The following is a 70,464-nucleotide window of genomic DNA, read 5'->3' as shown; positions in this document are numbered from 1 at the left end:
TATTTTTAGTGATCTTAGATAAATTCTAGTATAACAGCTCTTGGAATAGTTGTATTTTCAGCTGCATTTTCTGATGATACTGCAGCTGGCCAAACTATATATATGGACAATTTAATAATTCTCTTGCAGGAACAGATTTAGGCTATTTTATGTTTCTCATGTAGATTGTTTGATTGACAGTACATTGGAGGCTCTGGAAGGGATTTAATGGGAGATATTTTGGATGACTTTCTGCGTCAAAGATTTGGTATAGATTCTTATGAACGTGTTGATGGTGGTGTCACCCCTTCAAAGAAGCAATCTGCTTTGAACAGATTCAATAATGAGAAGCAGAGATTTGTCTTTCTATTAGAAACCCGTGCTTGTCTTTCCAGCATCAAGTTATCTACAGTTGGTACTGTCATAATATTTGGAAGTGACTGGAGTCCAATGAATGATCTAAGAGCCCTGCAGAGAATAACACTTGATTCTCAGCTCGAACAAATAAAGGTATTTCGCTTATATTCATCATTTACCGTGGAGGAAAAACTTTTGATGCTTTCAAAACAAGATAAGACAATTGATAGCAACATAGAGTACATATCCCCCAGTAGTAGTCATATGCTGCTTAAATGGGGGGCTTCATACCTATTTAGTCAGTTGGATAAGTTTCATGGTATTACAATACCGGATGCAAGTATCTTGTCAGAGCAATCACATTTAAAATATGTGATTCAAGAATTTTTTACCATACTGCACCAAGCTGGGATTGATGATGATGCAAGCAAGTTGTCCCTAATTTTACAAGCCAAACAAAATCAAGGAATGTATAGGACAGAAATGCCATTGTTTGGTGTGCAGAAAATTCAAGTGATGAATGAAGATCCACCTCACACATTTTGGACAAAGCTTTTAGAGGGAAAGAGTCCAAGGTGGAAGTATTGTACTTCTTCATCTCAGAGGAATCGGAAAAGGGTTCATTATTTTGAAGATTTGCAAAAAGAACCTGAGGCTGAAAGTGCTGAAGTTGCAAAGAGGCGCAAGAAGGTTGTAAGTGATGGCAAGGATCATCCCTCTCCAAAAGCTGTGTTGCAAGAGGGGAAATTGGCTGCTGGGTACAGGAAAGGTAATGGGCAATGCAAATGCAATGAAGTGCAGTATTGCTAGTAGAGAATTCTCCTTCACAAATACTCTTTCCAATTCTCTCTTTTACTTTTGCAGGAAGCTCAGGAACCCTACCATATGATTTTACTCCTTTGAGTAGATCAATAGCTTCTGGGAGTGATACAATTCACGCAACCTCTAACTCACTTCATCCAGACAATAATGTCTCAAAAATACCAGCTCTAAAAATAGTTGAATGGGAGAGAAGAAAACAGCGTGACTCACAGAAGAATCTCCATGTTCTTTTGAAGCCACAAATAGCCAAACTCTGTGAAGTCCTTCATCTCACAGTATGTACCTTATTTACCACTGGAAGGATTAAATTTAAATAGTTTCGAAACTTGCTGTTAGTTTTTTACCTTGTCAGCCTATTTTGTTTACTGGAATGAAAATAAACCAAAGGAAAGGGTTTTGGCAGGAGGTTAGAGTTTTCAGAATATGTTTTTGCTGAGATCGAGTTCCCTCTCAGTACCGAAAGTAGAACAAGAATAGGCAGCAAAAATCTGGTTATAGATATAGTCCTCATAAATACTCTCTATCTTGAACTGCAGTTATTATTGTCTATTATTTTCTTACCAAAAATTCCTGGCTGAGTAATTCATTCATTTGTCTTAATGTGACTAAAAATGGAAAAAGTTCTTCAATGGGGTTTTGCAATACAGAAAAGTTTAGCCTCATGTTTTGTGCATAAGTTGCCCTGTTTGTCAATTTCCCATGGAGATATGGTGAAAAAAAGGATCTTTGTCTATTTTCTAATACAAGGAGCTAGTAATTATAGATATTTTATATGTATTTTCTTTAACAGTGGCCTGCACTTCTCTTTATCTGCCATGGTTTTACATCAATGCCTTACTATTATGTGAATGCAGTATTTGTAGCAGCCTGCTTTATGGTACATTTTATTTGTGTTGCAGGAGGATGTCAAGGCTATGGTTGAAAGGTTTCTTGAATATGTTATGAATAATCATCTGGTCAATAAGGAACCAACAACCATTTTACAGGCATTTCAAATTTCTCTGGTTAGAGACTTATTCTCTTGTATTCTTAAATTCATACTGCAATTGTTGATAATGGTGTCTTTTATATGCTTGATTGAATGTTTTAGGCAGTCCTGTATGCACTAGAGGATCATGTTTTGCTTTTATTTATGCTTGTCTGTTTCTTCAAGTTTCATGTACTTTGACTTCTATGTTCACTCATAGTTTTCATAGAAAGCTTCCACAGAATTTGCAATTGTACCTTTTTCTACAAGTTTCATGCAATTTGACCTCAAATTTGTCCACTCATCTTTCTCATTGACAGCTTTTGTAGAATTTGCAATTGTGTCTTTGTACTGCAAGTGCTGTACATACAGAACCCCTTGCTTAGGACTCAGAATTTGCATCTTTCAGGCCTAGATTTTTATTTGAGCTATTTTTCCTTGTTTTGGTAATATGTTTGAATCTGTTTTCGATTTTGTGGCGATTGTCCTGGTGGAATCCCTAATTGATGAGTTTGTAATTGTTGTAGTCAATCTGTGAAAATGTTTTTATTTTGTAATATTCTGTGAAAAAAATTGCTGTTTAATCTTGGTGTGAAATGGTGCTAACACAATAAAGTAGATGAAACTTCTATCATACCTTTGAGAAAGTCGTTTTCTTAATTAGAGCTAGCACTCAAAATGTTCTACCAAGTTTTTGCTATTGAATTCTAGTGATCAACTCAAAAAAAGTAAGACAGAATATAATTTTGTTGGAATGAGTTGATACATTGAGCTTCAATCTTGAGAACTATTTTAGATTTATATCAAGTGTTTCATTTGTAGGCAAGTGAAAGTTAAGTTGAGGAGAATTACTGATATATAGAGAGAGAGAAAGAGAGGGAGAGAGGGAGGTAAGAACTACATAGGTTGTGTATTTCTTTGGTCTAAAAAATAATCAAATGAGCTGGTATGTCTGTAACTCTTTTCCCTTCCCATCATCCTTTGATATAAACCACCTTGTCTGGATTTATTTATTAATATATTATTTATATGTGCTTATGTATGTCCCTCTATGAGTTCACTTTGATGCATAAAAATATTCATTGAACATTGAGCGCCTACTGGGATTATGTACCGCTGCTGCATTTTTGTGTAATATGCTATTATATATTCTAGATTTCTAAAACCTTTTCTGTTGCATGGTGTTTATATGTAAGCATACATTAATGGTATTCTGGTTTTTTTAACATCTCATACTTCTGGTCTCTGTGTATTCAGTGTTGGAGTGCTGCTTCTTTGTTGAAGCAGAAACTTGATCACAAAGAATCACTTGCACTTGCAAAGCAGCATCTAGGTTTTACTTGCAAGAAAGAAGAGGCTGACTATGTTTATTCAATGTTGCGGTGTTTGAAGAGAATGTTTCTATACCGTACAGGGTATTTGAAGGTCCTAAGCTCTCCTAAAGCTTCTGGATTACCAGGTAAATCTGTTGGAAAAGATTATTCCAGTGCAGCTTCTTACCAGCATAACATAAAAGCAGAGACTGAAGATTTGTCGGATTTTCGAGAAGGTTCTGATATACAGGCCATTTCAGAGTCTAGACTTGCCCCAGAAATTCGATTGGCACAGAGAGATCTTCTGAAAAGCATAAAAGAAATTGAGAAAAAATGTGATAAGCAGATGAGAAAACTAATTGAGAAACATAAGCAGGAAGTGGAACAATTTAACCAGAAGTATGAATATGAAAAGGCACAACTGGAAAATAAGAAAAGGACAGAAGCTGCGGTTATCCGTTTGCATAGTAATGTCTCAATGAGGACTGATAAGCTCAATAATTTGGACACTGAATATGCAAGGAAGTTTGATGAACTCGAACAGCAGATGGATCTACATCTCAAGAATCTTGAGGCACTGCAGGTGGCAGCAAGAAGCAATTTTCTAGAAAGAAAGACTCGTTGGGTAGAATCAGTTAAGTCCTGGGCTAGGGTTGAGTTAGTGAAGCCACCTGTAAGTCTGGCGAATCTTTCTGAAGAAAGGAGTTCTGCAGGCATTATTCATTCTGCTTCTGGAAGTGAGGTAAGACAATCGAAAATTGTTCACATTGTGAATGACGAAGTTATGGCATACGGTGATCCCATCAACAAGGCTAGACCCTTCAAGGACAATTCTGAGGTAGCATCAGTTGAGAATCTTGGTTTCTGGGAAGGTCAGGAGAACCTTGCCTCGTTGCTGGCACCATCATCTCAAAAATATTTCGATATAAATTCATTAAGAAAGGTTGATGGGGAGACCCCCTTGAGAGAATCAGGAACTATCATTTCTAGTAAAGGTCAACAGAACTTTGTCTCATTAGAAGCTTCTCCATCTGCTGAAATTCCCGAGGAATCCAATTTAAGGGAAACTGATGTGCAAGTTCCGTTAAGAGAAATTGTTGCTGTCAATTCCGGTGAAGGTCAGGAGAACCTTGCCTCAACAGAAGCACTTTCATATGAAGAAACTACTGATGGAGCTGTATTAAGCAATTTTGATGGCGAGGTTCATTTGAGAGTACCTGAGATTGTCTGTTCTGGTGAAGGTTACGAGAATTTACCATCGGTGGTTGTCTCTTCATCTGAAGAAGTTCCTGGTGGAACCACGTTAAACATGGCTGAGGGGGAGCTTCCCTTTAGTAGACCTGAAGCTATCGGTTCTACTGAAGGTCAGGAGAATATCATGTCTGCTAACTGTTCATTTGAGAAACAGATTCCTGGTGGAGCCACGTTGAATCTGCCTGATGGAGAAATTCCAAGGAGCACAGCTGTGATTGCAACTTCTTGTGATGGTATGGATATTATTGTCTGCACGAATTCCTCTACATCTAAAGAACAAATACCTGATACAGCTGCATGTTCTATGCCCACTAAAGAGGTCTCTTTGGTGGAACCTGAAACTGTTCCGAGTGAAGTCCTCGAGGAAATCAGTGTTCAAAGAGAGAATGATGGAACAAGTCCCATCGAAAATGACCAGCTGGATGGCATACAATGCACAATGAACTGCGAAGCTGAATTCCAAGAACCATCTCTGGCGGATCTATCTTCAATGCAGCCCGTGCCTACCTCGGACCAAGGTGGTCCGCAGCCACCAGATCTGGTATGTAAAATCTTTATTTGTACCTTTTATTATATTAAGGTTCAGAGTACAGATTCTTTTGGACTATTCTATTGGGCTTTTTCTATTGAAAGCTTTTCACCGAAAAAAGTAAAGCAAAATAGTAACAATAAGGCAATGGATATCTGCATTGTTATTATGGCTGCCCTACATTGTAGTTTTATTTAATCTATACTTGTGGTAAGGAGACTGTTTTGAGATTTGGAGAGATTATAATTTCAATACCTAGCTATGGCGAGCTGCCAATATAGTGACAATTTCTTATTTGGGCAGGTATCCCCAAATGTGGGTCCTCTTCCATATGCTTCCTCTGAAGCACAAGCAAGATGCATGTCAAACAATGAAATGCGAAATGCTTCTCAGTTAGCTGAAACTTCACCATTTAATGGCGCCATTGATGCAACCTGCAATATGTCCAATCCTGACACCACAGGTGTGGAGCTTAGAGAGCAAATGCAGCAGCTGAGATCCTCTGAATCAACTTCCAACCTCTCTCATCCCGATCTACCTTCTGTTACTGCAGTTGAACATCAATCAAACAATGAAGGCCAAACTGCCAACCAGAGTTCTCAGGCTCCAACGCAACCAGTGGCAAACCATATTGAGCTCTCCAATCAAGATTTCTTGCAGCCTCTGCATTCACCCATTGATGGTGCTGTTGACAGGCTTGTGAGACAGGCTTCAGAAACGAGGACAGCTTCAGTCCCTTTTGTTTCTAATGGCCTTCCCTTGCAGACTGAACCTGCTCTATCATCTCGGATGCATCCGACTTTTTATCATGACCCACTTCAAAATGAAATGGAAAGAATACTGAAAGAAAAAGAGCAAACCGCTAAGGTTCATGAAGACATGGTTAGTTCCTGTTTGCTTATCTACTAACAGTGATATATAGCTTACTCTCCGCTGAGAACTTCCTCTCTTTTGAGCAGAAGCTGCAGCTGAAATTGGAGTGTGAGAAGGAGATTAAGGAGGTTATTGTTCAGATTCGTCAAAAGTATGAAGCTAAACTTAAAGAGAAAGAAGCAGAATTTCTTCTGCATAGAACGGAGCTCAGTGAAACTTACAACAAAGTTCTCTTGCATAAGATCTTGGCTGAGGCTTTCAGGTCTAAATGTATGGATAATAGGGCATCTGGTTCAGCAGGAACAAAGAAAGGTGAATCTTACAGTTACTTGGTTGCTTTGGTTACCACTACTTGTTATATTGCAAGTTTAAAGAGAGTGCCTGTTAACTCTCTCTGCGTGAGTTCTGGCATATAGGCTAATGTCCACATGTGCAAGAAATGATTGCTAAAAAGTTAACCAAAGATACAAATACGTATGCCTTATATGCATGCATGTATAAAATTTGCCTTTCTGTAATGTTTACCGTACAAATTAGGACTAAATAGTTCCTTTTTTTTCCCCTTGGCAGAGGCAAATTCTAATTTCATGCCGCAGCAGGTTCAACTTTCATCGCAACAGATGGTACAACAGCCTCCTGCTGCTTCTGGTCTCCCTTCAACTGGCTCAGCTTCTAGTATGCAAACTGTTTCACCCGCTGTAGTTAATGCACAAATATTGCAGCGTTCTACTGCTTCAGGGATCCCTTCAACTGGCTCAGCTTCTACTATGCAAATTGTTTCACCTGCTGTAGTCAATGCGCAAACATTGCAGCTTTCTACTGCTTCAGGGATTCCTTCAACTGGCTCAGCTTCTACTATGCAAACTGTTTCACCTGCTGTAGTCAATGCACAAACCTTGCAGCGTTCTACTGCTTCAGGGATCCCTTCAACTGGCTCAACTTCTACTATGCAAACTGTTTCACCTGCTGTAGTCAATGCACAAACTTTGCAGCGTTCTACTGCTTCAGGGATCCCTTCAAGTAGCTCAACTTCTACTATGCAAACTGTTTCACTTGCTGCAGTCAATGCACAAACCTTGCAGCCTTCCACTGCTTCAGGGATCCCTCCAACTGGCTCAGCTTCTAGTATGCAAACTGTTTCACCTGCTGTAGGCAATGCACAAACCTTGCCGCCTTCCACTGCTTCAGGGATCCCTTCAACTGGCTCAGCTACTAGCATGCAAACTGTTTCTCCTGCTCTAGTCAATGCACAAACCATGGGTCCACATTTGCAGGTTGTTAAGTCTTCGGCATTATTCTCAGGCACTCCAACTAGATCTCCCCATATCGGCAACATCTCTTCTACTGGAAACCTTAAAATAGGCACTGAGATTCGTGCTCCTGCCCCACATTTACAGCCATTTAGGCCTTCATCATCCATTTCCCCGAGCAGTCTCCCATTGCATTCTCATGTTAACCACCTTGCACGTAGGCAGGCATCAATTACCGGCCAATCTGGTAGGATCCAACATGAAGTTGTTGGAGGGTTGGCAGCTCCACCAAGATCTTTCTCACCTGGTGCCAATGCAAATCCACCAGGTTTTTTGCTGCCAAATGTTAGTTCAAGGTTGATGCCAAGTAGTCGGTCTAACTCAGCACAGCAAGGCGGAGGAGCGACTGATGTTGTTTGTTTATCAGATGATGACTAACCATAACCAGAAAAGGTAATTTTGTATAACATAGATGCAGTTATATGCAATGCCCGATCCATTTTGAGTCAAGAGGTAGTAGTTGAAGGTCAGAAATTGAAGTGGGAATTTGCGGTGAATAGTTATTCAATTTGTAATATATATATTCTTTTAGTTACTGTTATTTGTCAATAAGTAAATAGTTTGAAATTTGCGTGAGTGAGAGAGCGGTGTCTGCTAATTACTCTCGGGGGCTCAGACGAATTTCTTAAATCAGTTGTATTCCTTCGTCTTTGTTGGATTACTGGTTTCAAATGCATTTTCGGCTTACTTGGGCAAGGCTAGGCTAGGCTGTTTATTTTAAATAAAAATATATACTATTTGATCTATTGAAAATATACAGACATATATATTAATGTCAAAGACGAACTTTGTATTTAAAAAAAGATGCAATCTTGGGGGGCTTAAAAACTTGAGAGACCTTCAAATCAGGAATAATCAAAGGCCGGTTTGACAAGCAACTGGAGAAAATAAAAGTTCTAAACATCGTCATAATAGACAAATAGAATTAAAAATAGTTTGGTTTTGTAGCCGTTGTTTGCGGTCCTATGACGCGCTTCATACTTTTAATAGGAATACAAAAAAGTAATATTAATGTGTATAATATTTTTGTTATTCTTGTCCATTCCAAAACACCTAACCCACTAACTTTACAAAAGAATTTATTTTGATTTTTCATTATTAAAAAAAAAAGAGTAAATTCATTAGTTCATTCAATTGAACGATACAATTGCGGGAAAAAATAACAGATACTTGTCATAGATGAAGGATAAGTTCCATCAACACAATAAAGGCTTTACTCTCAGCATGAATAGAATATCATGTTACGTTGACAATTGGCTTTGTCACAACTCAAGCACGACATATCTGGAGTGATTGCAAACACTTAATATGATAAAAAAATCAGCCCAGATGGTCCAAAGCGGCGAGCAAAAATCAACAAAAGAGTCTAGTATTCACCAAATTAGAGAGGACGACAACAAAACGATCTCTAAAATCACTTGTAAAGCTAATGTTACATGCATAAGTAAAACTAAAAAACATGCTACAAGAGCAAACAAAAACTTCTAAAACTGAAAACTTATTAAACAATGAAAAAACAAACATATAAAACTTAAGATAAATGAGCCCAACTTGACTAGTGAAATCATTTATTATTCTCAACTCTCAAAACAAAAATAGATTAAGAAGCTGATGAAGAGCTACCCACTTTCTAAAAAAAACAACTGGTGGTTGCTGAAGATTTAACGAACGACATGCACTGTCATCTGTCAATATCAACTTGTGAAGACAACAAAGATACTCACAAAATAGATCTGCAAATTGAAAATGACGAAGACATGTAGAGTGAATGACAAGAAGAAGAAAAAAAAAAGGTTGGTGAGAGGGAGAAAAAGATGGGCGATAGCCAGCCTGGAGGCTGGCGGCTTGGAGAAAAAAGAGAAAAGTTTTTAGGGTTTTTCTAAGTAGCTCCATGATTTTATTTCTTGTTACAAGGATGGGTGACCTCCTGGAGAGTCCTCGTCTTGCACCCCTCACATTTTTATTTTTATTTGTTTAGGTTTTAAACTTGCTTAATCGTTGTTGACGTGATATCCATATGGCAATACACGTGTATGCCACATCAATAATTAATTAATTTTTTTAAAAAATATATAAAAATTAAAATTAAAAAATAAAATAAAAATTGTAAAAATATAAAATTATTAAAATTATAGAACATTATAAAAGATATTGGAATTATTTAAAATTCAAAAGAATTTCTTTGAAATAGTATTTCCATTTGAAAACAATTCTGGAGTTAAAATGTATCTTTTTTTGGGTTAAATTTTAAAAATAACAATATATGTGTTTTTTTAGTATTTGGCACATTTATGGGAAATTTTTTATTCCACAAGCAATATTAAAAATTATCATATACTTTTTTTAATATTTATTTTAATATTTTACTATACCCTATTAAAATTACTTAATATTTCTCAAAAAATCTTGAAAGTATATATAATTTGAAAACAAAATTACAAAAGAGAATCGCTTTTTATGTTTATTTTCTTTTCATATTTTTGAAACACTTCATAATTTTTATTTTCTCATGTAAAAATTATAAAACTTTATATAACCCTTTCAGATTTTATTTATTTAAAATTGATATGAAAAATAAGTTGTCCACAACAACTTTGATCTTCGACTTGATAGTACCATATATATATATATATTATTTATACTATACTTATTATCTATACTATTATTTAATCCCTAATTAAGTTGGTGTCACGAGTCAACGGGCACCAATTTGATTAGAGAAATTACAAAAAATTATTTTGTAATTAAAATAAACTATACTATTCAAGCATAATTTTGTCTTTTTTATTTAAAAAACTAATAAAAATTTCTAAACACATACACGTGTGATAGAGTTTTGACTAAGTTTGGTGTCACTCACAAAAATGATTAAAGCCTATCAAGAATTCTTATACTACAATATAAAGTTCATTTTAGTCATATTAAAATGACTTTAAATTAATCCTTATAAGTTAAAATTTTATTCAAATCATGATACCATTACAATTCATCATGAAATAATCGATAATTTAAACAAAACATATTTATTCATGATCCATACTTATAATTTGAATGCAAGAAAATATAAAAAAATTGGATATATCTATTTTAAAATTAAATTTGTTCAAACTCCTTGAAATTAGTGGTTGAGGCTTGTTATCACTTTTAATATTTAACATTCAAACTCTAGTATTGTGTTTTTAAAGATTTTATATAAGCTATTAAAAGGAGATCAATACCCTTGTAAGTGTAACTATATTTGTGCTCTTTCACTTTAAACTTTTTCTAATTAAATTAGTTTCGATCGTAATACCAACTTAATTAATCATTTTATATATAACATTGATAAATAGATTATTTATTTTCAAAAATTTCAATTGACAGAAAGGGTCTAAAAGCTCTTATTAAAATATTAAAAATCAATTGAGTCTTTAAAGAAAAAAATGTTTTTAATTGAATTTTTAATGACAAAAAAATTAATTAGCCTTTTTTCTTAACGGGAATTGTTGTTGACCCGTTTGGTCGATTTGACCATTAACAAGTTTTGATGTAGTTGACGAAAGCAATGAGACACATAAATAACACGTGTCATTCTATATCAATATATATTTAAAAATTTTAAAAAAATTGCACTTCAAAAATGAACTTCATCATATAAACATTTAAACAAATTTATTTTGGATGAGATTCAAAATATTATAAAATCATAAAATTATTAAAATTGTAAAAGAACCGAAATTGCACATAACAGGATCAAAAGTCACGCTTTATTGTAGACCAACATACACACCTGTGATTATTTGATCATGTGCACTAAAATATTTTGATATATGTTGTTATTTTAAATAATTAATAATTTTATAAATTTTCACCCTTTTATAATTACTTATATTTTTATATTATTCTAAACAGCAACTTAAACAAATAAATATCTACATTCAAATGAATTGAATATCTATATTTAAGCATGTTTTATATGAGGTTTAATTGATTTTTTTTTAATAAAAGTTGAATTAAAGTAACAACATTTGTATTAAGTTTGTTTTTGTGGGCTATAAAAACCTATTATAGTTCAGAGTGGGTAATTGGTGTTGCTGTCGACAAAAGCAAAGATCTAAACAGCTGTAGATGTGTTGCTTGTATCCTAATTCCATAATATATTGGGATGTATTGTTTAAATCTGATTGTATTTGACTTTGGTTTGAGTTGCAGGAACATCATCTAAAATAATACATAAGACCTTATCAACTTCAATCTCAGAGTCACAGAAATTAAGAATTTTGTGAATGTGGCTGCCATTGACTTCTCCACCTTTTAGGGTTTTGGTTTGGTTGGGAAGCAACAAAGTGGCAGAGACAGGCAGGCTGCCTCCATAGTCGACCAAGAGTTGAGAAATAGCAAAATGGAATGGGGGGTATTCACTACATTCATGCCTGACAAACTGTCATCCCACTCCTATTCATACTTTGCGACTTTTCTTCACTTAATTAAAAAGTTAGGTGCTAGGGCATTCAAAGTTTCCGTCCACATATCCAGGCATCGCCATTTCATTAAACTCTCAACAAAATCTCTCTAAAACCCCACCAATAAATAAATGTATTACTTAAAAATATTACAACATATCTCATGCATATTCTGAATGTATTAATATCACTCTCTTTTATGAATCAACTACATACACAGCCCTACGCCTTCAATTCCATTAAACATTAACATTTTTTATAAACTCAAAAATGTTAAATTTACAACAAGAGTTTTAATGACATAATTAAATATTTCTTTCCGATCAAGACATAAAATTATTTGTTTAGTTCAATAAGAATTAAGTATTGAATATAATTATATTACTTAATAATAATAAATCTTGATTGTTGAAAATTACTTTTTCATAATTTTGATTTTATTAATATAATTTTCATAATGTTTCTTTTTTCTTTTTTAACTGAGATAATTTATTTTGAATATATTTTTTAGAAATAAAATCGATTTATTTTTTTTACAGTAAATGATAAGTAATTATCTATATATTTTCTTTTAAAAGAATTTGAATATAAAATGAAAATTTTTAATAGTTATCAAAAACACCAATAAGTCTTACTTTGCTCATCCCTTTTAAGGTCCCAAGCGAAACAAAAATACGATATTTTTTCATCTTTTCGCTTTGGTTCACTCAAGAACTAACCTTATTGTAAGCTGAAAGTTGATAAATGCGTTTGTTGAATCATTTTTGCTCATCTGAATATTGGATAATAACATTAACCATTCTTTTATTACCTAAATCCCAAAGGTGGCCTCCCCGGAGTCGCTCGAGGATTATCACCCAATAAGTCTCATTGGGGCACCTACAAGATCTTTTCAGAAGTGCTTGCCAAGTGGTTGTCTAAATGCATTAATGAAGTCGTAGGGGAGACCCAATTTGCTTTTATTCCTGGTAGGCAGATTCTAGATTTCCTCTTCACTGCTAATGAAACAGTTGATTACTTGAAGAGGAGAAGATCTTGAAGGGGGGTGGTCTTTAAGGTAGATTTTAGGAAGGTGAATGACAGGGTCGACTGGAATTTCCTCGATTTCATCTTTGAGAGAACAACGTTTGGAGCTAAAGGGGTGTGCTTGAATTCGAAGTTGCATTTCATCAACTTCTATCTTCGTTTTTCATAAAAAAGGGGTCTTCGTCAATGGTGCCCTTTATCACTTTTTCTTTTTAATACTGTTGTTGAAGCCCTTAATATCATTCTTTTGAAGGCGGTGTCAATTGGAGTATTTAGGAGCGCTCCGATTGGTAATGGGGGACTGAGGATTTCCCATCTTCAGTTCGCTGATGATCTAATCCCCTTTTGTGAAGATAGTTGCTTGCAGGGGCTTACTCCCCTAAAGATTATTGTGATATTGTAGCTATGGGGGTCATGAATCTAGTCCCGTTTGGGATCTTATTTGGGCTGGAATAGCTCCTCCGAAGGTTGAGTTTTCCATGTGGAGACTTATGTGGGGGAGGATCCCCACGAAGGTCAAATTAGCCAAAAAGGGGTGATTTCTTCTTTGTCTAGCTACAACATGTTATCTGTGCTATTCGGCCCTTGAAACAGTCCCTAATCATTTTCTCACTAATTGTGAGATTTCTTAGCACTTATTTGCAAAAATGGACGTGTCTATGAGGGATTAATTCGGCTCTCCCATGCAAACCCCGTACTTGTATCGAAGCTTAGCATCAAGTCCAACGGTTGAATGGGTATTAAAAATGTTTAAAGGATTTAAAAATAAATGTGAATAATTTTTTAGTATTAAAAAAAATAAAAATTGTTATTCACCTCACAAATATCAAAGTAAATATTATTCAAAATCAAATCCAATAAATGAAATCATAAATTGAACGCTCTATTAATAACCAACATCCATTCATCATATTACTATTTTCTTATTAGCTTAAATGAACATAAAATTGACATTTTAATGATTACATCGTTTTGAAGTAATCAATTAAGTGAAAACGATAATCAAGGAAATTATTGGAATAATTAAGTAGGAAAAAAGAAAAAGAAATCATGTGAGATTGTCTGAAGGGGTCTAGAAGGAAACAAGCAGAAGATTACTTTATATAATCCTAACCCCAAGTTGTTAATTTATGTAATTGTTTTCATGTATATAGAACTGGGGCCCTTGAAAAAGAGAAATAATAGGCTTATATTGTAGATGTATAAATAAAGCTACTCCGAACATGCACAAGGCACCCAAGACAGTGGGATCCATCCTTTTACTCCTTTTGAGATCCCATTTATGTTTCCAACTTGTTTCCCATGTCCCTTGTACACTATATATGCAGTGAGTGGGTGAGAAAGAAAGAGAATCATTAATAAGTAAAAAAGGAATCCTATTTGTGGGTCTTTAGTAACCCTAAATTTGCTACACTTTCTGAGGCAAAGTCAACAAAAAAAGAAAAATGCAGGCTTTTCCGAGGGAAGACAATCAAATATCCCCTCCTAATTGTGTCCCTAATTTTGCATTTAATTTTAGACCTATGGATTAATTATAAAACTAGATCATAACATAAGCTTAACTTTATACTTTATCACATGAGTTTGCAGGTTTTTTATCACCCTTTTTTCTTTCTAAATAATACTATGAACTGATTTGCATGAGTTGTTAATAAGACCTAACGGTGCTCTCAGTTTTTGTATTTTTTTACACATTTTAAATTTACTTGTAATTTTAATCTCTAATCTTTTTTTAATTAATAATTGAAGTCTAGAGTCAATGTATATCGAGTGATAGTAAAGAGATGAACATCTTTCTTTGGCTGAGCTTACGAGGTGTCGGTAGGGACCGAGGGACTCACCACTTTAATTATTTCTCAATATTGAATGTCACAATTGGATTATATAATATGTTATTAACACATATCACATATATTAGCCTCTACAATCAACTTTTAATGATTACCATTGATTTTGAATTTAAAATAAACATTAAAAATTGTTGGCATTTGGATTCCATCCAATTCAACTTATGTCCAACCTACATTTAGTGAATGCAAAGTGTATTATGATACATTTCCTTGGAGTAATTTTTTCTTCATGTTATAACGATAATGTTTATTGAGTTAATATTCTTATTTTAATATTTAATATTTTAAATTTTACCAAAGTTTTATTTTGTTTTTATAAATTACAAATATGCCATAACTTAATACTATTTACAAAAGGTTGATTGAGTTTAGTGTCGCTTAATTCGTTGACACCAACTCAATAGTAAAATTATCAATAAACATAATACACTTATCAAATAAAGATAAAATATGTAATTTGCTTTTAAAGAATTATACACTCTTTAAAAACCAACCTACTAAATCTTTTATCTATAATAATAAATAACAAACATTTTATTATTCACTTAAAATAATTAATTAATTATCAATTAAGTCCTAAGTTATTGTAACTATTCGTACATATTTAACTGCAAATTATCTTCAGATTTGAAATTTTGGAGAATTTATAATTAATTTAAAAATTATAAAAAAAAAAATGATATTATGAATACTATCACCCAAAAGAATTATCTCTCACCCACAGACAAAGTGGGTGATAGGAATTGTTAAGGATATAAAAAAGAATACACATTGATTTGCAAAGGGAGTAATGAGTGAAAACCCAATTACCATGAGTGGCCATTATTTGGAAACCACCCATTTTTGTCCTCAATCATCACAATCACCCTTCCAATCAAATTAATTAAATATCAAATCTGTTATGTTATTATCGATGGGTTCATTACTGAAAATTTATTCACTGCATTCACTCTCGTTCCAAAATTAAACCTACACTGAAACTGTTAATGCCAATGCGGTGGTGTTGTTTTAGGTCGAACGTGACTTCAATTAAACGCACTAACGCATTCACCAAATTTAAATGAAAAAGCAAGTTATACTCAAAGGGTTAGTACTATAACCAATACACTCCTACACCTAATCACCCCATTTTTTCCCCTTCATGGTTTTATTAGGTAGCAGTAGGTTACCTATATCTGTAAGAATACGTTTAATTTGTGGTTAATTTCACCAAACATCCTCTAACCATCTCTTAAATTTTTGAAATTTCAAAATCATTAGTTTTCAGCCTTAAATGTTAGCTCAATTTGAACTTAAAACATATTTAAAATGGTTAAAATATATCACAAGCTTTTGTACTTCTTACAAATTTGGAATTTAGTCATTGTACTTGTTAGTCATGTAATTAAAATTGCGACTTTGTAATGAAATTGAATTTAACAAAATAATTTTAACAATGTTAACAGTTGGACTTGAATTTTAAATTTTGAAAAGTAGAAGGATGATATTCTTAAAAATAGAAGTATTGAGACTAATTAAATTCTAAATTTACAAACAGTACAAAGAGTTATGACATATTTTGACCATTTAAACCACATGAATCAAATTGTAATCATGCGATAGTGCATCTACCGTATAGACAATTTGAACCTAACATCTTCAAAACATACCATAAATAAAATTTAGGAGGTTATATATTTATTTAACATGTCAAATCCTAGTTATTTAATTAATAAATACATGTATGTTTGCAGCTGGATCACATATTTTAAGTATACTTCATGTTATTTAAGATGGTATTTAACATTCAATCTAATGGTTAGGTTGACAAAAAAAATTAATTGATATAATATTAATATTTTAAAGACTCAATTAAAATATTTCAAAGTTTATATCTAATTAATATATACTTGATTGTTGTCAATATTTGAGGACGTGAGTTTGAGCGTGCTAAAGCGCGTTTATTCTCTTATTCAAGAGTTGCGAGGGATTATGAATAGTTTTAGATTTATATAAAAAAATTAATATATACTAAAATATGTTTTTTTTTTTACAATTGGAGTTTAGTTCCTTACTATTATTTTCTACTCATATTTCATGAAATTTAATATTTTTACTTTTTGAATTTAAAATGAAAATTTTATTGTTAATATCGTTATAATGTTTTTTGTTAAATTCAAGTTTATTACAACATTATTTTTTGTACATAGTTATTAAGTGAGTTTTTTATTATTATTTCAAAATATCACACCAATAAATTTAACAAAAATATTTTAACAATGTTAACAATAGAACCTAAATTTTAGAATGAATAAGCAGCAAAATTAAATTCATAAAAACTTTAATTATGATTAAACTAATATATATTAAAACCAAGTAAGTATGAAGTAATACAAGTAATACAAAACTGTTATTTAAAATATATAGTACTTAATTAACTTTAAAGAATGTACGTTTAAAAGGCAAAAGCTTTTAACAGAATAGACAAGTAATCTAACCTAAAAGCTTAAGAAGCTGGGAAAATGAGTTAACAAGGAAGGACAAAAAACACAGTGAACAACTACATTATGGGATTTTTTTTTTTGGTTCCAGAACAACTACATTATGCGTTCAACAGTTTAGTGCATATGACATAATGACCACCATAAAGTTTTGTTATAATATAAAGTCTTTGTTTCAACTTTCAAGGGTCATATAGTCATAATCCAGCAGTTTTTTTTTTTTTTAATTATTAATGAAATTTAAAGATCCAATCTTATTAAAAGTTGTGAGATAAGACAAATCTCTCTTTATATGCCTTTAGATGATTGGTTTATGCTACTTTTTCTTAAAAAATTGAAATTATCATATTATCATTGCAACCCAAATTTCAAAGATCTTCAAATGAATCCAAAATTTGGTGTTTGTATATATAAAAGAAATGCAAAAATGAAGCATTAGTTTGACCTAAAATAGGAGTATATGAATTGTGAAGTTAGGGAGCCAAATAAACGAAAGTTTGGGTAAAAAGCTTTAAGTTGATGGATTTCCTTTTCCCCAAATCCAACATTTTGGTTTTGAATACCTCCAAGTTGGATGAGCCAATCTACCCTCTTTAATTATATCTATTTATTACGGTGATTTATTAGGTAAGACTTTGAGTTGCTTAGTTGGCTTTTTTAAAAAGGAAAAAATAAGGATCAAAGTCGTAGAGAAATAGAAATATTAAATCTTAAAAAAAAGAAAATAATGGACTAATAATATTCCTTCTTCTTAACATCATATTGAACGGTGTCATTCATTCTTCACTTTTAGTGTAACAATTGATTTTGAAAGTCAACAACTAGGGTATCTTATTGTCATCAACAAATTTTTTTCTTTTCAAAACGGCGATTCGGACAAAGGAGAAGTATCGGATTTTGCTTTCAGTTTTTGACTAATCATAATCTCAGTAAATAAATGAGAAATAAATTCAAAATTTAAAAGTACTTTTATGATCAAAATATACATAAAAGACAAAGCAGCATTCTTTTAGAGTAAAATGATAACAGCAATTCCTTCCACGATAAAGCTTAGAAAATGACTGGTTGGAATTTTCTGGACCATCTTAATTAGCAACTTGGACTAATGGGATTGTAAGTTAACCATGCCTATTGAGTTACATTAACAGTAACTGCACGTATTTTTTTTAAAGTTGAATTTGAGTTTGATTTATTTATAAAATGACATGCAAATGTAAATTCTGTAATACATATGGGGGATGCATAAACTGATAAACATAACAATGAGAGGAATATGATAATGCATGAACTGGCCTGCACTAGTTAGTGGCAATGATGAAAACGAAGCCAAAGCTGAGGCCAATTTTCAAAGCCATAAACATAAGAAATGGTTGCAAGGCTATAAAAATTATTTAATCGATTTTTTAAACTTCAAACAAAAATATTGATGGAAGTTGAAATAGAATAATAGTTTGTGCAAGATTTTACGGAGTAATAACAGTTTAGGTTAATATGCTTATTGGAAAGTATGCCTTTTTCTATTTATAACTACAATTTGGTTCCATCTCCAAACCAGATTAAAAAAATTCAGTAAATGAATGAAAGGATAAATAAGAATAGAAGAAAGGCTGCTAAAGCCAAAAGGTCAAAAGCTTCCCCTAACTCTTCTCTTCTCTTCTTCTATTAAGTAATACAATTAGCCTCACTTGTAATTCACTCCAAACCTTATAGTATTTTTATTTACACCTCAAATCCTCTGCAACAAATGTTTGCCTTCTTACACCTACCATCTCTTCATTTATTCTCAACCAAAATGCTACCCCTGCCTACCATCTTCATCTCTGGTTTTCAAACATCCTAAAAACCAACAACTGGTTTGTACTACAACAAAGGAGAAATCTTGAAACTTGAAAAACTTGTGTGTTTCTGGGGTTATGATGGGGAGTAAATGGAGGAAAGCAAAGTTGGCTCTTGGCTTGAACATGTGTTTGTATGTACCTCACCAAAAACTTGAAGATTCATCACCATCATCGTCCATTAAGCATCACCCTGATACTGCTAATGTTCCTTCAAGGTTTTCTTCAGATGCTGTTCCTCTGTCTCCTTCACCCAACGACTGTCGCCCCACTACTCCTACCCCTTCCTCTTCCGGCCTCCGCCTCTCCAAATCTGTCCCTAAATCTTCCAAGGTTTGCATTTTTTTTCTCATTACCAATCTCATATCTTCATTAAAAAAAAGTTAGGAATAAGGATTTGTTTATCTTCTTTTATGTTCTCTAAAGTGTTTTTTTGGCTAATTTTTGTTGATTCTTTTTAATTTCATATGCAGATGCAGTTATGGTTTTGTGGTTTTATTGTTTTTGTGATCTCTAACTAGATCTTAGAGCAGATTCTGGTTGTCAGTGATTAGCTTATTTGTTTTTTTAATTAACTTAATCTAACACAGCACTATCATTTATTTGAATGGTTTTACCTTTTACATCATTTAAATACAAATTACTGTTGGTGTCAATTTCGGAGGGTTCGTGGTGTGATAAAATATTGTAGTAATTATTAAGAAGCATTTGTCTTATCACTATAATAATTTTGAACAATGAAGGCGTTATTATCATGTGGGGTAGGGATGGATGGTGGTGATTCTGAAATTTCAGTAGGATGTGTATTTGTTGTTGTGTTGTTTTCAACTCTCCAATAACAATAAGGCCATAGATGGAGCCAACTGGGGATAAAGTGGACTAGTCCCTTTAAGGACCATTGTTCTTTGCCTTAGTAGAAAAAGGAAATACAAAATACCCTACTGCGTCTCTACTCTGTACAATGTACTCTCTCTCTCCACCTTGAAGGAAAAGTGCTGTGTCTGCTCGGCATAACTCCACTTTTCCACACAAATATTTCTATCTCTCTACTTTTGATGATCGTTTTCGTAAAAGCTTGTGAACCGTTGATTGGTGAGCTTTTGCTCTAATAAGCTTCAGAAAAAAGAAAGAGTGATGGGAAATAGAAATTAAAAATTTTGGGGCAAACCCCATCATTTCCACTTCTTTTGATGAACTTTACATTATTTTTTTATTTCTTTTTTTGGGTTTATTTTTTTGTTTGAAAGGTTCATCATTAGCCTGAGAGGGTTTTGTCTGATTATTCTTTGCCTTTTGAAGTCACCCCTTTAGTTTTTAGTTTGTTGAGTTCCTGATATATCCTTCACAATGCTTTGACTATTTACCATTGACATACATTTATGGTCTATTACTTTATTAGCTTTAGTTTCTTTGAGATTTCACAGTAGTTAAAGTTAACCCCTATCTAAGGCTTTATCATGTAGATAGGTAAGGTTGCATTATATTTCTTCTTTTGATGTGCCAGTCAGTCTCAATAATAGGGTTGTATGATGACAGAGAGAAAGAGCCAGTGATGGGCACTGTACACTGACCTTTGAAATATTCACGTTCCTCCAAACTATATTATTATTATTATTGTATATAAAAGTAGTATTTAGATGTTAGATGTGGATTTTGATGCCCTTGAATTCCCACTTGCTCCCTTTTCTACTTTTTTAAAAATCTATGGGCTCTTGTGGGGATGGTTAATGATGGCTATGCATCAGTTAAGATCCTGTTTTGCGAAATGTTGTTGTAATTTGATACACCATTTTTACTTAATTTAACATCTTACTGATAACAACTTGAATAGTGCTGGGAATACATGAGATAAATGATTTTCTGGTATATTGCTTGGTGCTGCTATGGTTTATAAAAAGAGGAAGCACGAATTACTCTGCTGTGATTGTATTTAAGGTGAAGCCATTTTTGTAATCTTGGAGTAATTAAATGTTACAAAGAATGATTTGGAATAATGCAAATGTTGTAAAGAAAGATTTTGATATAGTAAGTGCTTTAAATCTTTCGTTTTAGACCTTGCTTGTATCATCTTCTTACCTGCTGATACTTTCAAACTGCAGAAAACCTGTTCGATATGCCTGACATCGATGGAACTAGGTCAAGGCCATGCCATTTTCACAGCAGAATGCTCCCATTCTTTCCACTTTCACTGTATAGCTTCTAATGTAAAACATGGAAATCAGATTTGTCCAGTTTGCAGAGCAAAATGGAAGGAAATCCCCTTTCAGAGGCCTGCTTCTCATCTTCCCAATGGAAAATCTAGAATCAATCCAGCAGATTGGCCCCGGGATGACGCCTGGGCTGTTAGAAGCCTACCTTCCCCTAGATTAGATTCAACTAGGCACGTTTCTTCACTATTCCAAGCCTCTGAGCCAGGAACCTTTGATGATGATGAAGTCCTCGATCAGCAGCAAGAGAATCCTCAACAAAATGTCTTTGAAAAGGATGCTTCTACGAATAATTCCATTGGAGCAATAGAAGTTAAGACATATCCCGAAGTTTCAGCCGTTCCAAGAGCTAACAGTCACAATAATTTTGCCATACTAATCCATCTCAAGGCTCCCCACTCAAGTGGAGGGCTAAATAGCAGAAACCAAACTATATTTTCCCCCTCAACTCAAAATTCTCGTGCCCCAGTTGACCTTGTCACTGTCCTTGATGTTAGTGGTAGCATGGCCGGTACCAAGCTTGCATTGCTAAAACGAGCTATGGGGTTTGTGATACAGCACCTTGGACCCTCCGACCGTCTGTCTGTAATAGCATTCTCTTCCACAGCCCGTCGCCTCTTTCCTCTTCGTCGGATGACTGAGACTGGACGGCAGGAAGCGTTGCAGGCTGTTAACTCTCTTACTTCAAATGGTGGGACAAATATTGCTGAAGGGCTTAGGAAAGGTGCGAAGTTGATAGTGGATCGGAAATGGAAGAACCCGGTTGGAAGCATCATACTGTTATCGGATGGGCAGGATACTTATACTGTCTCAAGTCCTAGCGGATCTCATTCCCGGACTGATTATAAATCACTTATTCCTCCCTCGATTCAGCGCAATGGTGGGACGGGTCTCCGTGTCCCTGTGCACACCTTCGGGTTTGGTGCAGATCATGATGCTGCTTCAATGCATTCGATTTCTGAAATATCTGGGGGCACCTTTTCATTCATAGAAGCTGAGGGTGTCATCCAAGATGCTTTTGCTCAATGCATTGGGGGGCTTTTAAGTGTGGTAGTGCAGGAGGCATGCGTTAAACTGGAGTGTGGTCACCCAAACTTGCTAATCAATTCGATAAAGGCTGGGAGTTATCAAACCAGTGTGACGGCTGATGCTAAAGCAGGTTCTATTGATGTAGGAGACTTGTATGCTGAAGAAGAAAGAGACTTTTTGGTGACGGTCAATGTTCCAGTTGATGAATCCTGTGATGAGATGTCATTGCTGAAGGTTAGATGTATTTACAGAGACCCCATATCAAAAGAAATGGTGTCATTGGAAGAAGACAATGAAGTAAAGATCCAGAGGGCAACAGTAATAGGACAACCAATAGTGTCAATGGAGGTAGACAGGCAGCGAAACAGGCTCCGTGCTGCAGAGGCAATGGCTGAGGCAAGAGCCGCTGCTGAGCATGGTGATCTAACTGGTGCAGTCTCTCTGCTCGAGAGTTGTCGCAGGGCTTTATCAGAAACAATTTCTGCACGGTCTGGTGACAGGCTATGTGTTGCATTGTGTGCTGAGCTAAAGGAGATGCAAGAAAGAATGGCAAACCGTCGTGTGTATGAGTCATCTGGAAGGGCTTATGTTTTGTCAGGTTTGAGCTCACATTCCTGGCAAAGAGCGACTGCACGAGGCGATTCCACCGATAGTACAAGCCTTATTCAAGCTTACCAGACCCCTACCATGACAGACATGGTGACTCGTTCTCAGACCATGTTCTTTGGGAACCCACCGCAGCGAAAGCTTCGACAAGCTCAGTCATTCCCAGCGCGTCCACACCCACGGCAAACGTAAGCTTCTTTGACAAGCTCAGCTCAGTCCATTCCCATCATGTCCACAGCCAAGGTAAATCATTGGCGAAGTCTTGGAAAATTATCCTCAACCTATCATTTCCTATATCCAATAACCTTTTTGTGTTGTGGAAAATTTACATTTTAATTTTTGTGGCTTGGGGAAAGCAGGGTGTAAAATGGAGTAATAGAAAGAAACGAGGCTTGGTGTCTTTTTCAACTGGTGGGTATATTTTCTTGTTCTGATATGTGAAGTAATAAAAACTTGTAGACCATTGAAATGACTGGTTCGGGATTGGGAGATTAATGGAGGTGAGGAAAAGGGAGAATCTGGGAGTTTAGTTGTTTACCTATTTTGCTAATGGAGCATTGTACATAGGGAGCAATGGTTTCCTTTGTCCTCAAAACAAGGTATAGCCATGTAATTGTGGGATACTTTGGGGTGAATTCTTCACTTAAATATATATGATATGGTGGTGGTATATCTGTTTTTTATTCTTTTCCACAACCTTTTTGTATTACTCCTTGAGAATTTGCTTGAAAACAAAGAGCAAGCCATGTTTAATTGACTTTGATTCCAAATTTTGGTCTTGAGACATTTTCAAGTTCTTCCTCTAGGAATGAATTCTTCAAGAAATGATGTAAAATATCAGCAAACTACATGGTCAATTGGCTAATCCAAGCCCTTGGATTAGTTGACCAATCTTTCACAAGCACTCAGATTTGCATCCGCAGGGCCCCACCTTTGCAAGTGATTTATCTACGTGACATGATCAATTAATTTGACCTCTTTTCCATTGTCTCTAGCTACACGCAACGTTCGAAAACAAAATTAAGTTTTCATTAAAATTAGTTCAATTTGAGATTTCAATCAGGATTTATTATCTGTTTAATTCAAGAAATTAAAATAAAAGGGGTTTCTCCCGAAAGTGTTTTATTTTGCTTTTAGGTGAAGTGAAGGACATAAATAAAGCCATTATTTTCTCAAAGTAGAGGTAAGCCGAATTTTCATAATTTCTTTTTGACTTTTTAGCTTTTGAGTCTTTTTAGTAATTACAGCAGTAATTTAATGACATTTGTATAGATTACCCATAAATCCTATCTTTTTAGAAATCGAAACCACGTGATCATAATGATTGACACTCTTTGATCCAATGGTCTATATCAACTTTTATGCCCCCACAAATGACGCAAAATCAGGACGACGACACTCGACAAAAAGTGGGACCTCTAACCATGTTCAAGTTTTAACTCTACAAACGTGCTTTTACTTGCACTCCCCAACGTATGCATTAGCAGAGTATGTCGGTATTCTATCTCTTTGAGCTAAACTAAGCCGTTTTCTAACCGTTGAAAAAATTCCGCAAAGTTGTAAATTTTATTTAATATTTTTAATTTTTACAAAAGAACCCAGTTTTTCTTATCCTGAACCTGAAGGCTGAAAATGGGTGAGAAGTCGTTTTGATGTTGGCAAATGGATAGTTTTCAGAGAGGTGGTTGATGGATTTGTTCTCTTCTTATTCTATTTTCTGGATGGTTTCAAAACATCATCAGTCTTCGTCCATTTTTTATGTGTGCTGTTTTCTGTCTCTTCTTCATTTGCAAAGTTCGTTTTTTCAACTTAATTACTTTACTATATATTAATTCTGATTGGTAAATGCTAGCATTTCCATTCTTTTGAGCTTCTCTCTGGAGGTTACACTGGCTTTTTTCTTTTCTTTTTGCTTCAGCTTTTGCCTTTCTATATATATATTCCCAGGTTTGAACTTAAACATCCAAGCAATTTATTCTAGTTTTTGAGATTCTTTTTTTCTCTTTTAGTTTGAAGTATCATGTTGAGTTCATGGTTTGGTAAGGTCTGGAAACAAGCCATAATTGAGTTTTGTAGCTAGGTATGTGTCTTTTTTACTCCATTAATGCAGTTGCAGCTGGACTGGTGGAGTGGGGAAGTAATGCCTTCAATGTCATTACTTTGATAATCAATAATACCACATGTTTGAAGTAACTACATGGGTTTTCTTAATGACTGCCTTAGGACTTTATAATTTTTACTTAAATGTATTGCAAATGGTATATAGACAATATTATTATTATGAATAGTATATCAGGTAGTCTTAAAGAGTGCCGCAATCGTAAGCAAAACCCATACTAAAATAACAGCTGTAGAGCTTGTATGTTTCCCCTTAGGACACCTGTGCAACGGAGGCCTTTTCGTTACTTTCTTTTGCTTCGGTGTTGCTTTCCCCGGGACCGTAGATAGATACGAATGAATTTTGTGAAGTTTGTTATAGAATTTTTGGTAGAGAATACCGGTATTCAGTGTTATTTGCTTGCTTGACTGATTTACTCAAGGGTTGAAACAACAGAATTATCAACGTAAGCTGTTGGTTGGCCAAACATGAACTTGGCAGTACCTATCATGCTATATTTATTTGCATTCTTTTTGGTATTCTGATCATCAGATTTAAGAGTCTGGGTATGAATGTGGGGGCATCTTTTTTACTTGGTTTGAGATTTCAATGCTATATCATATACGATCTTTTAGTCTGTGTTCCATCTTTGCTACTTGTGTCTGTTTCCATATCTGCAAATTTACGGTATCATTTGATTCATTTGTCACATCAGTTTTCAAGCTTCTTTCTCTCATTCGGTTTCTGCAGATTGGAGGCATTCAAAAATCAGGGAAGTTTAACAGTGTCCTTCCTCTGGCTCCTAATGAAGGTTTATATATAAATTTATGTGGTTATTGTTGATTTTATTATTTCATGTTAGTTACGCATCTGAAATACTTCAGATAAATCCTATTTCGTAGTTGAGATTACTATTTTCATGCAAAAACTGAGGTTTTGCATGAATTTAGGTAGAGTCATAATGGCCATTCCAACAGTCTAAGTGAAACTGGAGTCTACCATTTGGTTCACGCATAGAAACGAATACCTTGACCAATATGCTGCATTTAGCACGGTGTTTTACGAATTTTTAAGGGAAATCTGCCCGTCTCTTCGTTGCAAAGCAAGATTTATGGTTTTAATTTCTTCCGCCAAGAATTCAAATGCGGATATGCCCATTCCATCCTCCTTCCTTAGTCACATTGCTTTCACATTTGCGGTCAATTTGTATCTTGTTGAAGCATCACCCCACATTCATTCTGGACTTATAACCTATAGATAACTAGATTTTTTTTCTCCAGTTTAGTGTTCGGATCGGGATAAATGAAGCTCGAAGTGGAAGTTGTTCTTGTTTGTATCATTAGTTTGATTTGGATTCAGCAAAGCCTTTGTGGTTAGTATGAATAAAACTCTCTTTAAATCTCTTTCTCTCTCGTCTCTTTTTTCTTTTTTCTTTTTTTAAATTTTAATACCATATTACCATTGGAAACACTGGGTTCTGGCTGCACCTTTGCTAGGTTATGTGTTGACAACCTAAGTTTAGCTCTCCTTTTAACCATTTCCAGACCTGAAGAATTGTAAATGCTTCTCATGGTTTGTTTGCTATTTATTTAAATGCTGCTTAGCTGAATTTCCTTTCGGATTACTTAATGGCAGATGAATTTTCTAATACATCGGGTGTAAGCAACTGGACATGCACATGCTCTTCCGGAAACCAGAGCTATATCCTTAAATCTAACTGTTCTAGGTCCTGTGATTGCAATCCAGGTAATATCTTCTTATTGTTTTGGTAGATTAATTCTGAAACCTTCTAACCGCTTTCATATATTTCTGCCGGCGCTAGGAAGGGCGAATTTAGGGGATAGCAGGGCCTGCCCCTATAAATTTTGTAACGATATTTGTCATTTGAACTCAGTTTTTTTCTGAAAATTTATTTTAACCTTCTAATTAATGTCTAAAAATATGATAGTTTATGTCTAGCTATCAAAGTTTTCAAAATATTTTATTAGCTTGATTTCTTTTATAGAATATAAAACTTTTTTTGACAATAGAATATAAAATTTTATATGATAAATTAGATAACATTTTTAGTTTAATTTGATAAACTAATACAAACAAATATAGCCTTTTTTTTATTGTCTAGATATTAATTTGGGTGTCAAGATTAACTTGAATTTAAAATAAGGTTAAATAATCGCCTTATTTGGTTCTCTAGATATTAGTTTGGATGCCAAGATTAACCCGAACTTAAAAATACTAAGCCAAGCCTACTTTGAATAGCTTATTTTATATAAATATATAGGCCCCTTTTATAAACATTTTTTACTTCACCCTTAGCCATGTGCTTATTCCTTTGCTTTGCCAAGTTACAGTCTCATGAAAATGCCGAAGTAGTAGCATTTTGACAGATGAAAGTAGATCATTGGGTTAAATAAGCCTGAGCGAAAAAGGAAAAAAGAAAAGAACATTATTGCATAAGATTCGAAGCATAAATACTTATGTTGAGAATGTTCCATGCTTTATGTAATATCTTACCACCATCTTGTTGTATCTAAAACACCAAATTATGTGGCACCCTGACAGTTGAATCAAGTGGAGATAGGTGGACATGTGTTTGTGCCACTAATGGATTTCCCGAAGTAGCAGTCGACAATCATGATACTACCTGTTTTACAGCCTGCAACTGCACTGCTGGTATTTTCTTCCGACTCCGAAGTCCAAATATAAATGTTTATTTTTGAAGAATCCAATATAGTTCAGCTGCTGTTTTGTGCCGTGAACCTCACGGTTGATCTGATTTAGATAAAAGAAGCTTTTAGAACAAATACTATGGCTTGTTATTCAAAGAAGTTGGCCGGTGTTGAGATCAAGGGTTAGCTTATTTAGTGGAACTTTATTGTATTTTTTGATAGGGTCTCTTCCAGAGGTGCCAGCTTCAAGAAAGCACTACGCTAACAGAGTTGTAGTAATTGTTCTATTGGTCTCTGTAATCCTCACAACTCTCGCATTTATTGCTTCGGTAACATGCTATTTCTATCGGAAAGACAACTGTCCGAAATGCCCCATCCAACCCTCAATATTCTTGTCAGATAAAGAAACTTGTTGCAATAGTGCTACCAACTTACTAAGTCAGAAGAGTTCTTTGCTGTCGGAAACTAAGATTAACATCGGCTTCCCCACAAGGCCTGTTGCAGGTATGTAAGCTGTAACATGTTATAACTTCCCTTTCTTTGATGAGCATGATTTGCTTTCAGCTATGATTCAATTTTATCATTTTTCGCAATATTATCACTCTGACTGGATTTATGTTGTCTTCTAAACCTTGTTCTGAACTTGGTTATTTCCAGGTTGCTTTCAGAAGGCTTCATTCCTTTGTCCAAGCAAACCGGGGACTGTACTCTGGACAGTTTTCCAGTTTGCCTACTCTGAACTGGAAAATGCAACCAATAAGTTCTCCGATTCCAACCTCATAGGAGTTGGAGGAAGTAGTTATGTGTACCGAGGTCAGCTCAAGGATGGAAGAATTGTTGCAGTAAAACGACTTAAAGTTCAAGGAGGTCCTGATGCAGATTCTATCATTTCGACAGAGGTACAATATCAACTTTCTTTTTTTTGTTTTCCTAGAACTTTTTGGTTAATGGAAACTCTCAATTTAAAAAAAAAAAATACTTCCAGCACAACAAGTTATTTTACAGTGTTTTTGTGCTTAGGTTGAGCTGTTGTCAAGGCTACATCATTGTCATGTTGTACCTTTGCTTGGCTACTGTTTGGAATTCAGCGGGAAACATGCTGAGAGACTGCTGGTATTTGAGTACATGCATAATGGTAATTTGAGGGAATGTTTGAATGGGATTTGGGGGGAGAATCTGACCTGGGAAACTCGTGTTTCGATTGCTATCGATGCTGCAAAGGGCTTGGAATATCTCCACGAAGCGGCTGCTCCTAGAATTTTGCATAGAGATATAAAATCCGCAAACATTCTTCTTGACAAGAACTGGAGAGCAAAAGTAAGGATAAACAAATAAACACATACTGAGTACGCTTGATAATGTGAGGCTAACATAAACTGTGAACTCTTCTTTTTTTCTGACATAAAAAAACTGAACATGTTCAGATAACTGATCTTGGTATGGCCAAACGTTTAAGAGCTGATGGAGTTCCCAGCTGTTCCAGTTCTCCAGCAAGAATGCAGGGAACCTTTGGTTATTTTGCACCCGAATATGCAATTGTTGGAAAAGCCTCACTTATGTCGGATGTTTTCAGTTTCGGCGTTGTTCTTCTGGAACTCATCACTGGTCGACAACCCATCCATAAATCAAACAATAAAGAAGAAAGTCTTGTTATATGGGTATAGTAGCTTGTTTTCACGTGCTACAATACCAGCATGTCGGTTGATATGATGCTTAAAACATTTGTTTACACTTTGTCTCCCATTCAGGCTACCCCTAGGTTACAGGATTGTAAGCAGGTGACCCCAGAGTTACCTGACCCACGTTTGAAAGGCAATTTTCCAGAAGAAGAGATGCAGATAATGGCTTACCTAGCAAAGGAGTGCTTGCTGTTGGACCCTGATGCTCGACCGACAATGAGTGAAGTTGTTCAAATCCTCTCAACTATTGCTCCGGATAAATCTAAAAGAAGAAATGTTCATGTCAACTTTCTCCAGGTAATGATTTTAAATCGGTTTTAGAAGCCGATACATAATCTGCTGACCTTCTAAATGGATCCGATAATACCACTATTTTTGTTAACTCTGCAGATGTCATCTGCCCATAACATGAAGAATGAAACTCTTGTAGAAAGACATCAAAGTGTAATTGAGGCTTTATACGACACAGATGAGTATATGCCAACTGAATCTACAAACTCAACCGAAAACTCACTGCCATTACGCACAGACGGTATTGGAACTGTTGGAAAACAGAGGGACACCCTTTCTGCTGAGTGCTTGGAGAGACTGGTTCTTTTGAGTTCCAATACTAGGAGTTGGGGTGTCCCTGATGATGAAGCAGTGGACTTAACTGAACCTCGACTCGAATTGTTCGATGTGGCAACTATCAAGTCCCTCAGAGAAGAACAATCCTACAGATTGGCTTAACATGCTGTATACACAAGTTAGACATTGGGTTTTTGAGAAAATATTTATTTGTTAATATATTTGTTTTGGAGAGTATTTTTAGCAGAATAGGCCAAACATAGGTAGGTTGTGTTAGGACTAGGTCACAGTTGATTCCTTGATTGGATTTCATGCGTTTGTACAGAAAATGAAAAATCGAATGAAGTTTGTAGATGAAAAGTCAAATGATTCCTTGATCCTCTTTCAGCTTTCTTGATGGACCTCACTAGCTTGTTCCTAAGTAAATATATACTGGTAATTTTGTCATATTTCTCCTCATTTGAGCTTTAAACAAGATGAGTTGTCATCAAATATTCAACTCCCAAGTTTTAAATTGCGTCTCACTCCACCCATTGCTCTAAAAAAATAATTTTAACCAGTACAAAGTTCCTGTGTTAGTTGGGTGTCATTTATTATTATTATTGCAGAGACTTGAAATCTCCCTTTGAATGGTAGTTGTCATATGACTTTGAGAAAGGATGGTAATTCATCAACTTATATAACAATCTCACCGGATATAAGCTATCTTTCCAAAGTCTTATCTCCACAACCAACATGGATCCACCTCCTCCACCTCCAACTCCACCACCGACGACACCGCTGCTAGCTCCGTCACCTCCAGAAGGAGGGTTATGGGAATCATGGTAAGATGTTCTCTCCATTGTTATTGCATTTTACTTGTGCGTGAAGAAACAAACAGGGAAACATTTCTGACATTTCAAGGGCTGCTGCCTGGTTCCCTATCTGTTTGCAGTTTGTGGTTTGTGTGTTGCTGTGGAATATTCAGAAGCTGCTGCCCTCCACTGTTTGAACCAGGGCCACCTCCTCCGTAGATCTGCATTCTTTTTTCTCTTTTGGAATGTATGAGTATTTTACAAGGATTTAATCATTTGGAACATGATGATTGGTTCTTGTGGTTTGTCATTCTTCTTCTTATTATCTGCTAATCTATGTAGCAACTGAGATTAGAGTTGCAAAATTTATGAATTTATAGCTTTCTTGTAATTTTATGTCTTCAATAATATATTAAAGATAAAAAAACAATGTCGTTTAAATGTTAATAGTCATGGAATCAATTGATTAAACCTGTCAGCAAATTAAGCTTCTTATTCTATTTATGCTAAATTTTGTTATTAGTTAATGTAGTAAGTGTAAATTACAGATTTAATTCATGTACTTTAATTTCATTCATTTTAACTCTTAATCTTAACCTAAATAATTAAATTCATCATGTTAAATCCAAAATATTATGCAACAAAAATATTCCCATTTGCATACTGCCATACCCGATTCTTATTTCTATATAAATCTTGCAAAATAGTAATATTTTTATTGAATTAAAGTCACCCTTCAATTGGGTCTCAATATAGTAGAGATCATTTATTAAAAGTTCCTTACTTTTACAAAACAATAAATATTATTTTGAGAGCAATTTTGTTTTTCATATAAAATTTTTAAAAGTACTACAAGATAAGATTCAAACCAAAATCATAAATTGTAATAATTTAACTTTATCAATTCAACCAAAACCATATTTGATTATCATGTTAATTTTTCTTAAATTTTGTTATATAAATTTTACATCCACATCCGGTTTGCTATCATATAGTTTTAATTAATGAATTTAATGAATCCAATCTAAATTGAGACTCAATTTTCAATTTTTAAAAATATTAAATCCATTGTAGAAAATTTAATTCACATATCACAATACAAAGATAAATAGATTTTATCTTTGAATTAAATTCATGGTCACTTTAAAATAGAATTTGTTTTCTTTTTATCATTTTAATCACTCTAATTAAGATATTTACTCGAATTAGTTATTGTCATTAAAAATTTCGTTAATCCACAAACGGATTGTTGATGTGGTATATTAGCCCGTTGAGTGACTAACATGTGGTAATGAAGTAATGAGAAAGTGAAAGGAGAAAAGAAAACATTTTGGACTAATTATAAGGAAGTCCCTAAGTTTTGGTAAAAATAAGAGTTAGATATTAGCCACTCAACAAGCTAATGTGTCATACCACTAATTTATTAATAGATTAACGAAAATTTTAACAGCAGTAACTAATTCAAATAATTACATTAATCAGATTGACTAAATTAATAGAAAATAGAATGATTAAAATAACATAACGCTATTTTAGAATTACCCTAAATGTGGATTAAGCTAGATTTTAATCTCCAACAATGGTTGTAAACTTGCACATGGGTCGGGCCACTCGGCCCAGCTTTAAGGCCCACTTGAAAAGTGAGAGGATTTGAATAAAAATATAGACCTAAAAAATGAGTTTGGACAAAAAAATAAGGTCCGTTTAAAAAATGAGTCAGGCCTCAAGTAATGTTTTTTTGGCCCGAACCCAGCTCAAATATGCAAAAAAAAAAATGATGTTTTTTTACTATTTTGCTGCTACTTTTTGTTGTTTTTTTCACTATTTTGCTACCATTTCACTATTATGTTCTTATTATTTGAATATTGTATAATTCTTTTTTTATTATTAATCTTGTTACTATTTTAGAGGTATTTGCTTATTGAGTTGTGTCTATCTTAATGTTATTTAAGTATACATATTATTTTTAATTTATTTTTAATTTTTAGAAAAATTTATTTTAATGTTTTTAGTATTTTTTATGTGTTATATATTTTTTAAAATTATATAAAAAATTTTAATATAAACATGGTAGGGTAAGTTCAGATTTTAACATTTTTATTTTAATTGAATTTATGCAATTAAGTCCATTTTTAAACGGAATTTAGGCCTATCAAATGAACTTAAAATTTTTGGTTGGGCTCCACGTGGCTCACTGACACTCCTAAAGGGAAGGTAAGCATGAGAATATCAGCTGGACGACACCGTTTTGCCTTTCCAAGTGAAAACACATCGCGTCTTGACCTGGCATCAGAAGCAATAAAACCTGGAACAACTTGAAAGTTAAAAGGTAGAGCAGAGCTGCGACTGAAACCAAAATAGTAAATAGAGGAAAAAGAAACAAGAAGAAGAAAAAGCATGGCCGCAAAGCCCGGTTCAGCTCCGGTAACGTATTCGCCGAATCTTGGCCAAAAAACTCGCCCCCCTATTTTCAAAGACAACGATCTCGATTGGGTCCGACCTGATGGCCGTGGCTTCCACCAGTGCCGACCAGCATGTAAAGCTTCCTTCTTTTTTCTATTCATTTTTAAACCTATCTCCTTTTTATTTTTCTCTTGTTTTTAACATTATCATGGTTATTTTTATTTGGGTTTTAATTTTGCATTTTATTTTGCTAATAAAGTTGAAAAGTTTGATGTCTTTTAGATATTAGTAAGCTTTCTATCCATTCTTTGGTAATCATCCATATGGGGAAAAATTTTCATTTTTCTTTTGTGCCTCTGTGTATGTTAGTTTGATTCATTACCTGGGTATAGGAATAGGCTAGCGTTCTCCATTGCTCTCTAGATTAAGGCCATTTCAATGAGTAGCTAAGTGATTATGCTTCTTCATGATATGTTATTACTTGTGCCAGCATGTTCTATCTTTGGTTCTTCTGACTACTTTATATATAATTGAATGCTCATGCTTATGAAAAAAGAGAGCATTAGGTTTCCACAGTGGCATAGTTGTCATGCTGTGTGATCATCTTTCCCATTACTACCACAATAATGGGTTTTCTTATAGTTTTTAGGCACCTAGGAGCTAGGGAAAATGTGTTTTCATAGAAAATTTATGGATCATTCATCATATCCTCTTGTAAATGAAGCTTTCTTAGATTCTGCTGTGCTGAGTTGAAATTAATCGTAAAATGTTGGTGATTTGTAGTTTTCAGGACAGGTGCAGTAAATTCTGCTTCCGGATCTGCTTATGCAGAGCTTGGGAGTACCAAAGTCATTGTATCTGTGTGAGTGCATATCTATGTTAAATTGTCATGTTCTTCTTGATACTATTTTTGGGATTTTATAATCCTTATCTTTCTTTAGTAAAATTTTCTTTCAAATACTGAGACTGCTTTACATGTTCATCTGTTAATTGTGTTTAACTATTTAGATTTGGGCCAAGAGAAAGTAAGAAAGCAATGATGTACAGTGATACTGGGAGATTAAATTGTAATGTCAGCTATACAACATTTGCCACTCCAGTTCGAGGACAGGTATATGAGATGATTGGAAGTGTGAAGCTTTAGTGGTGCTATTAGATTATATGCATAACGTAGTTGATTTAGTGTCTTTATCTCCCTTCTAATTATTTTCTTCAAATTAGTTGATTCTATTTCTTGGTCTCCCTTTCCATAGGGATCGGATCACAAAGAGTTTTCGTCAATGCTTCATAAAGCTTTGGAAGGTGCAATAATGTTGGAAACATTCCCCAAGACCACTGTGGATGTTTTTGCATTGGTGTTGGAATCTGGGGGCAGTAAGTCTTCTCATTGATCCTTAGTAATTAGGCTTGAAATTGGCCTATTATTTTTTCTGATTCAGATGCCTTTATCAGTAATTTTTTTTCCTTTCATTTCTTAACCTATCTATTTTTTTGCACCTTCTTATGGCCTCTTGTAAAATTGGTTCTCATATTCTTACTAATGTTTCACGTAATGTTCTTTTTAGCAAATAAATATTTAACAATGTTGTAGAGCGTCAAAAGTTTTATCTAATCAATCAAAATTCTTATGGGCTATGGATATGCCCTAAACTCTTATATTGCCATTTCTTGATAAGCTTCATAACATTGGTTACAGGTGATCTTCCTGTGGTGATATCATGTGCTAGTCTTGCCCTTGCAGATGCGGGGATCATGATGTATGACCTTGTTGCTGCAGTTTCTGTGGTAAATGTCTTTGGTTTGCATTAAGCATTGTTATCATTATGCAGGCATAGGTTTGAGCCCTCCTTCCTGCTCATTTGTACTCATTTTACTTTGCTTCAGTTCAGGTTGGCTGCTACGTTACTCCAATTCTTCATTTTCATTGAAATACATGTGCCTGACATGTATTGAAACATAAGGGATAGTCCTCTAAATATATGGAAATTATAGAAAAATAAGAAAAAAGAGCATGCCAGTGTCAATGTCAGACATGTATCCATTTCTGGTACTCATTCCCTGGGTCCTAGTAACATAGACCATTACTATCTTATGACTATGCTATTATGATTATGATGCTAATGCAAGTATATCAGTTACATGCCTACAGACTTGGTCTTATACGTAAATGTATTTGGTGTTTGAGATTGTGTGACAATTAAAGTATGATTGATAACAAATTGCTACAAACTGGAAAACAATTAGGCACATTGATATTCAGAAGCTTGTTCTTTGCTGCATGGCATCATACCATTCTTCAAATCCATGATAGAATGGTTTTGTCCTTTCTAAAGTTGAACAGTGAATACTGATCTAGTTCCACTTTGAAGAACTTTATCTTTTCACATGTGTTGAATGTGTAAATTTTGGTTTCAAGTCCTGTCTAGGGAAAAACCTTGTGATTGATCCTGTTCTCGAAGAGGAAAGCTACCAAGATGGAAGCTTAATGCTTACATGTATGCCTTCTCGTTATGAGGTCACTCAACTAACATTTACAGGAGAATGGTCAACCCCAGATATTAATGAGGTATGTGTTTTGATCTACTTCTCATCAGGATTTGCTGAAAATTCAGGCAACTGATTCCTGCAAATCAAAATGCTAGTCATTTAAAAAGTACCATGGACTCTTCAATATTTGTTTCCCGTAAAATGCTCATTGTCTAGATAACATAAGCTGCTATAGTTATGAGGCTAACAGTTGTAATGTTTGGTTCAGGCAATGCAGCTTTGCCTTGATGCTTGCAATAAGCTTGGTAAAGTGATGAGGACATGCTTGAAGGAAGCCGCGTCTGGCTCACAAGAGTAGAAACCAAAGAAGATGTATATTTCTAATTTTGTTTTCATTATACAATCTTTCTTTCTTTTTACGTTTTGACCTTTCCTTTTTAACGAGAATTTTGTAACTGAGTTTATTTTCCCCCATTTCAGATATTATTCATCTTTTATTCCAAGTTGAGAAAAAAAAATCTATCGCATGAGCTGAAGTTTGAAGTGGAAGCTAAATCTTTTACTGAATTTCACCCATAAATTGTATAGATAAATAAATAAAAACTTTGCAGTTGATTTTGTTTCTATTATCGTGAGGGAGATGCTGACAAACCATCAATCTTCGGGCCGGTTAATCTGTTTTTGTTCATCAAAAACTGACGAGGAAAGTCGGAGACAGTTATTACATATAATATTACATTTTGGCACCTTATCAGCCATTCTCTAACCGCAAACAAGAAACAAACATTTGTAAAGGACGCAGCAAATCTCCAGGGAACATTCAAGGAAGAGGATGATAAAATTCCCCTTTGACTGCTATGGCTTCCACTATCTCAACCAATTTCATCCACCCCTGCTTCCCGATTAACATGTGCAATGTCAATCATAACCTCCGAAAGCCTCGCAGCTGCTGGCATCACAGGCGGATTTCTTACCCTACCCTTAAAAATCAACGTCTCGCTTTACTATTAAAGAAACTACTAGTGTGCTCTCAAAAAAGAAACCACAAGTGGAAGCTTAATTATACATATTGATATCACCTCCATAATTTAGCGTCGACTTTTTGTTTCGGCCAAACTTCTCTACAGAACGGGCCCTGGGAGCTGCTCATACTTCACCATCTGCTGATGGAATCCTTGGTCCCAATTTCAGGCTGGCCCTAACACAACACATATTGCAGTGAGTGCAGTCATGTTCTTTGCTGGTGGTTGGGGTGTAATTTAAATTATTTATGGATAATACGTATATTTTTTGACACCCATACAAGAACACAAGAATGTGATATGTTAAATAAGCATTAAAATAGTAAATAGATACTGTACAATATGTTTTATATATGAATTCCGTTTCTGCTTTGCATTTGAAAATATTTATCCTTATTTTACTATTTGGTCAGTTTCTTTCTTTTATATAATTTTATTACCACCCATAATTCCCTTAAATCGAGATGTAGTATGTGTTCAACCCACGTTCTCTTAATTATTGCAACAACAATATTACATAAATTAATAATAAAATTTTACTTGATACTTTTTAATTACTCGCATAACTTGTTTTCAGTGTAACGAAAAAAATGTTTTATTTAATTTGAATAAACCTTTTTAACTAGAGTTTTACTTATCTTTCTAATTTTAAGTTAAAAATGTAAATTTATTTTAATATTTATGTAATAATAATCTTTTCCTTATATTAATACATTAAATAACCAAAAGAAGATATTATGTTCAGGTTTACATGATTAACATTGTAACACCCCTTAGCCGAGCCCGTTACCGGAGTCGAGCATGAGGCGTTACTTGACTTAACTTAAAAGTTCGGGGCATAAAATTTACTTTTAAAAGTTATTTCACTGTTCATAATAAGGCTGTCCACCTGCGCAGCAGTCACTAAATTAATTATAACTCAAGCTAAAAAACTTGAAATTTAGATCCGTAAATTTTTCCTAAAACTAGACTCATATATCTTTTGATCATAAATTTTTCAGAATTTTTGGTTCAGCCAATTAGTACATTTTATTAGTTAAATTATCCCCTGTTTCACTTATCGACTATCCTGACCTCTCATCACTAAAATTCAATTATCTCATTGTACAGACTTCATATGGTGCTTCCACTTATTTCTAATTAAAATAGACTCATTAAGGAATCTATAAATATAAATTATAACTCATAATTCCTTCTGTAAAATTTTTAATGAATTTCTAAATTCAGAACAGGGAACTTCAAAACCATTCTTACCCTGTCTCACTAAAATTCAAATATATAAAATATATAACTCTTTTGCTTACTATATTTATTTCATGTGAAATTAGACTCATTCAGATTTAATTTCATATCTCACTCAGCTTCTAATTAAATTTACACTATTTTTGGTGATTTTTCAAAGTTACGTCAATGCTGCTGTCCAAAAACTATTCCATTGCAATTTTTTTAAATTCAATATAACCCTTTATAATTATCTAACATTCCTGCAAATTTCAATTCACAACCAATTTTAGTATTTCAACTACTTCATTTAAATACTAATAAAGTTCAACCAATCAACCATTTCAAGCTAAAAACATGTATATTTCAATGTCTAACACAACCATCACATTTAGATTTACCTTGCCTACTTAGTCATTCATTCTATTACTTTTTACTTCAATTCCCTATACATGCCATATAAATCAAAAAGTTGTTTAACAAAATCTACCAGAGTAAATCTGGATAGTGTGATCGTTGATGTAGATCCGATCTCCGAACATATATATATCAATCTACAAGAAATAATAAACACACACAAGTAAGCTTGTAGAAAGGTTAGTAAGTTCATAGGCTCATAATAAAATCTTACCAAAATTTCACTAACAACATTAATAAACAAATAAAAATTCAATATTTCCTGCCAACTACAATCTCAAACAATGAATCTATCCAATCGAGCTCAATATCAGATGTCAACTTCAATTCCGACATTTAGCTTCAATTGCACTTACAAATACCTGTCAAATTAAGGATCGTCTTACGGATTTGAGTACATCGTTTGTCCGGTGCCACGATTTGCTTTAATATTTCACATTGCTATAACTCAGTATGGTTTTCTTCACGGAAATACCATACCTACTTTTCACAACTCAGTATCGTTTTCTTCACGGAAATACCATACCTACTTTTCACAACTCAGTATGGTTTTCTTCACTGAAACATCATACCTACTTTTCACAACTCAGTATGGTTTTCTTCACTGAAATACCATACCTACGTTTCACACTTTGCCATGGATCCACCATGGACTTATCCGTCAATTCATCACTTGTAACACCGCTTACCCGAGACCGTTGCCGGAGTCGAGCATGAGGCGTTACTTGACTTAACTTAAAAGTTTAGAGCATAAAAAATTACTTTCAAAATTAATTTTACCATTCACAACAAAGCTGTCCACCTGCGCAGCAGTCACTAAATCAATTATAACTCAAGCTACAAAACTTGAAATTTAGATCCGTAAATTTTCCATAAAACTAGACTCATATATATTTTTACCATAAAATTTTTAGAATTTTTGGTTTAGTAAATTAGTACAGTTTATTAGTTAAATTCTCCCCTGTTTCACTGATTGACTATCCTGACCTCCTGTCACTAAAATTCAATTATCTCTTTGTACAGACTTCATATGATGCTTCAACTTATTTCTACTGAAAATTGACTCATTAAGGAATCTATACATACAAATTATAACAAATAATTCCTTCTGTACAATTTTAATGAATTTCTAAAGTCAGAACAGGGGACTTCAAAAAAATTCTTGCCCTGTTTCACTAAAATTCAAATATCTAAAAGTATATAATTTTTTTGCTTACTCTACTTCTTTTATGTGAAAGTAGACTCATTCAGCTTTAATTTCATATCTCACTCAACTTCTAATTCTATTTCCACTATTTTTAGTGATTTTCAAAGTTACATCAATGCTGCTGTCCAAAAACTATTCCATTGAAATTTTTAAAAAAATTCAATATAACCCCTTTATAATTACCTAACCTTCCCTGCAATTTCAAATCACAACCAATTCCAGTATTTCAACTACTTCACTTGAATACTAATGAAGTTCAACCAATCAACCATTTTAAACTAAAAACATGTATTTTTCAATATCTAACACAACCATCACATTCAAAGTTACTTTGCATACTTAGTTATTCATTCTATTACTTTTTACTTCAATTCCCTATACATGCCATATAAATTCAAAAAGTTGTTTAACATAATCTACCGGAGTATATCTAGATAGTGTGATTCTGATGTAGATCCGATCCTCCGAATGTATAAATACGTCAATCTATAAGAAACAATAAACACACACAAGTAAGCTTATAGAAAAGCTTAGTAAGTTCATAGGCATAAAATATAAATCTTACCAAACATTTGTACACTTATACAATATACACCATTATTAAGTTTACCTGTCAACCACAATCTTTGGTGTGTTCCTTGGTATAAACTCACTACTACTTATTCTTTTACCATAATTCCTTTGGGCCCATTTGTCACTTATCATCCTTGATCAAAATGAAGGAACGGTTACGGAAAATTGAGTACTTCACTTTCACTTTGCCATAGTATAACTATGGTCTTACGTATGATCACTTATCATTTGTCCCTGATCAGATAAGTGTAGCTAAGCTACCACTTATCACTTTGTCACTTGATCAGATAAGTATAGCACTTATCACTTTTTCACTTGATCAGATAAGTATTGCACTTATCACTTTTTCACTTGATCAGATAAGTATAGCACTTATCACTTCTTCACTTGATCAGATAAGTGTAGCTAAAGCTACCACTTATCACTTTATCTCTTGATCAGAAGTACTCAAATCCGACGTTCCGCTTAATTTGATCATTTATTCGATTTTCACATTTTTATTTTACTCTCATTTCAACACTAAATACATTTCATCATACACTATATAATTCATGAAATTAACATTTAATCATTAAATTTCAGCCATATGAACTTACTAAGCTTTTCTATAAGCTTACTTGTGTGTGTTTATTGTTTCTTGTAGATTGACGTATTTATACATTCGGAGGATCGGATCTACATCAGAATCACACTATCCAGATATACTCTGGTAGATTATGTTAAACAACTTTTTGGATTTATATGGCATGTATAGGAAATTGAAGTAAAAAGTAATAGAATGAATAACTAAGTATGCAAAGTAACTTTGAATGTGATGGTTGTGTTAGACATTGAAAAATACATGTTTTTAGTTTAAAATGGTTGATTGGTTGAACTTCATTAGTATTCAAGTGAAGTAGTTGAAATACTGAAATTGGTTGTGATTTGAAATTGCAGGGAAGGTTAGGTAATTATAAGAGGTCATATTGAAATTTTTAAAATTTCAATAGAATAGTTTTTGGACAGCAGCATTGATGTAACTTTGAAAATCACTAAAATAGTGGAAATAGAATTAGAAGTTGAGTGAGATATGAAATTAAATCTGAATGAGTCTACTTTCACATAAAATAAGTAGAGTAAGTAAAAGAATTATATATTTTAGATATTTGAATTTTAGTGAAACAGGGCAAGAATTTTTGAAGTCCCTGTTCTGACTTTAGAAATTCATTAAAATTGTACAGAAGGAATTATTTGTTATAATTTATATGTATAGATTCCTTAATGAGTCTATTTTCAGTAGAAATAAGTTGAAGCATCATATGAAGTCTGTACAAAGAGATAATTGAATTTTAGTGACAGGAGGTCAGGATAGTCAATCAGTGAAACAGGGGAGACTTTAACTAATAAACTGTACTAATTGACTAAACTAAAAATTCTAAAAATTTTATGGTAAAAATATATATGAGTCTAGTTTTAGGGAAAATTTACGGATCTAAATTTTGAGTTTTGTAGCTTGAGTTATAATTGATTTAGTGACTGCTGCGCAGGTGGACAGCTTTGTTGTGAATGGTAAAATTAATTTTGAAAGTAATTTTTTATGCTCTAAACTTTTAAGTTAAGTCAAGTAACGCCTCATGCTCGACTCCGGCAACGGTCTCGGGTAAGGGGTGTTACATCACTGGTTACCGAAGGTATGTACTCAATCCTGCGTATCCCTTAATTTGAACTAACAATCTCATCTTATTCTCATTTTTACCATAATCATAATTTAACAATAATATAGGAATTGATACATTATATCATTCCCGCATTAACAATTAATCATAAAAGTTTAGCCATATGAACTTACCTAGGCTAATTCGTAGAAGTTGTAAAAGTTCAGAAACTAGTTCGATACTTTCTCTTTTTCGTTTTTATCTTCGAATTCCTGATATGGTATAAAAATATGAGAAACCAGTTTGTTTCAGACTTCCTATGGCGTTTTTGCTGATAAATTATGAAGAGATCTCTAGATTTTTGACTTTTATCTTTGTTTTATATATTTAATTTGTAAAATTTCCAATTTTGCCATTGTTTCTCCTTACTTTCTTGCTGATTTTTCTTGCCCAACCGTCCAGCCCATATGATTTGGGCCTAATTGCCTTTTAAATCCCTCATTATTAGTCACTTAAGCTATTTAATCACAATTTAACAAATTTTGTACTATTTTCAATTTAGTTCTTTTTAATTAATTGATTATCCAAACGTTAAAATTTTCTAACGAAACTTTTATACTAACTCAATGATGCTCCATAAATATTTATAAAAATATTTATGGCTTGGTTTATGAACTCGAGGTCTCGATACCTCATTTTGGACTCAATTTACCTATTAAATTATTTTTAAATCACAAAATTCAATAAATCACAAAATTCACTAATTCAAAAATTCTTATAAATTCACACTTGACCCATAATTATTAGTTTATTAAATTTTAACTCATTGGTCGGATTTAGTGATCTCAAATTACTGCTTCCGACACCACTAAAAATTAGATTATTACAAACAGAGAAAAAATAAAAATTAATATTTATACATTTCGAAACATGCAAATTGACCCACCGTTAAATTTTATTTTTTAAATAGTAACTGAAATTTTCTTTTATAAGAAAATTATAAAAATGTCACCTAACTATGCCTTTCGTTTTATTTTGGTCACACGCCTATAATTTTTTTCGATTTAGTCACAGAACTTTCCAAAATTAAATATTTTAGTCACTTTGAAATGATGTGCGTTTTTTTTTATTGGTTTAGTAACAAGATTAGCCCCCTAATGTTTATACATTCTATCAATTTGATTCTAAGTACAAAAAATTCAACAAACTTAGCTCTCAATGTGTTTACAAAATTGGTCATTTTAGTTATAATTCTAAAAATTTCAATCAATTTGGCCCTCAATATTTTCAGAATCTGTCAATTTAGTCTTAGCTCTAAAAATTAAAAATATATTTAAAAAAATCATTTTTAGCCCTTTATAACCCATCGGCTAACCCATATGAGATATTAAAATAAGAAAAAGAGTATCCTATTTCAAGCCACTTGCAAAAAAAAAAAAACTCTAAAAATTTGGGATAAAGCACAAAAAAATTTAAGATCCAAAAGAAAATAAATGCATTAAGAACGTTATTTGTTCAGGTAGTAATGCAACCAATTATTCCATAAAGGAATTGTTGCAAGTGACTTGAAAGAGGGTACTCCTTTTTTTTTTAATATCTCACACGGGTTAGCCATTGGGTTATAAAGGGCTAAAAGTGATTTTTTTAAACATTTTTTAAATTTTTTGAGCTAGGAGTAAATTGACAGATTTTGTAAATGTTGAGGGTCAAATTTATTGAATTTTTTAGAATTAGAGTTAAAATGAAAAATTTTGTAAACCTTAAGGGCTAAATTTGTTAAATTTTTTATATTTATGGTTAAATTGATAGAATGTGTAAACATTAGACAATTAATTTTATAAAAACTTATCTATTCATTTTTTTGAAATAGTCTGATACTAAATACAGGTGGTTGTCTAATACTTTTAATGTAGTTAGTTATGCTATATATGGAAACGTGGGTCATGCATGATCCATGCAGAGCACTTTAAGATGTTGGTGGGACCACTATATTGCTAGCTTCCAAGATATGAATGGGCCTGATTTAATTTCTTGGCTGTTGCACCATCATCTAACATTGAGCTGGCCTCATTCTGGCAGTTAAGTATGAATTATCGTCACACGTGTAACTAACTTTTTTCTTCTTAATTGGTCTAATTATTTCTGATTTTTTAGTACTAGATACCTCCTTGTTTTTATTCCATGAATGAATTAGGCATCATTTTGTCCCTAATAAATTTTTGAACAAGAAAAAAAGATTATTATTGATCCCCTTTTAGAAACGAGTTGGAGCATTTTTAAGAAGGTTTAGAGGGCAAAAAATGAAAGGTCATAAAATGAAGCTGGCAAGAAGCGAGATCTCGGTGGCTTGTCGGCATCCAAATCTTTTATTTATCCAAATAATCCTCATGATTTGAAATAAGCAAATAAATACAAGGTTGGTGAGGTTAAGCTGGCAATGTGAACAAATAAAGGAGTAGTTTGAAATCGAATGGATATTGGAAAATGTCTGCACCGTCACGCCAGAAGGAAGACATATGGTCAGGCTGGCCACCAACATCACAACACACTTTTTACTTCAACTGTTTCAACCTGTGACTTGTTCTTTACTTCTTTCAGTTTTTCAACCTTATCACTATTGGTATAACTGAATTTATGGGAAGGACTCGATTTATTATGGTAAGTGTTCAGGGGAAGAATTATGAAATGTTTTAAAATACAAGCTTAACATAGTTCCAGAAAAATTGGATTGGGTCAAAAATTTTAAACACCTTTTGTAATATGAAAAAAGTATAGAATAGGTTAAGAAAAGAAAATGCAGATGTTGAAGCTAGAAATTCAACACATGTGAATGGAAAAAGTGAAAAAGAAAGGTTCATGCACTCACTCCATTGCCAATCTAACACTGTAATGATTGATATACGCAGTGTGGGATCAGAACCCTGTGAGGAAACCAAAGCTAGTTCAGTTGATGTCAGTTCTTAAAGCTTCAAGGTTCTAATGTAATATCTCTGTCAGCATAGTCAATTTTGTTAGGCTCTTTTTTTCTAATATTTCTTTTTCTTTTTCTTTTGATATACGCTTTTTTTTTGTCTCATGCTACAGTATCGGTACAGTGTCTAATATCACCGCCACCGCTGTTTTTACACTAACCGCAGGTAAACGCACCGCCCATCCAAACTCACCCGAAGTTACATGATTTCAAGTCATCCTCAAATTCCTTTTCTGCAACTGTTGATTATTTTATTTTATTTTTACAAATCACTAATATAATTATCTATGTAGAATTGCTTTACATTTACATATAAATAATTATATTTATGTAATATAAAAATAAATTAATATATTTATTTAATTGCATCAAAATCAAAATTTGATATATGTACATATAAACTGCAATCAAAATTTTGTTTGTATGATTACACTAAATAAAAATTTGCTTATCATTACACTTTAGTTAACCATTTAAGGGCTGTTAATATTAAGATTCAAATACTAAACCTTGAAATATTAATAAATAGCTTTAACCAGTACCAGTTAATGGCTGATTTGGCTTGTTTGTTATTAATTCAGAATTGTTTATGAAAAAGTTGATAGAGTTTTATCTCGATCGGAATGAGTATTATTGTTAATGCATGTGGGTTCCAGTGTGCTAAAGCGCATTATCTCCTATTTATAGGTTGAAGAGGGGTAATGGGTAATTCTAACCATTATGTAAAAAAGAATTGATATGATGAGAAGTTATAATAAAATTAATTAAAAAAATTATTTATAAAAAAATAAATTTAAATACTCAACACTTATAATTTGGATCAAAATTTAGGGCAAATGACCAAAAAAAGCCATTTTTTTTCAAAAAATTATCGAAATGGGCCGATTTTTTGATTATTTACCGGAATGGGCCATTTTCCACGAAATCGCGTCCACGTCCGCGCGATGTCAGGGTACGCGCTAGGAAATCACGTCCATGTCAGCGCGATTTGCTGATGTGGACACAAATCGTGCCCTCTAGGACGCGATTTGCTGACGTGGAATGAACAGTTTATGTTTTTTAGCTTGGAAAAATTTGAAAGGCATAACTTTTCGCTCGGTTGTCCGATTGAGACGATTTTTTTTATTTCGAATAACTTTTCAAGATCTACACGCTGACAAACTGCTTAGAGATGAATAAGGACTAATTTGTAAAGTATAATTTGTTAGTTACTAGTATAGGGACTAAAGTGTAATTATTTCAAAATTAGCATGAAATTTTGTATTTAAGAATATTTGAATGTTATGGAAGGATTAAATTGAATTTGAATTGAAAAAGAAGCTTATATTTGAAAATATGACTATTTAGGTTTTAGGGACTAAATTGAATAAAATAGAAAATTTTAGGGAACTTCTCAAAAGTGGAATGAGTTGACTTATACCTATAACAGGATGATATAAGACAATTCTGTAAAAAAAGATCTGGTATTTACTTCAAATAAATAAGGAAAATAATGATTTGAATGTTTCAAAATTCAATTTTAAACCGAAAAAATCAAAATTTAGGGGCAAAAAGGGATCTTTTTCAACGAAAACTGCAACAAACCGTCTTCGGCTGTTTGTCAGCGCGTAGATCTCGAAAAGTTATTTGAAATAAAAAAATCGTCTAAATCGGACAACCGAGCGAAAAGTTATGGCCTTTCAAAGTTTTCCAAGCTTAAAAACATAAACTGTTCATCCACGTCAGCAAATCGCGTCCTCGTAGGCGCGATTTGTATCCACGTAAGCAAATCGCGCTGATGTGGATGCGATGTCCTGACACGTACCCTGACATCACGCTGACGTGGACGCGATTTCGCGGAAAATAGTCCATTCCGGTAAATAATCAAAAAATCGGCCCCTTTCGATAAATTTTAAAAAAAAAGGACTTTTTTTGGTCATTTGCCCCAAAATTTAAAAGGAAAAAAAGGAAACTTTTTATTTCTATTACCCACATCTTGCGGTTGTAGACTTACCGTACATTACTGGAGAAGCACGTTTCAAGATTCCATAGGCATTCGTATCTAACGCAGTCAACGCCTTGGATCTTACATAAAAGTAATAAATAAAATTATAAAATTAATGACAAATCATATACGGATTTATGAATAAAAAAATAAAAGTACATAAACAGAAGTACAGATTATGGAACCCCTCTTCTCCTAACCATTTTCTGGTTCTTCTTTTTGGTTTATAAAGACACACTCATATGATGCTGTCTCTCTGTCTTTTCTTCCCACTTTCAATTATTAATTTTATTAGTAAAAAGTTGAGCAAAATAATAACTATATATTATATTTTTTCTTTTTCTTAATGTTATGACAATTAATATTAAATATACCCATTTTAATTACTTGGTATGAACTCTTTTTGTCACTTTCTTGGAATTCTTTGGTTTCTAAGTTACTCAAAAACTTGTAATAATTGTTAACATATATATAAATAAAAAACCCATCAATTTAAGGCGTGTACATCGAGAAGGGTTTATTCTTCATTGTTCTAACAGTGGAAAGTGTTGGTTTAAGCTTTTCATTTCCAGATACTTTACAGTTATTTTGAATGTTTTTCATGTAAAAAAAAGATTGGGCGAACATTTTCATTCTTAGAAAATCATCGTCGGATTAGTTTGAAACTGAATTGAAGTGAAGAAGAAAACTGAGTCTTAAGGATTTTACATGGTTTGGCCTAATGCTTGTGAGTTTTCTCTTTTTTCTCATGTCCCTGTTTGATGGAATGAGTCTTAAGGATCTAACCTTTAATTGTGTATTCAGAATCATATTCCATTCAACTTTGTTTTATTGACTCATTCTCTTCCAAACTGCTAATTCTTCCTTTTAAAATCCATAAATCAAGAAAATAATGTCATGGTCAATGTTCTATCTTCCATATTTCTGTTGGAATCAAGCTGACTAAATTTCTAAAAAGAAATGGTGTCAGCAATGAATCCATGACCTTTAAGCCATTTATTTGCTTTTATTATTATTTTTATTATTTTGGTTTAAGGAAGGGTATCAAAAAATTTAAAATTTTTGGGTGTTTGATCTTGATCCAATATATACAATAAAATATAGAGAAAGTTTCATGGATATTTCATGTATTTTTCCTGCTTCAACTCGTACTGACAAATATAGAAAATCAGACATATTTTCTATGGTGGTCTAGAGGAAACCCTTTATGAAGATTTGAATAAAGAAATGGGTCACGTGTTTTGACCAGTTCTTTCGCCCTAAAAAAGGGGTAGGATGGCCTTTAGAGCTACTTCATTTTCAAGCTGAGTTAAATCTTTTATGCCAGAGGTCACATGATTTCTGGTTCAAGTAGCCATTAAAGGGCCTTTGCTGCTCTTGTATGGCTTTGAGTCCTTGCCACTTGCCTACGTTAACTTCAGTTTATTCATGACCTGATATCCATAAACTGTTTGTTTTTTTGGCCAGCAGTCTCTCGCCCTTCTACGGATCCAATCTAATAACTGAAACGACGGCAACAACAACAGCATTGTAAGAAAAGCCATGGGGTATGGTAATTCGAGATCTGTAAGGTTTGTTCCGTCTTTTGTTCTTTAATGGTTTCAGTAACCTCTCATTTTACTTTAGCATATCAAACCAGCAATGGAACAATCAAATTGATATTCCTGGCTTAACATATGTTTTTTTTTTTTTTCAGATTTCAAGATGATCTTGAATTGGCAAAGCTCCACAACACCATTAATGGAGATGGTATGAATATGATAAAGCTGAAATTCAACATTGATGGAACCCAAATATCAGAGCCCGGGACCAAGAAGGGTGACAAGGAGTTGCCTACTAGTAGTAGTAGTAGTAGCTGTAGGACAGGCAAATCCTTAAAAGCTAAAGTACTGTCCAGGGTATTCTCAGAGGACTTTGAGAGAGTGAAGAAGAAGATTTTGGATCCTCGGGGACCGGTTATTCACCGGTGGAACAAGATTTTCCTAATATCATGCTTAGTGTCTTTGTTTGTGGATCCTTTGTTCTTTTATTTGCCAGTAGTTTGGAAAGAAGTCTGCATTGATATTGGAATACCACATGAAGTTATCCTCACCATTGTTAGATCATTGGCTGATGCCTTTTATTTGACTCAGATTTTGATTCGGTTTCGGACAGCTTATGTTGCGCCTCCTTCTCGTGTATTTGGGAGAGGAGAGCTTGTAATAGATTCCAGGAAGATTGCTTCCAGGTACCTCCAGAAAAGTTTCTGGATTGATTTAATTGCTGCCTTGCCACTTCCTCAGGTATAAACTCATTTAAACATTTCATCTTTTAATAAGAGTATTTTAATGATTTAATGTGTAAGACTAAGGCATCGAATTTGCTGTATCTTATCATCCCCAGGTTTTGATCTGGATTGTCATTCCAAATCTTAGAGGTTCAACGATGACAAACACGAAAAACGTACTCCGCTTCATAATCATTTTCCAGTACCTTCCCAGACTTTTTCTAATTTTTCCACTCTCATCACAAATTGTCAAGGCCACTGGTGTTGTTACAGAAACAGCATGGGCCGGCGCTGCTTATAACCTCATTCTCTACATGCTGGCTAGCCATGTAAGTGATTCTGAAACCTATAAACTACGAGTCTACAAGTAAAAATGGCTGCTTTTAGCTTGCAGTATGTTATTCTACTCAGAAGAACCATATTCAGTATGGAAAACGAAAAAGACTGCCAATTCAAAAAAAAAAAAGCTTAATTCAATCTTTTTTTGAAAAGGTTTTAGGAGCTTGCTGGTATCTTCTCGCAATAGAGCGACAAGAAGCATGCTGGAGGACTGCCTGTGATGTCGAGGATCCATGGTGTCAGTATAAATTTTTTGATTGCCACAGGGTTAAAGACCCTGGCAGGGATACCTGGTTCAAGTCCAGCAATATTACTAACCTATGCAATCCAAGTTCCAGCTTCTATCAGTTCGGTATATATGGTGATGCCTTGACATTTGATGTTACAACTTCACCATTCTCCAACAAGTACTTTTATTGCCTCTGGTGGGGTTTAAGGAACTTGAGGTCAGTTGTGTCCCCATAAAGTTTTCATTTCTTCTAACAAAGAATTAAAACAAAAGAAGAAGAAGAAGAAGAAGAAGAAGAAGAAGACGAATTGTTTAAGAAATCAATAAAAAAGAACCTTATTTTTCAAGTGCATTTCCAGCTGCAGTATGGCTCTGGGATTTTAGAGCTAAACTTATTGCAGACATAAAACATTAAACTCTGATGCTCTGTCTCCTACATGCATTGCAGTTCTCTGGGACAAAATCTTGACACAAGCACTTATGTGGGTGAAATAATTTTTGCCATCATTATTGCAACCCTTGGTCTGGTTCTCTTTGCGCTGCTCATTGGGAATATGCAAGTAAGTCCTTTCCCCCAAAACTTTTCATGGAAACGCAAGCATCTAGCTTTCATTCGTAATGATTGATTAATAACATATAGACACATCTCAAAACCATCCTTGAGTGAAATATTTGACATGATCTTCGAGTTAACAAAAAAGTTTGATATCATGGTTGTTAGCAATTTCTAACTCTGATAATGTTTCACTGGCAGACATACCTCCAATCGACAACTGTTAGGTTGGAAGAATGGAGAATTAGGAGAACTGATACAGAGCAATGGATGCGTCACAGGCAACTTCCTCCTGAGCTAAAGCAATCTGTCAGAAAATATGATCAGTATAAATGGCTAGCTACAAGAGGAGTTGATGAAGAAGCTTTACTCAAAGGCCTTCCCTTGGATCTACGTAGAGACATCAAACGCCACCTCTGTCTCGACCTTGTTCGGCGAGTAAGTTTTTAATATCTGACTACACTAGAGATTAGACTTCATGCAATAACTAAGCTTGGTATGTAATGCAACTATATCAACAGGTCCCACTGTTTGATCAAATGGATGAAAGGATGTTAGATGCAATCTGTGAGAGACTTAAACCAGCCTTGTGCACTGAAGGCACTATCTTAGTCCGCGAAGGTGATCCTGTCAATGAGATGCTCTTCATAATTCGAGGCCACCTAGATTCCTATACCACGAATGGTGGCCGTACCGGATTCTTCAATTCATGCAAGATTGGCCCGGGAGACTTCTGCGGTGAGGAACTGCTTACATGGGCATTGGATCCTCGTCCGAGTGTCATTCTCCCATGCTCAACTCGCACAGTTAAAGCAATATCAGAAGTAGAGGCCTTTGCTCTTAGAGCCGAAGACCTCAAATTTGTGGCATCACAGTTCAGAAGATTACATAGCAAACAACTAAGACACAAATTCCGGTTTTACTCACACCAGTGGAGGACATGGGCCGCCTGTTTCATACAAGCAGCATGGCGTCGGTTTAAGAAACGAAAGGAAGCGGCTGAACTTAGAGCTAAGGAGAACTTGGTGATGGCTGCAGAACCTGAACCACCGGCACCTGGTTCAGGCTTGGCTATGTATGCAGCCAGGCTAGCAGCAAGCACTAGGATAGGTGTTAAGATGCATTCAGGATCTGGTTCTGGGGTTGTCAGCTCCTTGCCCAAACCAGCAGAGCCTGATTTTTCTGTAGACGAGGAATGAATTTGGTAACACTCCCAACTGGGGATGTAGTGTGTAGGTATCACCGAGCAATGCCTGTAAATTTTCTTTGATTTCTTTACTAGCCAACCTGTAAACAAAAAATGGATTGAGTTATTATTGGCTCAATATTTTATCAAAAAATATATACATTACAAGGTGGAAAACATAGTTTACAAATTTATAAACAGCATAATTTAGTGATGTACTCTGGAAAAAAAAGTTGACAAATTTTTAGTTTTGTCAACTTCATTCAGTGTTCTGCAATTCAAGTAATCAACATCCTTCCATGATATGTATGCATTCTTGGTTGAACTCTCAAGGGTTCCCCCACCACAGTGCCCTTCGCTGAAGCGCCCTCACAAATGGGCTTTAAAAGCATTTTTAAGGGTAACATTATAGGTTACGAGGACTTAACTGGAAATGACATATTTGGGCCATGAATCAGTTCCCGTGGACGGAAAAACATTAAAAAATTTGTTGAAATTTATTCGGCCATAGGTCCATCATTATCATCATCCATGCATAACCATCGAATTCTCGGATAAATAAAGCATGGCACTGCCATTGGATTTCGTCCCATTAAGGGAAAAGGTAAACCCACATGTAACCTTCCTCGTATTTTAGAAAGAAATGAGAGGCCCAAAGATAAACCCATGATATCTCTTATGAAAATTTTGTAATTGTTAATGTCAAAATTAGAGTTTAAAAAGCTTATATACATTATATTGATTTTTAAGTTAATTTAAAGACCACATATCATTCTATAATTATATTTTTGGATTTTTAACTTTTTTTATTTGACTTCTTCTCCTTCAATGTTGAAGTAGCACCCCAGCTACGCATCTTTCGCTTTAGATGGCATGTAAACTCTTAAAAGTTAAACAAAAAGCGAAACCACAAAATAAGATTTAGCTCCCATTTAATTTTTTGCATTTTTTAGCTTTTAAATTTAAGTTTCTTTTTGTCAAGTCACTCCAAAATGAAAGAAAATTAATACTTTTTTAGATATGGCATACAGATGGATTGCCGTGTGGAATGTGGATGATACATCACATTTAAATCATTAAAATTGTTTTAAAATATAAAAATATTTAAAAAATTAATTAAATGTTAACATATCATCCGCGTGGTAATCTATGTGTATGCCACATCAACAAAAGTTAACACATGTTAATTTTTTTCATTCATTTTAAAGTAATTTAACAAAAAATAAATTTTTTTTATAAAATTAGAAGAGAAAATAAACTATAATGTGAAACAGAAATAAATGTGAAAGTGTGAGGAGAATGATTATGATACAACTTTAGGTGCCCATTTTCTTTGACTGGACTAAATAACTTTCTTAGCCCTTCAATGCACCAATTTCTTTCCCCACCAAATGGGATTCTACCAAAAACATTTCTTTTAAGTTTTCATTAGGCCAATCCCTTTCTTTTTCAACATACAAGTAATAATTAATCTTTTTAAAAGAAATGAAAAATAGCAAACTCTTTGGAGTCTATTCATGACATCAAAACTAAGAATATTGTTATAATTATTCTATAACTATTTCTTGATTCTACAAATTATTTTCTTTTTTTGGGTTTTTGTGCCTCCATTTCACATGGTTAAAAGATTTTAGGTTATCATTGCTGCTGGACAATGTTTATATAATATAAAGCACACATTTTTAGAGTATGAAGGAAGAAAAAAAAGGGCCATTGGCTCTGTTTTTACAATGAATTAGAGAGAAAGGATGAAGAAAGGCTCAAACTTTTTACATGATAAAACACTAAAAGCAGACACATGACATTGATGGAGTAAAACACATTTTAAGTTTAGCTGTAAAAAGAGGGACAGTTATAAGTGGTAGCATTCAGAAAACACACAAATAAACAGAAATGGCCCCCAACAAGTTGGTCAGAGTCCCACATTCCCTCTGCCGATGGTAGAAATTTATGGGCCCAATCCCCTATCATACCCAAAGCCATTCCTTTTAGCTATGGGCTTAGTCATTAGGTATGGACCCACTTTGACTATTGGCCTTGCCTAGTCTGCCTTCAGGTGTGTACTACCCAAAATTTTCACAAATACACAAACATACAAGTAAATGAATAATGTTTTCCCATAAACTATCAAGCTAATTGAATTTTTCAAAAATGATTTAGAAACCAAAGCATTCCCTATGCTCTTTTTTTTTTAAATTTGAATTCAATAAAATTTTAAAATAAAATCTCTTAATCTGATGACAATTTTTTTAAAAAAATACATGTGATTTTACTTTATTGAGTTACTTTGATGCTCCTCCAAAAAGACAACTTGGGGTCTATGAGTTATTAAAGCCAAATTCATTGGAACAAATCTCTCGAGGCACCCTTAATTATGTCCTTTGACCATTGACAAATTAGCTTGACGACAAAGAGGGAAGTTCTGAATTTTGGATGTAAAAAAGAGTTGATGACCTAATCCAATCTTCCTTTAATTGAATAATAGATCAATATTTATATGCTTATAAATTATATAATAATAATAATAACACTGTGATTTAAAGATAATAAGTATTCATTTTGAATCTAAAAACTGTTTTTTTTTCCCTTTAACAATGGAGGTGGGGCGGTATAGTACAACGTAAAACATGTTTTTTGGTTTGGAAGACAGGTTGCTCGCTTCAACTCACCTGCTTCAATATTTTAAAATTACTATTTTATTTTTATATATTTTATTTTTAAAAGGATAAAAATATAGTAATACATCACTAAATAAACAATTAAATATTTAGATGAGATATTTAAGTTATTTTTTTTATATGTTAAATGTACATTGAAATCTTTAAAATAACTAATAAATATGAAATAAATTGAGGTAATTATAAATGAAACGGAAAGTAGTATTGATATTTAAATTTTAACATCCACACTAAAATAAGATAGGATTGAATAAAAGCATGCCACCAATAAAATAATTATTATTTCATAATATTTACTTGCTCCACTTTATTATCACTTCAATGTAGGGTGACAGAATTAGGGTACTGACAAGGGTTTTAACTTCCTTTAAAATGAAGTTTTTATTTAAATTCTTTTATAATTTATAAAATTTTAAATTAATAATAATAAAATTATAATTTAATTTTTAAAATAATAAAAGTTTAATTTAATATTTTAAAATTATTAAAATATAAATTATTAAAATAATAAAATTATATTTTCGTGATAATATTCAATTTAATTCTAACCCAAAAATTATCTGAATTCACCCTATATCTAAACTAAAAAGTGAACATGTTTTTGAATTTTCTGACCAGGGATGCTTGATTTCAACTTTATCATTTGTTCTATTTAAGAAAACTGTCATTTGCTGAGCTTGTAGTAATCATTACATTAATGAGCTAATTAGAAATTTTGGTAGAACAAAACCAATTTTCTTACTGTTATTTCCCTTGAAAGTGGGGAAACTTCTTTTTCTATTTAACCATTTTCCAACCATGTAATAACCTCAACCTTGCATTTTCCCTCGGTTTTAACAAAAATATTAATTCATTTTATATATATATTCTCTTTAATTATATCAAAGACTAAAGCTTGATTACTACAACGAAAAATGTTTAGATATATTTAAAATATTTTTAAAGTTTATTGACTCTGACTAGGTTTGAATTATTATGGAACATGGGGATTTTACTTTTTTTTTCTTGGGGGGGGGGGGGATGTTGGGCTAAGTACAAATGAACAACAATTGAGCAAGGTAGCAAACAAAGAATGATAATGTTGGATTTCTTGTTCCAACTTCCAATGACAGACAAACAAACTCGAGTGGTAATCCCATAACATAAACATTTCTTTCTTTGGCAGCTGAAAAAAAAATAAAAAACAAAATTTCGGCGTCATGTTCATGGGATTCTGACTCAACTCGAATGCATCCCATTTAAACTTTCACAGGTGTTTTTTGGGAATCCACCCAAAAAAAATGGCTGCAGGCAGTTCCCCATATGACTACATCGGGATTGGCTATTGTTCGATTCAACCACCATCGTTTCCTTTTTACTGTTGACTGAGCAACATTTTCAAGCACGCTCTCGAGTTGTCTTAGCTAGCATCATGTCAATGCCACTGCAATTATTTGGAAGACAATATATTGAAATCCGACAACCTTCTCTTTGCTTGCTTATATTTATGTTCTCTCAGACGTTTTATTTGTTATAAATAAAGTGTTAAAGATCACAAATATTCTCATCTATTTTACAATTTGATTATAGTCATGTTTGAATATTAATTATTTAAAATTTTTTCCTTAAAAAACTATCAATCTAAAAGATTTTCAGAATATTCTGTGAAAAGCTTTCCGCACGCCGTTTCAAACGATGCATGTGAGAAATTCAACAAAGTCCTAATACTGAAATTAATAACACAAAGAGAATAGCAATTTAAAATGAACCATACTAGAAAACATTGCCTCGTTTCCGTACTCTAGTATTAAATATTAATGAACCGACTGATCCATTGATGTCAAATATCCCAAACTTATGTACTGCGGATTTTGAAATTTGAATGATACGACCGAAAAGCAGTCCATGCATGCAGATATATAGGTTATGCTTTAGTTTGAGTCAAAAGAGCTAAGCCTTTAATTAATTAGTCCACCGAAATGCACCCTATCCCCATTCTAGATCTTCTAAAAGCAATGCATCAGTGGGAAGTTTTGACCTTCAGTTCCATGCATGCATGCTTCAATCAAGTATCTCAATAACTTGTACTTGAAGCATGTGACTGGGAATTGGAATCAAGTCAAAAGCCCTAACATTGGTTCACTATAATTATAGCATTAATTCATGAATATATATATAATAGATTGAATTTCTTGTGTCATTAGTAGTCGTCGAAGCCACTTTAATTTCCACGATTCATGAACATACATTCATAGTTATAGGATCCATAGCTAATATAATATTTATGTTAACAATAGCTGTGTATTCATGGGATTCACAGCTGCATAACATTAGGTGAGATATGTTAACATGTGACAATATGCAAGCAAGCAATGCCAACTATTATATTATTATTGTTTGCAGTAATATTTTTCACATACGAATTACCAAGTCTAATCATATATTTTTTAAATAATTATGAGTCTTTTAATTCGTTTTAAGGTTTAAAATTAATATTGTTCGAGTTTGGAATAATATTTAAATAAAATCTTTCTAATAATAATGACTATAACATTTAAAGAAGTGATTATATGAAACTGTGATTCCACGTCATTCCTATCATTTTTCAATAGGAGCATGACATTTGACATTCTACTATTGGAAATAGATAGATATGACGTAGGATCATAGTTTCATATAATATCCTTTTTCATAAGGTTCATATTTAACATGTTAATTTAAATATGAATTAATCAAAATTAAATTTTTTATTTTAATATATTTTTTGTTCCCTTTTATGGTAGGGATTTAGTCTTTTAATGTACCAAGTCGTAGCCAAAAATGCGACCAACAAAGTCATGTTAATTTGAAGCAAGAGTCACATGCAATTAGCGAATTAAATCAACCGTTTCTATTTTAAGCTATACACATACAATTTCCGTATATAAATTTGCATCTCAAACTCTCCTCCATCAATTCAATTTTTTTTATTTCTGTATTTTGATTAATGACATCATATATATAGTCGAAGGATGGGAGCTGTTTATTTATTGATTTTTGTATGATATTGAAATGGGAAAAAAGAAAGAAAGAGAAAACATAAGGAAAACAACGTGACATTGAATTGTCTCACTCGACAAAACAGAAGTCGGTGGTACTGGTCTGGCTTTTCACATTAAAAGAAGTAAGTTTGTTTTAAGTTGAAAACCACTAGACCTCTCTTCATCTGATGTAACACTTTCTTTTTTCTTTCCACTAATTTAATTGTTTGACTCTTGTACAAGTACCAATTATTCTAATCAACACAGTACTCTTTTTTGGGAGGCAGGTTATTAAATCATTAATTGTTTGAATCATATTCGTCCACGAATACGGCTTAAAACAACTTTTTTAAATGTTGTTTAATCCATTTGTATTTTATCTGAGATAGTTTATAATTCCGTTAAAATCGATTAATTGATTGAATTAATCTAATTTAGTTAATCGATCGATGGTCAAATTTAATTCAATTAAAAATTAGTTAATTATTAATTATTTGTTAATCGAAATAAATAATATATATTATATATAATTGTTAACTTTTGTTTGGTTATTAACTTTTAAAATTTATGTAATGTTTTTAATATATTATTTATTATTTTCACCTCCATTTAAATTTTTTAAACTATTATAAAAATAAGAAAATGAACATTAACAATGTATTTTTGTATATATTTTATATTTATTTTAATCAAAAGAAAAACATATAAATTTTGAATAACCGATCCAATTAATCGAAATATATCAGTTTGGTTTATGTATTTAAAAATTTTGATTCGATTAACGGTTAAAAATTTTATATTTGAATAATTCGATTCGAAAATTAATCGAACCGGTCGTTTAAACACCCCTACTATCACATCATATTTAAAAGAAATTTTGATTCGTACATTCACATTAGATGGATATATATTAACAGATGATCCATACTCCACATATATAAATATTTGAATTTTCAAATAAGATAACAATATAAATTATTCAATTTTTTTTTTCAAAACATAAGTTAAACTGCTAATAATAACTAAAATAACAAATAATAATTTCGATTATTTTTATAATTGATTCAATGATGGATTTTGTAACAAGTGTCCTGCTACATGCACCCAATAGAAAAACCTTGGGAATAATCCCTTGAGGCCTTGATGGCTACAGGCTACCAACTTTTTTTTATCCATTTTCATTAGTAAAACAAATAATGCATCATTAATGTCTAGGGTTAGATTAATTGAGAAATAATGAATGATTTATGTGATGTTTGAATCTGTCCCTAGGCAACTTTCTGACGTAATTATAAATAAAAACACATATATCAATTAACGAACAAATATCGTAGAGATAGAGGGATGGGTCATGGCCTCATGGGTGTGTTGGTGGCTCGTAACAAGCAATGAATCCCATCATTAAGACTTATTGGGAACATCATTTGATGAATTAATAAAATGTGGTAAAGTCAAGAAAGCAACAAATTAAGATTCCAATAGTAATTTTTTTTGCTTAATGGTGGTGTGACAAAAGGGTTTTTTTTTTTTTGAATGAAAAAGAAACTAAAATCAATATGAAACCATAGACCAAACATGAGGATCAATAGATAATGAACAAAAAGTAAATGTAATGTAATCAATCTATTAGGAATATCCCAATGATAAAAAAAAGAGTTTAATTTTACCGAAAAACAAAACAAAGATCAAAAGGAAACAAGATTAGAGTACTCTTTTCAAAAGGAATTTGAATCAAGTCTTAACTTTTTAAAGTTTGAAAATTCTAGTAAGAAAACAACAAAAAATAAATTAATTAAATTTATCATCTTTCTAGTTAGGTGAACCGTCTTCTACAAGATGCCCGAACATAAGTGGATGCTATGGGTATATAAGTAGGCAAGATTATTAATTTATTAATGCTATAAAATATAATAATAATAATGTTGTGACAGAGATATTTGCCTTATCCCAAAAGGTACAACGGCAACCCAAATCTTTTGTTCCTTATTAGGATGATGCAAATGAAAAATAAATAAAAAGCAAAGCTTTGTCTTTGCCTTCCCTCCCCCTCCAACTTGGGTGCCTAATCAACTCATCCCAAAATTCCCCAACTACAAGGGAATTAATAACGTTGAAACTTTAGCTCTGGGGCGGCTTTTGGATCCTTCTCATATATTCCTTGCTGTCTATTTACAATTAATTGGATTTTGGAACCGTCTGTCTCCAGAATTTTTTGTTTTTTATCAATTTGACGAAATCAGTAGAAAATATTGCACGTAAATGAATGAAGTATGAGGAAGTAAATAGAAGAAAATTCATGCAAAATATTATCTCTCATCGTAAAAAAAGCTTAATGCTAAAACCAGGCATTCATTCATATATTTGGAGTAAAGAATAAAGAATACAAGGTTCTAAATATTTGATTGAGACGACTGGTGTATGAAAATTGGAGGAAATTGTATGAGTTGGGGGGGTATATGTTGATGTTCCTAATATAAGAGTAGGGACAAGATGTGAATGGGGTTAGCATATGTTGTGTTAGTGGAAAAGACAATGGCCATATAACCCAATGACATGCCCTATGATAAAAGGTTTTTGTTTTATATATTTCATATAAAAAACATGATATGATCAATCGATGACGGAAAGTGGGGAGAGATGGAAAAGCAGTGGAGATCAATGACTTATCTCCGACTAGGAATTCCACCATTTATTTTAAGTGGAACTCATGAATTTTTTTTATATCAATTTAAACCAATTATTATGATTAATAATCAAATGCATTGTTCATGGGAGCTTATCCAACAAAACATGATAATTATGAAATTTCAGAAATAAAATGATATAGGAGAAATTTTTTAAGCAAATCTCATTTTTCACTAATTTTTGCTTTATTTGATAGCCTTCCCATTCCTTACTATCATCCTCTAATTCCAATTTTATTTTTCTTTATTACAGCTTGAATTACAACATTATCCAAAACTCGATATTCGAATAAATGAAATTGAGTATCAAACTTTAATTAAGTTCACTTTCTTCATCTTTTTTGCATCAAATCTAAAGTAAATAGGTACCCAAAAAGACAAGAAAAAGTGATGGGAGCGTTGCACTTGCCACAATGTAAACCTCAAAATCTCACCTCAGCTAATTAAAATTGGACAACCATCCATATTCTTCTCATTACAAATGCCCTAATAAGCTCTAAAGGCAAAATTTTTTGTTGGGTTATTTTTGGGGCAGGCAAAGGAAAAAAAAAGAAGGTCCGTTCATATTCTGATATGGATGAAAAGGCCTTAATTTTTCAATCTTGTTCGCACAACATCATCTTCAACTTCGAGCTCAAAATTTAGTTGTTTTACTCATTTAATTTTTTTTAAAAAAATTAATATTTATAAAAATAACTCTAGTTCAAAAACATTCACTCAAATGACCTAAAATGAACAGTAAAATTAGTTATAGGAAATAGATAGTCAGCACCACTAACTTTTTCTATTAAAAAAATAATTTTTGGAGTTTTGGACACTAGATATGGCTGGCATCCTGGCACCCATGTATTTAAAAAAAAAAACTTTTTTAGACTGCTGGTACACTGATGGTCGGCACCCCTTTATTTGATTAAAAAAATAATTTTTTTGGGGTGTGGTGCCGGCCAACAAATGGCCAAAATTACCCAACAAAAAAGATTGAGAATATTGCAACATAACCCCTCCTTGTTTTCCCATCTTTTTTATTTCCCAAGTTTAATTACATATTTTATATTTTAAAACAATATTGAACTACTCATCATGTTTTTTAATTATTATTGCATCACTCACATTATTGTTAAATTTAAAAATTAATTTAAAATATGTTAAACTACATATTTTATAAAATTTTTAAAAGATCATGAAAATTCAAATATGATGGGAAAATTCAATCATGAAAATTTTAAATTTTATAAATGTGTAGCTCAATAGATTTTAAATTAATTTTTAAATTTAATAATAATGTGAGTGATGCAATAATAATTAAAAAACATGATAAGTAGTTTAATATTGTTTTAAAATATAAAATATGTAATTAAACTTGGGAAATAAAAAAGATAGGAAAACAAGTAGGGGTTATGTTGCAATATTTTTAATCTCTTTTGTTGGGTGATTTTGGCCATTTGTTGGCCGGCACCACACCCCCCCAAAAATTATTTTTTTAATTAGATAGAAGGGTGCCGACTATCAATGTGCCAGCACCCCAAATTTTTTTTAAAAAAATATTGGTGTCAGTCATCTAGTGTCCAAAAACCTAAAAATTATTTTTTAAATAGAAAAAAATAGTGGTACCGACCATCTAGTTTTCATAACTCAATTTTACTATTTATTTGAGGTCATTTAAATAAATATTTCTGAACTATGATTATTTTTATAAATATTAATTTTTGGTTCAAATGGGTAAAATAACCTCAAAATTTACTTTGAATGTGTGAAGAGAAAGAGAGGATGTGATAGAGAACAACAAAGTGTGTTGATGTTTTACTAAAATTGGATAAAGCCAATTTCTCCAAATTTAGGACCAAGTCTTGAATAGGTGTCAAACGTGGAGTGGCGAGTTTTGAACCTTTCTTTTTTCTTTTGGAGAAGAATTATAATAAAATGTCTTACATGTTTCATTGCATGATCATTTTCTTACCACAGAATTGACAAGGGATAGGAGTGGCATATCCACATGTCTATCCCCGTGGTTTAGATGGGGGTGGGGGGCCGGTGCACGTGTCGACCAAGGGAGCAATCTTTAACGTATCACCAGTGATAATACTATTTAATTTTTTTTAACGTACGTAGAAATTATTGTGTGCAACTTAAATCGTTAAAAGAGTTTGCCATTCGAGTTTAATGAACATGTTCTTTTTTAGTTAAAAAACTGGAGAAATGTTTTAATTCTTGTTAAAATAAACTTGAGATATTAAAACTCAGTTATTACAATAAAAAATAGAATTTAATTTTTTTAAACAAGCTAAAATAATTTGTAATACGAATATTTTATACTTGATAATTTTTGTGAGTGTCTAAATCAATCTAGCAATTAACATTGCACGTGAAAAATGTTATGATATGCTTCTCTCGAAAATTTAGAGGGCACTGAAAAAATCACCCAACTTATACTGCACACTACCTGCTTTCTACTATGTTTTGTTACTATCAATTAAACGGCAAAAGTGCAGCACACCATCTCCAAAATAAATAATTAAAAAAAATTAGCTGTTTTAAAGGAAAGAAAATTAAAGAAAAGAAGTTATAAATTTAAGATTCGAAGATAATTTGTTATTGGGTGATCACGCATCAAAAGACATTTATTTACTTATTGTTATACTGTACATGGACAATAGTGGTGGAAATTATCACAAAGTAATAAAAGATAAAATAAAACCAAGTAAAATTTATGTGGAAAATTCTTATCGGGAAAAATTATGGGTAGAAGAAGAAAAATTTACTAATGTTGAAATACAAAATACAAGATACAAGAGGTTTTTGACTACACGTTTTAAATGTTAAACAATCCTGTTATAATCAATATCTAATAAAAGAAGTATAATCCTATACGGATTTAACTTGTGCGGCATGATCCGTATCGCGGGGGCTTCAACCCTCGATCCTTCGCCCCCACATATTCTTAATTTTGACTCTCTATTTTATTTTTTTAACAAGCGAGTTGCACCTTTAACTTTTTAAATAGGATCAGATAGGATTTGGATCTTACAATTTTAACACTTAGTATAATTTATAGGGAGAAAAAAAAGGATAATTAAAGGAATCGTTTATAATATATTGTTAAAATAAGACCGAAAAAAAAATGGAAGCACTTCATAATTCACATCCAAAATGGTTAAAAAATTATACAAAAGTCATCCATACAAAATTTGATAAAATTAAAGCAATAATGGTAAAACAATATGCTCAAAAAAATTGGTAGAAGATGAAAAGGAAGTCGAGGAGTTGGGTTGGAAGGACAGCATACATGATTGGTCCAGCAAACAGTCCTGCGAGTATGCGGGAATTGGAGATACTTTTGTTTTATTATGCTTATATATGAATATATTATATAAAGGTTAAAATATGGTCTGAATCCCTGTATTCTTTACACATTTGAAATTTAGTCCTTTTACTAATATATATTTTTTAAAATTTAATTCCTCTACTTTTTGAAATTTATAAATTCAGTTCAAATTGTTGACACCCCTATTTTGTTAAATTAGCTAGTGTAACATTTGAAATTTAAAAAAGAAAAGAAAAGAAACTCACATAGTCACTATATAACTAATAAAATGGCATTGCAATAGACATGAATTTTAACAATGTTAACAATTAGACTTACATTTTTGAATATGAAAAGTAGAGAGACTAAATTCTTGAAAATAAAAGTAAAAGAACTAAATTCTAAATGTAAAAAAGTACAGGGACTTAGACTGTATTTTAGCCTTGTATAAATGTTCCCTTTGCAAACAACATCGATGTAGAATGGAGGTGGGGGAGGGTACAAATGAAATGCGTCATCGCCTAACTGGTTAATCTCATCATGCACTCACAACCTTTCTCCCTCTCTACTAATTTTCTAGACCCTATACTATACACTCTAAATCTTAGCATCAAACACTTAACTTTTTTTTGGGTTTCTTTTTCTTTTTCATGCTTTTCATTTTAACTTTGTATATATCATGATCTTCTTTCTCAAGCATCTCTCCATTCACCACAGAAAATAGAAGGAAAAAAATAAACAAAGGACAAGAGTAGTGTAATGATTGGTACACTGGATTCCATATTGAGGGGGGCAAATGACCTGGGAGATGAGACCCTGAAATGTGTCTAAATTTTATTGGTAATTTGATACCCAAACAGAGAATCTTAGGAGATGAACTTGGTTTATTCAGTAATTTTTTAATGGAGGATATTCGATAGGGTAGCATTCCTTCGGTCTCAAATCTCAATAAAGATGTTACGGTTGACATTTTTGAAATTAAATTTTAAAAAATATATTTAAAAATTACTTCATTAAAAACTTAATGGAAGAAGTACTTCGAATCTAATAAAAAAAATATGTTGTTGAAGACTCTTAAAATGCATACATTCTGGAGTATAATTAATTATTAAATCAAAGGTGTAGAGTAATTTGAAAATTATATTTAAAAATGTGTAAAATAAAAATAAAATGTTAATAGAGTACTTCAAATGGGGGGGCGGGGGAGGGGAGATATAAAGTGATGAAAGGAATAGAATAAGTAGCAAAATGTGAAAACATAGTTTGAAGAAAGTGATATTCCTTCACCGAAGCACAAATTATGTGAAGTTTGTTCCAATTAACGGTATGTGCCAAAGAACCTGAATTTTAGAAAATGTCAGAATAAGCATCAAAGCATATGAAAGCATCTTGAAGGGAATTGTTTTTGGCAAGTATTTATTACACAAGTCACAACCCAAAATCCCCTCTTTCTCTATTGTTTCAAACACACAAAAACATAAACTTGTACATGTTCATTTCTTCAAACAAGAATATATTGAAAAACAAAACCTCATTCTCTAAAAAGAAAAACCGAAAGCTCATGTACACATTCTTGAACTCATGTTCAACAAATCTTTATTCCTTCCATTCGAAGTTAGAGACATTAAGGATCCCATTTTTTTAATGGTTAATTAAAGGAATTTTCATTAGAAAAGAAAAAAAAATTAACCACCATGATTTGTCACTTATTAGAATCTTTTATTTTCTTAGAAATATAATTATCATATCTATAATTAATGAAGATATCCTCAACACGAGTTTAAAATGTTATTATATGATCTTATAATCTATAAATAAAACTAATAAAAAGAGACACGTCTTAATATCTTTTTCCTTCGATCAAAATTATAGATGACAATGAAGTAGGGTGAGAGCAAATATTTTCAAGTTCATTATCGTTCCATAATTGGCATGCTTTGCTCTGCCACCTACGTCGCTCCACTATGGTTGTATAATCTTAAAAACCACTACTACATTAACATATGTTGGATGCATCCATCCCTATCTCACCCTCCCCTCCCATTTAGATTCAATTTGATAGTTTCTACTCATCTTTAATATTTTCAATCTTTTTAAAGTCAAATAAATATTTTGATGTAATTCTTTAAAAAAAATTAAACATATATAAAATGGAGTCGGTCGGGGCAGGGTAAGCAATTATCGTAACATTTTCATACCCACTATTCAAAAAACTACTCTATCCTGCATCCACTTTTCAAAAAAAAAAAATCGGCTCCATTTAAAGTGGATCGATTTAAAAACCATGGAGCAGTTTGAATTTTGCAATCCCTATTCCATGAATATCTTATATGTGTTTGTAAAGTTGTATTTAATCCTAGAATAGTTATATGTATAGAATATGATTCTTTAAATATATATCTTAAAAAAAGGGGTAGAATTTTGATCCGAGGGTGTGTCAACCGGATAAAACAAAGGGTGTGGTAATCATCTCCCTTTTGTTCGTAAAAGGGAAATGGGGACTATTAAGAGCATGGAACTACGCATGCTAGTCTACAACTACAACCTTTGTGGCCTCTCCAACCGTTATATATGCTCACCAAATCACACCCCCAAATTGTCAATCTTTTTCTATTTTGCTTTGTTCATTGAGCAGAGGACATTACCTTTGTTTCTTCTAAAATTAAAAACACAAAAGTGAGAAAAATGGAGGGAGATATGGAAATGAAACCATCCAAGTTCAAGAGAATTTGTGTCTTCTGTGGGAGCAGCCCTGGAAGGAAGAGCAGTTATAAAGAAGCTACTATTGAGCTTGGCAGGGAACTGGTACTTGTCCTGCCTCTGCCCTCTTCTGTTCTGTTTCACCCCTGTTTTGCTCTTGCTTTTATTTATCTTCTTGTTAAACTAGTTCTAAACTTGTGTTCTTGAATTGCCTTTTTTTTTGTCTCTGCGGTTTACCTAATTTATTTTTTCTTTAAAATCTGTCCTTATTCTGTTTTGGCTCTGTTTTACTCTGTTTTCATGTATTGTTTCGAAGCTTATTTTGCATGTCTTTTCCTTTTAATACTTTCTAGTTTTTTTTTTCAATAAACTTGTTTCCAATGATTACCTTCTAGTGTGATTTTCTGCTTCTCTTCCTGTCTAGATATTCTTGAGGATTTAAAGCTTCATTTCTTCATCAAAACTGTTTGTTCCATTGCTAAATATTTGAACTTGGCCAAGAAATCAAATGATATACTGTTCATTGGTTTTTTAATCAAAGTTGTTAATCTTAAGATTATGAATGAAGGGTTTTGGTAATTTATTTTAGTTTGAAGTAATCTAAAATGTACTATGGTGAAAATACTCGATGAAGCAGAATTTTGTCAGTCGATCCCAAACAACATACTGAAATGTTGAATTACCCCTTTACTCTATTTTTTTTTTCGAAATGAAGGTTTCGAGAAACATTGATCTGGTCTATGGAGGAGGTAGTATTGGATTAATGGGTTTGATTTCTCAAGCAGTTTTCGATGGTGGCCGCCATGTCATTGGGTAGGCATTTCCTCTGTTTTTTGTGTTTTCCATTTTCATTAAAATAAACATATAACTTAAAAATGGATAGATTGAGTTTGTTCTAATATTGTGTTGGGTTGTTGTTCATGATGTTTAATGTCTGCAGAGTGATTCCCAAGACACTTATGCCAAGAGAGGTATGATTGTCTTCCATTTGTATTGTATGTTTTTTGAAGCATTTTATTAAAGTGACCTTCAATAAACAATAATCTCTAGAGGATGAAGAAGAAGAACATTATCTGCTGCTCTTTATTTATTTATCTATTATATATGAAATAGGTATTATTTCTTTTTTCTAGTGGTAGCTCCCATGACATGAATTTCTACCTCACTTTTGTTATCTTTTAAACATGGGTTTTCAGACTTTGTCTCTTTTGACACTCATGCAAGATATGCAGGTTCCAATTTAGACTTTTTGGTTGGTCCTCAAATTATCTTTTCCCTGGTTTTTTTTTCTTTTCACATTTCTTGGTCTCCTTTATTTTTAATGAAACATTATCAATGAATTCCATTCCACCTGAGTGTATATGGGTCTTCACCATTTTTTTGTCCCCTCTCCAATGGTGTTAATTTGCCCAACACCAAGATTCTCATTCTCTTAGTATCAGGTTTATATGGTGCATGTATTTTCTTTTTCTTTTTTCTTTTTGGGCTGTGAATTGAGTGCTGACTTGCCAAGCAAATTCCTAAGTAATAGTATGATTTTTAGGATAGAGCCCACCACTTGTGCTACTCTCATAATTGCTTTTTCCAGTGAAGAAGGTTTTTTTTTTCCTCACACTAAAAGTTGGTATGATGAGAGGGCATCTGGGATTGCTTTGTATTGACTTGGGTGTTGATGGCTAATATTTGCAGATAACTGGAGAAACAGTGGGGGAAGTTAAGGCAGTAGCAGACATGCACCAAAGAAAAGCAGAGATGGCTAGACAATCTGATGCCTTCATTGCCTTACCTGGTTGGTATACTAACCCCCGAGCCCTCCTCCTCAATGTCATCATACAACGTGTACATACATAGTTACATGCATACACATATATATATGTATGATTTTCTTTCATGTAAAACTTGTACATGCCTGGTTTCATGTTCATTTCAGGACAGTTGACAATTAAAATGAAGGGGGGATTAGCGAACTGTTTGTTTTAGCTGACCGTCTGTTTTAAGAGTATAGAAAACTGTTTGCAGCTTCAACTACTAGAGTTTGGTCTCACTAGCCCCAAGAAAATGTTATCAAAGAGCTACCCTTCAAGCCCTAATCTCTGACATCACAACCTTCTGTCACTGAAAATTAGGCTGTCCGTATTTTGATTATTGTATATTTATGTCATGTGGAACCGGAAATTATCAGTGTCACTTAGCCTAAAAACTTCACGTGGTGAGAATGCAATGATCCATCTGCAGCAGTAGTCCCCAGCCTGTGGTTTAACAGTACCATCCCTTAACCAGATATTATGAACTAGAAAGAAAAAAAGAAGAGAATAATTGTGAAACTCTTGATTCATCTTTATCAAAATGGTCCATCCTCTATCTTTTGACAGATTACAACGTAATAATGATGGGTTTTGCAGAATTGTGTACCATACCCTTAAGCCCTTAACCAATCTTTGTTTGATAGCTTCTGTTGTTGATGTTGATCCGATCCCTCAATGGGGGGACCTTGGGGACTATGGTCCTTTTTCCCTGGACCACATCCGGCTCACTCCCATGCTTTTCAAGGCCTTGCTCCTGGCTCTCAATCGTAAAAGGAAAAAGGCCCTTTTGCCATACAAATTACATCTTCAACTTTTAGGGACTCCCTTTCTCATTTTACCCAAACTTGCAAATATATTGGGTAACTGGGCCTAATATAAACGGAACCTAAGAGTATTGGACTTAAATCAATTAGCTCTATGTGGTATTAGGCTAACATGGAAACCCATTAATTTACAATCAATGTTTTTTTCATGAAGGTGGCTATGGAACTCTTGAAGAACTTCTGGAAGTCATAACCTGGGCCCAACTTGGAATCCACGATAAACCGGTATTTTTTCCTTTTATTTAATTTTCGAAAAAATCATGTTATTAGCTTAAAAAATATATATTAAAATAATTTATTTGTTGAAAATGAAGGTGGGATTGTTGAATGTGGATGGATACTACAATTCGTTGTTGTCATTTATTGACAAAGCAGTGGAAGAAGGTTTCATCAGTCCCAATGCTCGCCATATCATAGTGTCGGCTCCCACTGCAAAAGAATTGGTCGAAAACATGGAGGTGCTACACTTTTTTCCACCTATCAATTTTCGAATTTATTTAGCAAAAAAGAGAGACCTTTTTAGAGTCAATTTTGATGGGAAACTCGAAAATCCTAATCGTCCTTTTGTTTGGCGTAAAATTAGGAGTATGAACCACAGCATGAAAGAGTTGCTTCGAAGCTAAATTGGGAGATGGAACAGTTAAGCTATCCAGCAAAATGTGAAATCTCTAGGTGAATTGAGAGATCCGAGGCATTGGCAAAAAGAAAACAGAAAGAAATGCAGATTTCATGGGAACTAATTTTAGGAGATGAAAATTCTTCCTGATAGGTATTGTTAATTAATTTACTCATTTTCTGATAAAACTATATACTACCCCCTCCCCCATTAACCTTTTCTATCTTTTTGAAGTTGAATTTTGATTATGTAATGCTCAACCTTTTGTGGCAAAGTTGCTGTGAAATGAAAAAGAAATTTGTCCCATGGTTTGGAATTATGTTGTATAAAGTGCTTCTTCTTGTTTAATTTTATGGATTTTCCATTTTTTTTTTCTAGAATATTGTTGACAATAAATTCAATGTGGGAAGCAACAATATTTAAGCCCCATCTCAATGATAAGGAAAATATCAAATTCTTATAAATAAATAAGAATCAGAAAACAACCAAATAATTGAATAAGAGTTAGAATAAATTAAAATTTGAACTTTAAAATTTATCCCGATTTTAAATTTCAACACTCTCATCAATTGAATTTAAAGACAAAATATGAATTATATAATTATGGACTCGTATTTTAAATAATATAGTCGGCATAACATAAAATCATCCTAAAAAACATGATTGCTTTATTAGCACAATTTTGATTTATTCAAATTTTATTTATCCAATTTTGGATCAGCTACAAAGATTTTTTTTAATGTTATCATTTCAAATTTTATATAAATTATTTTATAAAATGATTGTAATTGTAAAAAAATAAAAAAATCCTATCCATTCTATTTCTTTTCCATGAAGCCTAATTCTTTCCATTATTTAATTAAATAAAGATTATTATTTTATTATTTTATTAATTTAAATTATAAAAAAATAATCATTTACTTTATTTTCTTTTTCTTCATTACTTAAGAGAGTTGGAGCGTTGTTGTTGTTTCTATAATTTCTTGAATAATTTCACAATTTGGTCGATTTCTGGAAGATATAGATAGTCTAACACATAATTCACTCATTATTACTATAATGCATGTGATTTAATGCAAACATTATTAAAAAAATTATAACAAAATCATTTACTTTTCTCTATTTCCCATTGATAATTTTCATTTCTATAAATGACTCACATGAAACCCACCAAGTCTACATGAATCCAAAAAGAAAATTGAGAATGGGTCAATATTATTGAAACCTTAAAACTTTTTTTCCTTATCGACCTGCCTGTATTTAGGCATATTTCCACTTCGTTTTTTTTAAACTAAAACCAAAAATATTAAACTTGACTACCCACAATTTCAATATATATATATATATATGTATTTATTTAAAAGTAAAGTAATAAAGATGAGCTGCACATGGAGATTGAAGATTAATATTTTATGGGAGAATTTTGATATAAAAATTGAAAGATTTTTCTATTTTTGTTAGGTGATATAAAACAATAGCACCCATAAATTTGCTTAAATATATCCTTCTTTGCTTATGTGGTTTCCACTTCATTTATTTGTGTATCGTTATTTTTCTGCCTGTCAAAGTCGACCAGTCAAAATCGTGTTAGTGGATTTGATATTGAAAAAGGTTTGGCTTAATATTTTGGGTTTTATTATTTGGATTTTGACCAAGGGATGATTAAGTGGAAAAATGTT

General features: G+C 32.9%; 6 protein-coding genes across 23 annotated transcripts in view; all 6 read left to right on the top strand.

Annotated features, from left to right (window-relative positions):
• Positions 1-8,100, top strand: part of LOC105768713 (helicase protein MOM1) — a 17,703-nt gene extending 9,603 nt beyond the window's left edge. For 2 of the 3 annotated variants that reach the window (XM_012588825.2, XM_052631611.1), the window contains 7 exons: positions 181-1,105; positions 1,201-1,433; positions 2,058-2,162; positions 3,383-5,233; positions 5,525-6,103; positions 6,181-6,406; positions 6,665-8,100. In XM_012588825.2, coding sequence (XP_012444279.1) covers positions 181-1,105; positions 1,201-1,433; positions 2,058-2,162; positions 3,383-5,233; positions 5,525-6,103; positions 6,181-6,406; positions 6,665-7,782 — 5,037 coding nt within the window. In that variant the 3' untranslated portion in view covers positions 7,783-8,100. The remainder of the gene's footprint in view (positions 1-180; positions 1,106-1,200; positions 1,434-2,057; positions 2,163-3,382; positions 5,234-5,524; positions 6,104-6,180; positions 6,407-6,664) is intronic. The other variant, XM_012588827.2, reaches the window with a different exon arrangement.
• A 10,697-nt stretch (positions 8,101-18,797) lies between these two features.
• LOC105767925 (E3 ubiquitin-protein ligase WAV3-like) lies at positions 18,798-23,562 on the top strand. 5 transcript variants are annotated; one of them, XR_008196278.1, is made up of 3 exons: positions 18,798-19,370; positions 21,137-23,122; positions 23,239-23,562. XR_008196278.1 is itself a non-coding variant. In XM_012587518.2 (2 exons), the coding sequence occupies exons 1-2, from the start codon at positions 19,116-19,118 to the stop codon at positions 23,069-23,071; spliced, it is 2,190 nt and encodes a 729-aa protein (XP_012442972.1). In that variant the 5' UTR covers positions 18,799-19,115; the 3' UTR covers positions 23,072-23,562. The 5 variants fall into 5 exon arrangements, 4 of the variants coding, with proteins under 4 accessions (XP_012442972.1, XP_052487566.1, XP_052487567.1 ...); XM_012587518.2 differs by having other exon boundaries at positions 18,799-19,370; positions 21,137-23,562; XM_052631606.1 differs by lacking the exon at positions 18,798-19,370 and adding an exon at positions 19,648-20,129 and having other exon boundaries at positions 21,137-23,562.
• An 803-nt stretch (positions 23,563-24,365) lies between these two features.
• On the top strand, positions 24,366-31,133 carry LOC105767926 (receptor-like serine/threonine-protein kinase NCRK). Of its 9 annotated transcripts, none has more exons than XM_052631610.1 (12): positions 24,367-24,560; positions 25,728-25,788; positions 26,263-26,349; positions 26,613-26,723; positions 27,540-27,650; positions 27,869-28,150; positions 28,304-28,545; positions 28,667-28,963; positions 29,071-29,304; positions 29,395-29,622; positions 29,716-30,716; positions 30,827-31,133. In XM_052631610.1, the coding sequence occupies exons 3-11, from the start codon at positions 26,280-26,282 to the stop codon at positions 30,052-30,054; spliced, it is 1,914 nt and encodes a 637-aa protein (XP_052487570.1). In that variant the 5' UTR covers positions 24,367-24,560; positions 25,728-25,788; positions 26,263-26,279; the 3' UTR covers positions 30,055-30,716; positions 30,827-31,133. The 9 variants fall into 9 exon arrangements, with proteins under 9 accessions (XP_012442975.1, XP_052487570.1, XP_012442980.1 ...); XM_012587526.2 differs by having other exon boundaries at positions 26,258-26,349; XM_052631609.1 differs by having other exon boundaries at positions 24,367-24,673; positions 26,258-26,349.
• A 1,864-nt stretch (positions 31,134-32,997) lies between these two features.
• LOC105767927 (exosome complex component RRP41-like) lies at positions 32,998-36,125 on the top strand. 2 transcript variants are annotated; one of them, XM_012587531.2, is made up of 8 exons: positions 32,998-33,222; positions 33,873-33,951; positions 34,098-34,200; positions 34,343-34,463; positions 34,786-34,874; positions 35,506-35,655; positions 35,845-35,948; positions 36,057-36,125. In XM_012587531.2, the coding sequence occupies exons 1-7, from the start codon at positions 33,084-33,086 to the stop codon at positions 35,932-35,934; spliced, it is 771 nt and encodes a 256-aa protein (XP_012442985.1). In that variant the 5' UTR covers positions 32,998-33,083; the 3' UTR covers positions 35,935-35,948; positions 36,057-36,125. The 2 variants fall into 2 exon arrangements, with proteins under 2 accessions (XP_012442985.1, XP_012442984.1); XM_012587530.2 differs by having other exon boundaries at positions 32,999-33,222; positions 35,845-36,125.
• Positions 36,126-47,096: 10,971 nt separating this feature from the next.
• On the top strand, positions 47,097-51,355 carry LOC105770498 (putative cyclic nucleotide-gated ion channel 15). Of its 3 annotated transcripts, none has more exons than XM_012591720.2 (8): positions 47,097-47,332; positions 48,076-48,176; positions 48,302-48,887; positions 48,988-49,200; positions 49,364-49,656; positions 49,888-49,999; positions 50,194-50,430; positions 50,514-51,355. In XM_012591720.2, the coding sequence occupies exons 2-8, from the start codon at positions 48,148-48,150 to the stop codon at positions 51,189-51,191; spliced, it is 2,148 nt and encodes a 715-aa protein (XP_012447174.1). In that variant the 5' UTR covers positions 47,097-47,332; positions 48,076-48,147; the 3' UTR covers positions 51,192-51,355. The 3 variants fall into 3 exon arrangements, with proteins under 3 accessions (XP_012447174.1, XP_012447175.1, XP_052487806.1); XM_012591721.2 differs by having other exon boundaries at positions 48,073-48,176; XM_052631846.1 differs by lacking the exon at positions 47,097-47,332 and adding an exon at positions 47,729-47,875.
• Positions 51,356-65,291: 13,936 nt separating this feature from the next.
• On the top strand, positions 65,292-69,115 carry LOC105770885 (cytokinin riboside 5'-monophosphate phosphoribohydrolase LOG1). The gene is made up of 7 exons (XM_012592246.2): positions 65,292-65,645; positions 66,256-66,353; positions 66,481-66,511; positions 67,230-67,329; positions 68,324-68,394; positions 68,484-68,627; positions 68,753-69,115. The coding sequence occupies exons 1-7, from the start codon at positions 65,526-65,528 to the stop codon at positions 68,843-68,845; spliced, it is 657 nt and encodes a 218-aa protein (XP_012447700.1). The 5' UTR covers positions 65,292-65,525; the 3' UTR covers positions 68,846-69,115.
• The last annotated feature ends 1,349 nt before the right edge of the window (positions 69,116-70,464 follow it).

This window comes from Gossypium raimondii, chromosome 5, assembly GCF_025698545.1.
Source record: "Gossypium raimondii isolate GPD5lz chromosome 5, ASM2569854v1, whole genome shotgun sequence".
NCBI lineage: Eukaryota > Viridiplantae > Streptophyta > Magnoliopsida > Malvales > Malvaceae > Gossypium > Gossypium raimondii.
Note: the sequence above shows the minus strand (reverse complement) of the source record. Positions and strands in the feature narration are given on the sequence as shown.

What these genes read in the sequence shown, in the direction of transcription:
- LOC105770498 (XM_012591720.2), top strand. Translation starts at nt 48,148, where the DNA reads ATGGGGTATGGTAATTCGAGATCTGTAAG. An exon ending in TCTACATGCTGGCTAGCCAT is followed by an intron (nt 49,201 to 49,363) that starts GTAAGTGATTCT and finishes TTTTTTGAAAAG; the next exon opens with GTTTTAGGAGCTTGCTGGTA. An exon ending in TGCTCATTGGGAATATGCAA is followed by an intron (nt 50,000 to 50,193) that starts GTAAGTCCTTTC and finishes TTTCACTGGCAG; the next exon opens with ACATACCTCCAATCGACAAC.
- LOC105767927 (XM_012587531.2), top strand. Translation starts at nt 33,084, where the DNA reads ATGGCCGCAAAGCCCGGTTCAGCTCCGGTAACGTATTCGCCGAATCTT. An exon ending in TTGTTGCTGCAGTTTCTGTG is followed by an intron (nt 34,875 to 35,505) that starts GTAAATGTCTTT and finishes TTTGGTTTCAAG; the next exon opens with TCCTGTCTAGGGAAAAACCT. An exon ending in CAACCCCAGATATTAATGAG is followed by an intron (nt 35,656 to 35,844) that starts GTATGTGTTTTG and finishes TGTTTGGTTCAG; the next exon opens with GCAATGCAGCTTTGCCTTGA.
- LOC105767926 (XM_012587520.2), top strand. Translation starts at nt 25,587, where the DNA reads ATGCTATATCATATACGATCTTTTAGTCTGTGTTCCATCTTTGCTACT. An exon ending in CCCCACAAGGCCTGTTGCAG is followed by an intron (nt 28,151 to 28,303) that starts GTATGTAAGCTG and finishes GGTTATTTCCAG; the next exon opens with GTTGCTTTCAGAAGGCTTCA. An exon ending in ATTCTATCATTTCGACAGAG is followed by an intron (nt 28,546 to 28,666) that starts GTACAATATCAA and finishes TTTTGTGCTTAG; the next exon opens with GTTGAGCTGTTGTCAAGGCT.
- LOC105767925 (XM_012587518.2), top strand. Translation starts at nt 19,116, where the DNA reads ATGATGGGGAGTAAATGGAGGAAAGCAAAGTTGGCTCTTGGCTTGAAC. An exon ending in CTGTCCCTAAATCTTCCAAG is followed by an intron (nt 19,371 to 21,136) that starts GTTTGCATTTTT and finishes TTCAAACTGCAG; the next exon opens with AAAACCTGTTCGATATGCCT.
- LOC105770885 (XM_012592246.2), top strand. Translation starts at nt 65,526, where the DNA reads ATGGAGGGAGATATGGAAATGAAACCATCCAAGTTCAAGAGAATTTGT. An exon ending in TTGAGCTTGGCAGGGAACTG is followed by an intron (nt 65,646 to 66,255) that starts GTACTTGTCCTG and finishes TTCGAAATGAAG; the next exon opens with GTTTCGAGAAACATTGATCT. An exon ending in TTGGAATCCACGATAAACCG is followed by an intron (nt 68,395 to 68,483) that starts GTATTTTTTCCT and finishes TTGAAAATGAAG; the next exon opens with GTGGGATTGTTGAATGTGGA.